The 72089-nt window shown below is 35.7% G+C and overlaps 1 protein-coding gene across 11 annotated transcripts; it reads right to left on the bottom strand.

The window, feature by feature from the left end:
- Positions 1-29173: 29173 nt before the first annotated feature.
- LOC101245707 (protein ROOT HAIR DEFECTIVE 3 homolog 2-like) lies at positions 29174-65294 on the bottom strand. Of its 11 annotated transcripts, none has more exons than XR_003245171.2 (23): positions 64934-65271; positions 64128-64194; positions 63890-63992; positions 54105-54175; positions 53477-53540; positions 53338-53403; positions 53177-53224; positions 52975-53037; positions 52835-52891; positions 52556-52714; positions 52411-52479; positions 52240-52331; positions 41559-41637; positions 36250-36415; positions 35620-35744; positions 35203-35465; positions 35030-35126; positions 34750-34917; positions 34565-34669; positions 32957-33156; positions 31979-32073; positions 31807-31903; positions 29174-29683 (listed from the first exon to the last, which is right to left on the bottom strand). XR_003245171.2 is itself a non-coding variant. In XM_004231529.5 (22 exons), exons 1-22 carry the CDS (start codon positions 65082-65084, stop codon positions 29441-29443), a joined length of 2448 nt encoding a protein of 815 aa, XP_004231577.2. In that variant the 5' UTR covers positions 65085-65294; the 3' UTR covers positions 29174-29440. The 11 variants fall into 11 exon arrangements, 7 of the variants coding, with proteins under 7 accessions (XP_004231577.2, XP_019067697.2, XP_010315650.2 ...); XR_011214556.1 differs by having other exon boundaries at positions 32957-33076; XR_003245172.2 differs by having other exon boundaries at positions 32957-33076; positions 34565-34659.
- Positions 65295-72089: the final 6795 nt, after the last annotated feature.

Here is a 72089-nt window from a genome sequence, read left to right as displayed (position 1 = left end):
TCCAAGTACAATTTTTAATTAATGCATTGAATTCATCAGACATAGCAGAGCGCCACTCAGGATGGGCCAAACCTTGTCCAACAATTGTTGGTTCTACTACTTCCGGTAAAAGATGTTCAGTGACATGGTGAATAGATTTAGGTCTCTAAATGTTATTTTTGGAATGAGAGACCATGGGATGGGTGTTTGGTAATGGAGAAGAAGGAATGTTATTTTGTGTTTGAGGAGAAGGATCAGTATTCACTATTGAAAAATCAAAGGTAATGTCAATTGTTCAATAGAATGGTTGCTAGAGAAGGATGATGTAGGAAATGAATTAGATTGCAATCGAATTATGGTGTGAGAAGATTCATTAGAAGGGGTACCATACCAATTTGAATTAGACTAAGAATTTAAAGGATGATTCTGATATGGAAACAAATTTTCAAGAAAGATAACATGACGTGAGGTAATGTACCTCTTAGACTTAAGATCGTAACACATATATGCACTCTGATGAAAAGAGTAACCAAAAAATATGCAGGAAACACATTTGAGATCAAATTTTGACTAGTGTAAGGCCGAACGCAAGGGTAACAGAGGCAACCAAAGACACACAAAAATTGATAATTTGGAGAACGACTAAAATGCTTATGATAAGGAGAAGAAAATTGAAGAAGTGGTGTGGAAAGATGATTAATAAGGTATGTGGCGGTTTTGAATGCAAACAACCAAAATGAAGAATGTAGGGAAGTTGTTTGCAGTAATGTAAGGCCAATTTCAACTAAGTGATGATGGTGACATTTTTCAGCCCCATTGTGTTGTGGGGTGTGAGGTAGTGTTTGTAGATGGTTTATCGCACAAGATTGAAAATAGTTTTGAGTGCAACATATTTTTCACCCCGTCGTTGTTAAATGATTTTTTCTTGACATTAAAGTTATTTTGGACAAGTTTTTGAAATAGTGGAAAGATAGTATACATATCATATTAAACCTTTAAAGGAAAAAATCAAATATATTTTGTGTTATGGTTCACAAAGATGATATAGTAACGAAATCCATCAATTGATTGTACTGAAGCAGGACTCCATAAATCAGAGTATAATAGCTCAAGAGGTCTGCTGCTTGTTAGAGAATAAACTTCAAAGGATTTGACGATGAATTTTATTGTATTGGCAAGGATTACAAAAGGATGTTTTAATAGGATATGTTGGCAAGTGAAAATTGAAGATCCTAGTGTTGGAATGTCCAAGACGATGATCTCAGGACTCTGATGAAAGTCGAATGCTGAAACAGACAGGTTTTCTTGAATTGGCAGAGGACATAAATGGTTATATCCCTCTGTAACCAATCGAGCCTTGTATTTTTAAAGTGAACCATTTGCATTTCTTTTGACCCTGAAAATCCACTTACAATCCACTAAATTTTGTTGAGAATCAGGAGGGACAAGAATCCAAGTACCATTTTTAATTAATGCATTGAATTCATCAGACATAGCAGAGCGCCACTCAGGATGGGCCAAAGCTTGTCCAAAGCAGAGCGCCACTCAGGATGGGCCAAAGCTTGTCCAACTGTTGTTGGTTCTAGTACTTCCGATAAAGGAGGTTTAGTGACATGGTGAATAGATTTAGGTCTATAAATGTTACTTTTGGAAGAAGAGACCATGGGATGGGTGTTTGGTAATGGAGAAGAAGGAATGTTATTTTGTGTTGGAGGAGAAGGATCAATATTCACTGTTGAACAATCACAAGGTAATGTCAATTTTTCAATAGAATGGTTGCCAGAAAAGGATGATGAGGAAATGATTTAGATTGGAATCGAATTATGGTGTGAGAAGATTCAATAGAAGGGGTACCATACCAATTTGAATTAGACTAAGAATTTGAAGGATGATTCTGATATGGTAAAACATTTTCAAGAAAAATAACACGACATGAGGTAATGTGCCTCTTAGACTTAAGATCGTAACAAATATATGCATTCTGATGAAAAGAGTAACCAAAAAATATGCAGGAAACATATTTGAGATCAAATTTTTACTAGTGTAAGGACGAACGCAAGGGTAACAGAGGCAACCAAAGACACACAAAAATTGATAATTTGGAGAACGATTAATATGCTTATGATAGGGAGAAGAAAATAGAAGAACTGGTGTGGGAAGATGATTAATAAGGTATGTGGCGGTTGTGAATGCAAACAACCAAAATGAAGAATGTAGGGAAGTTGGTTGCAGTAATGTAAGGCCAATTTCAACTAAGTGATGATGGTGACGTTTTTCAGCCCCATTGTGTTGTGGGGTGTGAGGTAGTGTTTGTAGATGGTTACCGCACAAGATTGAAAATATTTTTGAGTGCAACATATTTTTCACCCTGTCGGTGTAAAATGATTTTATCATGACATTAATGTTATTTTCGACATGTTTTTTAAATGGTGGAAAGATAGTTTACACATCTGATTAAACCTTCAAAGGAAAAAATCAAGTATATTTTGTGTAATGGTTCACAAAGATGATATAGTAACGAAATCCATCAATTGAGTACAGAAGCAGGAGTCCATAAATCAGAGTATAATAGCTCAAGAGGTCTGTTGCTTGTTAGAGAAGAAACTGCAAAGGATTGACGATGACTTTTATTATATTGGCAAGGATTACAAAAGGATGTTTTAATAGGATATGTTGGCAAGTGAACTTCGATAAAATGAAATTGAAGATCCTAGCGTTGGAATGGCCAAGACGTTGATGCCAAGACTTTGATGAAAGTCGAATGCTGAAACAGACATGTTTATTTAAATTTGCAGAGGACAAAAATGGTTGCCAAAATTAACTGATCCTGGCAACCCTAAAATTCAAAATCCAAAATATATACTTGTTGACCGTCTTTTTCAATGGTGGTTGGAGGTGACGTGTTCGCACTAATGACATAACCCATTAGATTATGAGCACGAAGTAAAAGAGTAATTTGGGCTGTCTAAGTGGGATAGTTTTGAGAATAAAGTTTCAAAGGAAATTGAGAGTCATTGATGGAAATCAAGGTTTTTCCGGAAAAAAAATGGGTAATACTATTTGTGTTGGAGGATGTCATGAGAGGAAAAAACAATTAATTGAAGCAATTTAGATCACTGCTCATATACCATAAGAATTTTAAAAGAGAATGATTCTGAGCTTATCTATTGCTCAACCATTACATGATATAAATACATGAAGAATATTAACTAATTATGGTGATTAAATAATCAAATCCCTACAATTCAACTAGACTACCATATATATAATATTGCACAATTATAAATATTTTTGTAACAATAGTGCTAAGCTATCCTTTTGATTTTGAATTAGGTTGGATAGTATTATCCTTAACAAATTGCACTTGCCAATAAATTTATTAATTTATTTTGTATATTATGTCAAAGATAATAATTATGAATTGCATCATATTTGATTCGTCAAATATGTTCTTGCATAATTCGATCAAATTCTGCAATCATTTCAATAAGACTCAAGAAGTTTCCGTTATTTTCTTGATAGATAAGTATTTCTTCTAATTTTTTTTATGACAGAAATAATTCTTGACAATACATTTTTCCAATTTTCTCTTTTTTTATTAATTTTGTCTTGAATGTTTTTATAGATTGTTTTATTATTACGCAATCTAAATTCTAAATCAATCCATGAACTCATCATATTAATAATATGTTGGTTAGTTGTTTCATGAGTCTAAGCTTAGTAGAAAGATTTTTCCAATCTCTACTACCTTCGTTAGCTAACTTATAATTCGTTGCATTAAAGGCCGTATTAGATAACTTACAACAAAACTTAAAATATCTTATTCAAATCTTTGGAATAAACTATCCATCTTATTTCATGTCTTTCTCCATTTGCCAACTTTTAAAAATAATATGTAGTAGAAAAGTGCCTAAAAAAATTATCCTTTGAAAAACATGTGTCGATAATTCTAATTGGTCACTGTTCTACTAATAAGTCTCTTAACTCCGTTTCAGTAATATTCCATTGACTAGTTTGGTAGATATTTTAGGAGTATGATTATTTAATTCATTTATAACTTCTTGATTTTCTTGGAAATCTACATCCTCCTTTCCACTAATTTCCTCTCCTTCTTCTTTTTGGTTTATATCATTATCTAACTCAACTTCAACTAAATTAATAACTTGTTCTTCTAAAGAGCATTCCCTAACTTTTTTGAGTTATAATTAACATTGTTTTCCAAAAAATTATCAAGAGCACCTTTTTGAGATTTTACTAAGTTATTAAATTTTTTATTTATTTTTATGTTTTGAATGACCAGATTCATTTTTTCTAGTTGGCATATTAAAATCTAACAAATATTTTAAACACTATTTACAATATAAAATAAAAAATATAATAAACACAAGGCACAAAAAAAATATTAAAAATTAGAATGATATTACCGAATTCAAAAGTTATGAAGACTTGATTTCTGAAAATGAATCGGGCTGCTACAATATATTTTTCTCCAAATTTAAAATATAAATTATCAATAGAACAAGTAAATTCTTAAGTTTTGAATAAGAAAATATATATATATATATATATATATATATATATAAGAAATAAGTTTTAAAAAAAGATAACTTATACATTAAAGAAAAGTACGCAAATTTTTATTGGAAACTTAAAAAGTCATATTCATATCTATTAGAGTACACTTCAGTCTCATTAAGCCGTTTGCATTATTGTCTTAATTATAATTTCCTTTTTATTTTTAATGTAATCTAATAAACTAAAAAATGAGGGCCTAAGGCCAATGATTTTTTTTAAGCCTAACCAGCCCCCCTGATCTACCAATCATGTCCCTCCATCCAGGAGCTAGCTCAAATGTCTCATCAATGGGTGTAGGAATAGGTGATGTGGAGGTAAAGGTGATACCCCATGATGCACATAAACCCGAATCAGTGGAGGAGGAGGAGTCATAACATCTGACTAACTACTAGTCACTACTAGAGTCTCTACTCGTCATGGTAGATAGCTGAGGAGATGCATCTGTGAGAGATGAAAATAGAATACCGCTTAATATCCTATCTTCCGATAAAGGTTATGCTTGATGAATATACTCAAAGGGTAGGACATTGCAGCAATATGGAGGCAAGAACTATGAAGTAGAGGAAACACAATGTGGTCGATGACTGAGTATGATATGCTCGGTGTTCCGCAGTCCCAAATGAAACAACAAACATATCAATGTCGGTAATATAAGACTCCGGCGAGAAGAAAGAAACTTCGAGATATCCTCAACATCTATAACCCTACTAAACCTTTTTTTTAGCCTTACTCAGCTGCCTTAAGTCAAGATGATCACAAGATCTATCACTATATCCACCCGATGACATCTACATGCAATTTATACACCTTAGTTCATAAATACTTATTTATAAATACTTATATATTATATATATATTTGATAAGTTGTAAATTAGCTAACATATGAATTTCCTTTTTTCTTGAGTTTTAAGTGTCTTTTAGTAAAGTTTAATAATCTAAACTAACTCAAATTGGTGAATTTCAGGATTTAGAGTTAAATAAGTCAATCAATCAAATATTTGATCACGAATGACGAAAAAAGATGAAAGTTGGAGAAAAAGAGTGAGAAAAGTAAGGATTGAGAAGTCACAAGAATCGTACCCAAATTTAGTTTTCCTGGAGCCGTTTCTAAGGGTAGAAGAGCTTGAATTTGGTTAAGTCCGAAAAAGGAGCAAGTTTATCTCACTCCACAAAAATTGTGGCTTCACAAAACGAAAATGGAGAGACAAAAATTGGAATATCTCCACGATTTTGCTTCACTAAATTGACAGCAGAAGGGCATCTTTGTCTAGATTTTTAGAGTTATTAAATAAATAAGAATTAGTACATTTTTCTTGGGTAGCTTTTGATTTTGGAAGTCTGGCAAGAGTATTTCTAGTTAACTTGGCAAGGATTAAGAGATTTTCACCATAGAGTTTGCATCTTCTTCTTTGTTTCATCTTTAATTATGTTTACTAGTCCTGGACACGTGCTTTGCACATGAGTCCTACGAAAATATTCTATGTGGTAGGATTATATTAAAATCACATTAAACAAAAATAAAATTTTAACCAAAAAAATGTTAAAATCACATTTCGAAGAATTTCACAAATGATCTAACGAAAAATTATAAATGAACTAAATGAACAATCAACATATACAAATGACTTCTTTATCGTAAATGTAAATATCAAATAATTCGGATAACCTGTCAAATTTGAACAATAAAATTTAATGTGATAAATAATTTACCTTTCTATGTTATTAGGTCGAAACCTACAATATATTAGTTTGTTACTTTTTTAAGAAAAGGATAACACACATAACACACCTTCTCAATTTGTATCAAAATTTGAATTATCGTATGTAATTGTAACAAGTATATATGTTGTCTCTATATTACATTCAAATGTCATAGTGTGTTTATTCACCTTTGTAGCATGAATAAAAATTCCAATAGTTTGATCATGGTTATTTTTCATACTTCTTATCATATTTTAATTTTTTTTATCTTCTTTTTCTGTTACTTAATTATTGTTTTCTCCAAAGTTACTATTACGTATCATTTGCCTTAATTCTTGGCTTCGCCTTTCGTTTATGTTTTCTTCATCTTATTTTTTGTTGTTTTCTTTCTTACTTACACATTTTCAACCACAAAAAGAAAATAAATAAAAGGATTATCTATATACACAGAATAATTAAAAGTGAATTTCCTTTTACTTTTGATTGTAATTTATAAATATGTAAAAATTATTTTTAAAGGATTTAAAAATATTTTATTTGAATTCATGAAATGATATAAAATTATTAGAAAATTTAACCTTCGTATTCCGAATCGTGATTCATAAGTGAACATACATACATATTTCAAGATGTTGAATACATGTAAAAATGGTTTCCTGTCAAAAATTTAAAAAATATATATAAAATATTTATTTAAGGAAATAGAAGTAACATATTTTTTTTTATTATTAAACATACTAATGAAAAAAATATGAAAAATTAATTCTTTGAGTGGCTTGACTCCCTCCTTGCTTAATTATCAAAGAATACGTGAACATCCCCGTATTACATTGAAGTTGACAATAATAATGCGAAATAAGTGTCAACATAACACTTCAATTTTGAAATGTTTGGATTTTCGCTAAATGAATTTTTATATTCCAATATCTTTATTACATATATATAATATACATTTGAATACCGTAAAACTGTTCTCATTTATATCTAGTTTTATATTTAGATATTGAAATACTTTTTTTATTTTGTACATAAAAATAATATTTAAAAGAAGAATAAAATGGTAATTCAACTTTGAGATTAAGAATTTTCCACTTATATTAATATATTACTACATTTAATCATATATTTTCTTTTTCTAGTATGAATAGCTAAACCTATTAGTTGAGATTATAGACTCTTATAAATTTAATGTGATTGAATACTAGTTTATTTTGGATTATGATTATCTACTTGTTTTACATTTTTATTGGTGAATTTGATGGTTGCAAACACTAGATTTTGCCCTACATACTCATTTTTTGCTCGAAAGGGTGAAAATTGGATTGAATTTTTAACAAGTAGCAAGGATTGAAGAGTATAAAATAATTAATTGTCCTTGATTAACAAACTCAACTAGCAATAGGGAGATTTCTACTTGGGTCTATCAATTGGTCTTAATATTTCCCTTTGAGTTTGGAAGAACTTTTGAGATTAGCTTGCTAAAGTTGGAAAATTCTTGCGAGTAATTATCAATTGGATCACTTTCATTAATCCTATGCATTTGAGCAAGATACTTGTGTTCATGAATTTTTCATGTCATATTGAGGCGACAACTCTGGTCCCTCTCCTAATTGAAAAATAAAATATTGTTTTTGTGCGTGGTGATTAATCCCAGCTTAGAAACAATCTAATTTTATATTTAATTACTCCATCACTCTTTTATCGGAAGATAAGCTTAGGAAAGTTATAAGTTTTCACACTCAACATCTTGACACATGCGTACTCCTACTGAGATTGACCCCAACCATTGTTGGATTTATTATTGTTATGACCGTACTACATTTCATTTGTGGTGTAGGATTGAACGTGATCAAATATTTAGCTAATTTATATGCAGTAAAACTCTCTAAATTAAGAGTATAAAACTCTCAGAGACCATTTATTAGAAACTAAAAAGGAAACGACCAGATCATGTTATGATCTGGTCCAAAAAACAAAACACTCTGTACAAAAACAAAATACAGAAATGAAAAGCCAAAGAAAGGAAAAAAGATTGGTGGTCTTCAAGCTTGAGCTTCCATGGAGAATGAAAACAAGGTGTTGCCTTCGAGTGAAATCGAGTCATCACCTGCTGCAACCAGCTTTACAACAAAAATAACTTTTAGTGGCAATAAATAGGTGTAATTAAATTCAATGTCGCTAAATATTTTAGAGACATATACAAAGAGTGCTAATTGCCGTTAAAAATACATATTTATAGGCGATTGAGCTGTTGTCATTAATTAATTAGCGGCAAAGATCATTTTTGATGTATCAACTGGAGAATGGTACTACTTTTGTACCACTGAGTAAATCAAACTTAAAGGTTAACAATGGCGGAACTGATATGCCGGATCTCTGAATCACAGTCCAGTTCATCTCGTCTCCTCTGTGAAAGTCCTTGAGAATACTCGAATTGGATTGAAGTTAGATTCGTATTTTTGTACTGAGAAACACATTTGTCGAATTAATATCTGTTTCGTTGTAATGGAACTATTCATTCATACAAGTAAACTCAAAACAGAGTCTTGCTATTGATTCTGTTAAAATTTTATGATGTTCTTGGGAGATTAAAATTGTTTATTCCCTTCTTTTCAATTTATTTGACTTATTTTGATGGTGAGAAAACAAACAATTTCAAATTTTGTAATCTAAAATTAAATATATGTAAAATATATCAAGCTGTCTTTTAATCTTCGTCTTAAATATGTGAGCAAAAATTTGAAATTAAAAAGTTACTATTAAAAAGGAAAAGAATATTATTTTTTAATCGAATTAAAAGAGAAAGTAGACAAAACAAATTAAAATGGAGGTCTTTAGTTTTAACAGAGTGGGATGTTTGATCAAGAATTTGAGACAAATATAAGTGATTTTAGGAAATAGTAGAAGAAGTTTGCTAAAACAAATTATTATTTGTCAAAGTTAAATAAAAAAAATTAAATGTGAAAGTGATATTATTGAATCTGTTGATGATCATCTAATGTATGATTTGTGAGAGGAGTTAGGATCATCAATAGATTATTACTGTCATTCTTTTCTACTGGCTATTCCCTTATATATATATATATATATATATATATATATATATATATATATATATATATATATATATATATATATATATATATGCTTCTTCAATTTTGTCCAAGAAAAACTTTTGTCAAGAAATAATGAATACTCAAATTGATTAAAGTTAGAGAAATGGGTATGTCTGTATAAGTTCAAAATTTATACAAATCAAAAAAATAATAATTCTAAGTTTAACTTCAATCATCCTAAAATTCAAGTTCATGACATTGAATATTTAATTTCCAATTAGTTCTAAGTTCTAATTAGTTCTGAACTTCAAAAAATATTACATTCAATATTCAAGAATCTAAGTTCAAAATTTTAACTAGTTCTAACTTCTAACTTCAGATCACTTTTTAGTTTCTAACTATTGAAATATGTGTGTCCACTATCAGTCAACGGACCAGGTCGCTTGACACATCAATAACAGTGCAAAAGATTAAACAATATGAAGAACACAACACAAGCAGTTTGTGTGGAAACCTCCTTGCTCAAGGGAGTAAAACTACGACCTGTTGCACATGATTTACAACTGTCTTGACTAATCTTCTCAAGCAAAAGTGAAACCCGGTTACAACAAATGTGAGAAAAATTATTAATCTCACGATCAAGTAATCTATCTATTACTTGAAGAGCCTAAGCGGATACAACACCTCCCACTAAGCTATCGCCCCTAGATAACTTAGAATATGCTAAGCGGATACCACACCGCCCACTAAACCCCCACCCTTTGGACCATTTAGATTTTGACTAAGCAACAACAATGTTGCCCACTAAATCACCTAACTCATAGATGACTTAAGACTTCTAGAAACTGAAACAAGATTTGTATCCTTTATAGATTAGGATCATATTTACAATGTAAGCACATAAGACACCGAGCTCTAAATACAACAAGACTCTTTAGTCTTCCATCTGGTCCCTTGTTGATATGAGCAGTGTTTTTCCTTGAAGATGGCCTTCACTTTTCAAGCTTATGATTTTTTAGAGAAAATCCAAGTTGAGTTTGCCAAGTCTTGAATTTGTGTTTCTTGGAAAGAGATAACATAAATCACCACAAATTCGTTGAGAACATCCCATTGACTGAAAGCTGCTGTTGGAAAAGTTGTGAACTTATCGCATTAGATGTGGCAGCTTTTCTGACAGCTGGCTTTTCACCTTTTCACGTCGCAGTTTTGCGAGGACCAGGTCCCTTGCAAACTTCTTTATGAGTTCTTAAAAAGGCTTGTTGGGTGACTTCCTTCTCTAGATGAATGAATATAATATGGTTTTTGTCATGCTAAAATAAGAGTTATTATCCGTTGGACAAACACCCTCCTCCATTCTGATTTGTGTAGTACATTGACGCTTCACCAACCTCTGACGTGACAGCTTTACAGTTGTAACCAATTATGTACCTGATGGAGGAAACTCTGCCTGGGACCAGGTCCCTGCATTTGTGAGATACAGAACCATACAATCTTGTCTGCTCTTCTTATTGGTGTAGGACACTATACTTTTCACCAACCACCTAACATGAAAACTTTTACGGTTGTACCCTATTTGTATCTAGATGAGAGCACCCAGGGATCAGGTCCCTGCATTTGTGAGGATCATCAAAACACCTAGAATATAAAATTTTTCCCTTTTTGATGATAACACACAAATATACTTCATATTGAGTTTATCATTCATCTCACTGTCAGCAATTTCAATAACAAGGATCTGGTTCCTTGTTAGTTGGATAAGTTTGTTAAATCATCAAAACTTCATATTAAGTTCGAACCAATATCTCAATCAGATTCGAACTAACATTTTATTCCTTTATGATAACATACTTATTCACTAGTTCCCCCTATCAACAAGAATTATTAGGGTAACTGAAGTTTAATCATCCTCGAAGTTTGTCAAATCATCAAAACATCAACATAGCATTTCCCCCCTTTCTGATGATAACAAACATCTACTTCCCCCCATCGATAAGACCAGGTTCTCGTCAAGTAGCAAGCATTATTCCCCCTATCGACAAAACCATTTCCTCTTCAAGCAGCTAGCATTGATTCCCCCCTATCGGCATGATTCATGTCTTCTTCCAGCACTGATAACACCATTGATCTCATACTTCTTCAAGCAGTTATAACACCATTTATCTCATACCTTACCTTAATAACTTTCCCCCTTTTGACATCATAAAAAAGGGCTAAAGCAGTAAACCAAGTTGACAGAAATGCTGTTTAAGCAAATTCATGGCCGCTTGGGCAACACTAAGCATGAGTAAAATGACATAAAGTAATGAGATAAGTCAGTAGAAACAAGACATTTTTCGTCCATAAACAAAAGATCAACCATAAAAGCATTGCAAATATAATTACAAATGGAAACCATAACAATGCCCAAAAAGAGTAATAAGGACTGTCATAGAGAGATAGAAAGACAAGGAATGACTTAGAGGCAAGGGATTGAAAGATAGAATTAATAGAGCATATCCCTTAGCATAAGATTTCAAGAATCTTCTCTTAACGTACAACATGATGTGCAGCCCAACCTATATGTTTAACCTTCCAGGCTGCCAATTTTTCCTTCTTTTTTTAAAAAAATTATTTTTTTTGTTGGCATCCGGTCCCTCTGATAATGTTGTTTAAGAAGATGGATTATTAGACAACCCATTTCAATATTCCAGTTAACACGAGCAACTGTCATAGCTTCCAACACCAGACTGAGTTTCTCATAACAGAAAGATTGGCAACACCAACAACTCAAGGCCTCCGAGATGAATAGATTAACAATTGAGGAACTAAGAAGAATTTCTTTTTTTCACACCTTCCTCTTCAGAAAACTTTGAGTTCTCAGAATATCAACTTCTCCCTTTTTAAGCATCATCTTTTCCACTTCTTCATTTTTCATGGAGGATCAGATCCCTCTTCACACTCAAAACATTTTCGTCAAAGAATTCTCCAGCAAGAATAAAGGGGTTAACAATTTGAAGTGTGTTTGAAAAGAAGAGAAAAGAAACTTTCGAAGCACCTTGATATTTGGAAGGTAACTTGATTTTTCTAGGGAAATAGAAAGAAATATGGAATATAAAGAAAGAGAAAATAAGGTATCATTTTGGCACTCAAAAGATGAGACAACAGTCAAATTCCTGAAGGATAGAGATGTGGCAATTGCAATGGTTCTCATGCATAATTAAAACTGCAATGTTAAGATTGCTAACCTTCGAGAAAGGACCAGGTCCCACTCTGTAGTTTGAATGTCATTGCCTAGATCTATCCTGACCTCCCTTTATCTTCATCCCCTTTTCCATGTGTGTATACCTACAAAAGTTATGAAACTGAACTTGCTAAAACATACATAACCGAAAAGCAAGGATACCTCCTCCCTTTTCATAGTCATGAAATAGTTGATTGCTTCAGGTAGGATCCATTCAAGAAGGTTTTAGCATTTACATCATCATCTTGATTAATTCAGCCAAATTTTTATGAGCTTCAAGAGGTTTCCTGATCCACAAGAGTTGAACCCATCAAGCTGCAATTGCTACATTTATTGTCTCAGTTGATGAAAGAGCAATTGAATCTTGCCTTTTAATTCCACATGAGTGAAAGATCAGCGCATAACATAATCCACTCTTGAGGTACTCAATCTATCAGCTTGATACTTAGCATAATCAACAACACCATGTACTACAAATCAAAAAGTCTCTCGATGGACAGAATAAGACCAGGTCCTCTATCTTCTTCAGATGACTTAAGATTTTCTCAGCAGCCTTCAAAATATTTTCCTTTGTACATGAGTAGAGTCTTTGAACCCGATTGATCATCATCCAGCTTCTAGTTAGTGCTCAGGAAAGTATGAATTGTCTATACACCCAAAACATGAAACCCTTTCAGCAGCTTATTTGAACTAGTACCAGGTTCTTTCTTTGATCAGACATCAATGACCCCTGAATGTTGTGTTATCTTCTTCTCTGTAGCTAAGCTCCTATGAGAGTATTTGACTACTTGCTGCTTAGAGCTTCAGTGAAGATGTCATCCACTTGATCTTCCTTCTTACAAAGCTTCATGATGACACTATCCCTCTTTATCATTGTCTTAACTTCAAATATGTTACGCCATTTGAATATCTCATTAATGTGCTTTTCTGGACAACTGGGGGTACCTTTCAAGGTGTGCTAAATCTGTAGCTCTAAGAAGAAATTTAATTCTTTCATTATGCTTATTTCAACACTCACGTTCAATAAGTGAAATAGAAATAAGCTCTTCACACAACACCTCAAAGATTGCCTCAAAGATGACATCATCAATATATACCTGAACAATCAGCAGTTCCTTTCATATTGAATTCAAATAGAAGAATTTTTGACAATTTTACCTCTATTGAAGCCATTGTTGAGGAGCAACTTGGACAACCGATCAGCTTGTTGGGGAACCGATTATCAGAGTTTGCTTCTTACAAACTGATCTTGATTAGCTTCTTCATTCTCATTTTCAAAATTCACATAATCAGTTTGAACTGCATCATCTTTGTTCAGCACTGTCTGGAGGACCAGGTCCCTCATCAGGTTCATCATATGCATCATCTTCTTTGAGATTGTTGGATTCATGAAGAGGATGTTCTTCAGCAAGCTCACTATTTAAACCATCTCTCTGATTTTGAAGCAACTCTTCTATCTCAGAAACTTCTTTCATTGCAACTTCTAAAATCTTCTAGACTCATCAATAATCACATGAACATTTTTAGTATACCCCTGATAAGCCTTGCTGGAGGAAAAGTGTACCATAATTATTCTTTTATAATTGTTGAGATCAAACTTCTCATTATCATCATTTTTGTCACAAAGATATACCATTTATCACTTCAGTCAAAAGTTTCTTGAAAGATTCAAAGTCTGCATATTTCACTTGAAGGATGGTCTGATCTGCTTCTCTTTAACATCATCGTCACAACCTTTATCATTTGCAAATATCATTTTATGCAGACTGGGACCAGGTCTCCTGACACAGCTTGTGCAACAAAAAAACACTCATGAGCAAGTCTCCTTAATCATACCTCAACATTCATACCTTGAGCATTAAGTTCAGTGAGACTATCACAATGAGCAGTAAATAGATCAGCAATATACATGTTCTTGCATCTCTTTTCTATCAAAATCATCGCCCGAGAGAGCAAGTTTGTGACAAAATAGTTATCTGATAAGAGCTTAGCTTCATTTCGTTCATCACAAATCTACACCTAGAATGTAACATTTTTTGCCATTCGCCCAAAGAGACACCTCCACCTTGAAGTGTCTTGAGAGAGAGGAAGTTTTGTAACGTTCTTAGTCATGTGTTTTGAGCATCTGTTATTTATAAACCAACACTGACTGCTTTCTCTCTTATGCACCAGAATTACTTGTTAGACTTAGGAACCCACTTCAAACAGAGTTCCCGATAACTGTCAAAAAGCTTAACAAGAAATCTTCCTGTCCAAGGGGGCAAAGTTTTCTTGCTAAAATGATAGCAAGGACCAGGTCCCTTGCGCTCCGTTTCCACTTTACTGTGTGATCTGACAAATTTAGCATGAAGATCAGGTCCCCTTTCTTTCTTTTCTTGATTATTTTCAGATTGGACAAACTTCACATGCCTTTCTTTATCTCTTTTCCGCTATTTGGAATAATTTGACGACCTTTCTTCAAATTTCAAAAATTGGACAATCTTTTTTAAGATTTCCATCTCGATCACAATTCTCAGACAACCGATTGTCAGCATCACGAACATTTTTGCTTCGAGGATTGTAGGAGGATTTTATCTTGTCACATCCTAACCCTCTTCTACTGTTGTTGTTTTGACCGATCAGATTTGTAAAAATCTTAGAGGAATTGGTTCATTTGAGAAATTTTTCCTGTTCCTCTTTTACACGGACCAGGTCCCTCTCTAACTCAAGATTTCTTTCAAATGCAATTTTGGTCTTCATTTCAGCAGTGTGCAGCTTATTCTCAAGCTCCAACTGCAAGTTGCTTGCCTTATTCTTTCGCTTAAAAGTTTTATTAGTTACGTCTTTCATCTTTTTCTTCAGTTCTAGATTTTCAGCTTCTAGAACAAGCTTTTGACTTTTAATATCAGATATTTGGGCAACTAATGCAATTTTTTCATCTTGAGAGATATCTAGACTATTGTTTATGGGATCCTTCTCACTTGTCAACTCACTTATCAAATCAAGTAATACAACTGCTAGCTTTTTCAACTTGCTAGTAGAAAAGGTATTCAAGTTTTGCTTGAAATAAGATAGAGTTACCTTTTCATCAGTATCTTCCTCGTCTGACTTTGCCATGAAATCATTATCTGTGTGTTCAGAATCATATGAATCACTTGAGGATTTTTTCCATGCAGCCATATCCCTTTTTAATGCCCTGAAGAAGACCTCTCTTCTGCTTATCTTGGGACAGACCTGGTCCCCCTGTTTGTCTTTACCTTCTGCAATCTTGACAAATTTCATGTGTTCAACTTCGTTCACAGAAAAGTATTCAATGGAGTGACCAGACAGATAACTCATGCCACACACTTCACTTGAGCTGGTAGTCTTGTCATGCTTTTCTTTCTTAGGATCGGTCTCATCAACCAGATCAGTCTTCTTGTCTTTTGCCTTGAGAAAGAGCCCCTCATTTTTTCTGTGAATCTCATGAACTTGAACATGCTCAAATAGTGTATGCATCGTCATTACATCAGGTTCTCTTGTCTCATTTCCAGTTCCAAAATCATTTGTCCAAGATCTAGGAAGAATTTCCAGTATCTTAGATACTTGCTTTACAATAGGAATAGGTTCTTCAAGAAACATGAGCTCATCTGTGATGTTGGAGAATCTGGTGCGCACTTCATGAATGAGTTCACCTTCATTCATGGTAAAACCTTCAAAGTGAGTAGTAAAGAGATCTAGCTTAGATTTCTTTATTTACTCAGTGCCCTCATAAGTTATTTTCAACAATCCCAGATTTCCTTGGCTAATTCACAAGATGAAATCAGATCATATTCATTTATACTAAGGCCACACATCAGAAGCTTCCTTGCTTTGTGATTTTTCAGGACTAATAGTCTGTCAGAGTCATTGTATTGTTTTCTAGTTTTTGGAATGACTCTTATTACCTCTCCATCTTTAACCTCCATAGTTGGCACATAAGGACCTTTACATATGACGTCCCATACTTCATAGTCCTCAGCCATGAGAATCTTCCAATATTTGTAGAGCTTAACATCAAAAAGAGGTGTTCTTGTGGGAGACTGATTTCTTTGCTTATTCAGTAGTGACGTTATTTCTCGCAGGAACCTCTCTCGTGGTGTTAACCAGATAGAAAGCACCTGTTGTGATACCACTTGTTAAAATATGTGCATCTACTACAGTCAACACCAAGTCCCTTAACACAATAAGAACAGTGAAAAAGATTAAACAATATGAAGAACACAACACAAGCAGTTTACGTGGAAACCTCCTTGCTCAAGGGAGTAAACCACGACCTGTTGCACATGATATACAACTGTCTTCACTATTCTTCTCAAGTAAAAGTGAAATCTGGTTACAACAAATGTGAGAAAAAGTTATTAATCTCACGATCAAGTAAACTACCTATTACTTGAAGAACTTAAGCGGATACAACACCGCTGCCCACTAAGCTATCACCCCTAGATAACTTAGAATTTGCTAAGCGAATACCACATCGAAACCCCCACCATTTGGACCATTTTGATTTTGACTAAGCAACAACAATGGTGCCCACTAAATTACCTAACTCATAGATGACTTAGACTTCGAGAAACCAAAACAAGATCTGTATCCTTTATAGATTAGGATTAGATTTACAATATAAGCACATAAGACACCGAGCTCTAATTACAACAAGACTCTTTAGCCTTACATTTGGTCCCTTGTTGATATGAGCAGTGTTTTTACTTGAAGATGGCTTTCACTTTTCAAGCTTATGAATTTTTAGAGAAAATCCAAGTTGAGTTTGCCAAGTCTTGAATTTGTGTTTGTTGGAAAGAGATAATATAAATCACCACAAATTCGTTGAGACCATCCCATTGGCTGAAATTCTGCTGTTGGAAAAGTTTTGAACCTATCGCATCAGATGTGGCAGCTTTTCTGACAACTGGCTTTGCACCTTTTCACGTCGCAGTTTGGCGGGGACAAGGTCCCTTGCAAACTTCTTTATGAGTTCTTAAAAAGGCTTGCAGGGTGACTTCCTTATCTAGATGAATGAATATAATATGGTGTTTGTTATGCTAAAATAAGAGTTATTATCCGTTGGACAAACACCTTCCTCCATTCTGATTGGTGTAGTACATTGACGCTTCACCAACCTCTGACGTGACAAATTTACAGTTGTAACCAATTATGTATCTGATGAAGGAAACTTTGCCTGGGACCAGGTCCCTGCATTTGTGAGATACAGAACCATACAATCTTGTCCGCTCTTCTTATTGGTGTAGGACACTATACTTTTCACTAACCATCTAACATAGCTTTTACGGTCGTACCCTATTTGTATCTGGATGAGAGCACTCTGCCAGGGACCAGGTCCCTGCATTTGTGAGAATCATAAAAACACCTAGAATATAACATTTTTCCCTTTTTGATGATAACCCACAAATATACCTCATATTGAGTTTATCATTCATCTCATTGTCAGCAATTTCAATAACAAGGATCTGGTTCCTTGTTAGATGGATAACTTTGTTAAATCATCAAAACTTCATATTAAGTTTGAACCAAATTGCCTCCCCATTTACTGAATTTTTTCTCTCTCTAATTTCTCTCACCAAAAGCACGCTCTCTAGGAAAGTCAACTGAGCTGACTCCAACGGCTAGTTCAGCCTGTTGGCCGCCAGATAAACGCCAACAGAGGTGCACGAAGGAGACAAACACAGAACAACAAGAACCCCCCACTAATTCATCTTCAAACTATGGGAATTTGCCATAGAATGAAGCGATGAACAGTGCGAACTCCAAGAGGGAATCGTCAAATTATTTCCCATGTATACACCAGACTAATTCAAGCAGATAAGGATATGGGGAATGACTATCCTCAACAATGGCAACAACATACTGAAAGATCAGGCAATTTGATCGTGCCATTTGAGAGAAATGAAAAGGCGACTTCTGGGGAAGTCGGGGGAATCGACGTGAAATACTTATTGGGGTTTGTTCCCCTGGAAAAGGTGCACCACTCACCACTATCTCAACCCCAAAGGATACTCAGGTCACCGGCAACAAGAACTTCGCATCTTGAGAACTAGCGATAAACCTTGAAAATCGATCTCAGAATCAAAAAACTTCCCAGATGATTCGAGGTGAGATATCTACTGGGGTTTATTCCTCTTGGAAAGGCGCCTCTAAGGATTCACTTTCCACTTCAAAAAATGATCAGACTGCCGTTGATAGGAATTTCGGTGACTCAAATAGCAGTCGAAAGGGAAGTGTTTGAAGATGAAGAAAATGAAGTAGAGTCAGATAATCAAGTCGTGCATAACACTAACGCTTTTAATCAAATCTCCCAAGACGGTGATCCTAGTGGAAACTATATGCATCAAAATCCAAAAATTTAACATGGGGGGAGGACTGGAAGAGTCTCAGCTGGGGAGGCAAGTAACAGTCAGCAAGGCAAACAAACATTGTAGCCAAGAGAAGTAATTGAAGTGGAAAACTCATTGCAATTCTCATTTAGAGTAAAGGCAATTGATAACACAAAAACAAAGGAAAATCAATCGCAGGCAGGTAGGCAGGATGAATTCAGTGATCAGGGCAGGGATGTGAGCATATTGAAGCAGCAACAAACTGATATGCAAGAGTAGAGGAAGCAACAATCAGGTACGCAAACCAATCAAGCTAAGGTACAAGAACAAGAGCAGAACAACAATGGCCAAAGGGAGAAGGAACAACAATCAGGTAAGTATCCTAAACCCAACCTTAAACAAACTCAGAATGCTAATTATTCTAGTATTGGCCATGTGCATGAAAATGCCATGGGAAATGTGGCTGATGATTCTGGTAAATTAGTACAGAAAAACATAGCTAATAAATCTAGGATTCAAAATGAGCATAACCAAGGGGAAAAAGAGGATGATCAGGGGCAAACAAATTAGAGTAATAGGGGAAGATAAATGTCAAACCAAATACCATAGGGATTTTCCAAAAATCTCAAGCAATTTTGACAAACAAAATACTCCTCAGAAAAGCAATGCTCAAACCTCCCATCAAAAACTGTTAGAAAACAATCCTCCCAAAAGCCATCAAACTAGCCAGCAGGAAAAAATCCCTGAACCTGCTCCCTATACAGTGGTTCAGACCTTAGCTGCAAAGCTAAGACACATTCATGTTGCCCAAGAGCCCACTATAGTACTCAAAACCCCTCCCAAACAAACTACCAAGCAAGGACAACCTGCGTCATCTTTGACATGTATGACTTTGTTCACACTTAAGCTGTGGATTGTAATTATACTTTGGTGGGGAAGTTCAGTGTAACAATGCCTAAAATGGAACTCATAAGGAAGAGCTTTATTCAACAAACCCAATTAAGTGGGGGGGGGGGGGGGGGTTAGTATTGCTCATTATAACAATAGGCATGTGTTTATTGATCTTGAAAAGGAGTTAGACCACAACACTGTTTGGACTCAACAAAGGATGACAATTGAGGGTAAGCTGATGAGATTGCAAGTTTGGACACCTTTCTTTACACCTGAGGAAGAAACTCCAATAGTTCCAGTTTGGATTTTATTACCAGGGCTACCTTGGCATTGCTTTAAGAAGCCTTTCCTTATTCCTCTTCTAAAAAATATAGGCAAAGTGTTATACATAGACACTGCCTCTATTACTAGAACTAGAGCAGGTATGGAAAAAGTTAAAATGCAGATTGACTTAACTAAACCCAGGCCAGGGCATGTGTGGATTGGTTTAGACGATGAGGATGATACTGTAGGGATTTGGCAGCCTGTGGAATATGAAAATATCCCACCTTATTGTGACTATTGCAGACATCAAGGTCATAAAATAGAGGAATGCAAAGCAAAGACGAGAGATGAGGAGTATAAACAAAGTATGGAAAAGGAAAAAGAGAAAAAAAGACAGAAACACGGAACAACAAAACCAAAAGGGGAAGGAAAATGTTCAAGCACAAGCGAAAGAGAATGAGGAAAAAAGAAAGCAATACAATAATGATAAAGGAAAGCAGAAACAAACAGAACAACAAAAAGAAGAAGAATGGGATACACAGAAGAGGAAAAATTCAAGAACTCAGGAGGAGAAAAACAACAAGATTGCTTGGAAACCAGTTCATCAATCCAATCAACCAGCAAATGAACAAATGCAGAATCCAACTCAACAAACAGGTAACCTTAATAATTTTCAATGTATGCCTGCCAGTAATGTGTCTATGTAGGAACCTCATACAGGAACTCAAGAGGAGCAGCTGGACAAGAAGAATACATACTCATAAGTAAATACAAACAGAAGTAGCAGGAACACAGAAATAGTGGATCAGAATCCAACTCTCCAAAAATCAGGTATCATAGCTATGCAACCCAACTCCTTTGATGTTTTAAATGTGAATGATGAAGTTCTTGGAGGTATGAAAGGGGGAGTCAGGAGGAACCTACTAACCTGCAGGAAAGGGGCACCAAAGGGGGGAATTTGCCTCATGTTATGCATGAGGGGGGTGAACACTGACCATAGGACAGACTTTAGAGCCTCAAACAATACTAGGGATAAACATACTCGAGAGGATTAGAAGTTACAACAGGTGCAGAGTGCAAAAACCAGAAAACAAAAAATAACAAGGAAAAACAACAAGACAGAAATGAAGATGGGGAAGGCAGTGACAAGGGTACAAAGACAAATGGCAAAGGGAAACAGATAGACAATGGTACTCCTGAAAGCACTGCCTAGAGGAAAAACAAACCAAGCAAACAAAAAAGGGATGTTGCTAAGAGGAGACAAAGTATACAGCAGAACAGTGAAGAGGAACAATCTCAAGGAAAAGGGAAGGATCTATGTAAAAAAAATGTGATGATCAATGACAGCTAGGGTCTAGATATTATACCCTTGCAGACTAGATTCATAACCCCTCCCCCAACAGAATCACCTGATAAGAGGCCTCAATTAAGTCAAGTTAATACTACTCCCTTGATTGATGAGTATGTCGTTAATATTTCTGAAGATGAATTGGACAGAGACAATTAGTCTCAAGAAGATCAGGATGATGAGGATGAGACTAGTGAGGCCTTGATTAAAGTCTTCAGTCCCTCAAATGATCAAGTATTAGAAGATGAGCTTAAAAAGGTATCACAAAAGCAAGGCTTATCTCCAAGGGGTTTCAAACATGAAAAGTTCTATTTCAAGAACCAAGACATCAATACTGTCACAGCAGGCAGACCAAATACTAGGTTGTTCTCTTCTAGATCCTCCTAATGATTAGTACAATCATTTGGAATGTGAGAGGTATCAACACCCAAGGGGTGTTGGACAGACTAAAAATGCTCAAAAAACTTCAGCAATTATCAATCATTGTTATCCTGGAACCTTTCTCAGATAGTGATCATGTACAGAATTTCAAAGTTCATTTGAATATGGATAATGCAACTACTAACTGTAATGGCAAGATTTGGGTTTTTTGGAGCAATGATGTGGACTGTAACATTCTTGATGAAGATGAACATTAAATCACTTGTGACATAAAACACAATGAGTTACAGAGACAGTTCATTACTACCTTTGTTTATGCAAAGTGTAAGGATTATTTGAGGAGACCTCTATAGGATAAGATGCTACGACAAGCTAATGAGGATACCAAACCCTGATGTGAAGTAGGTGACTTCAATGTTATAGCTGCAGTAGAGGAAAAACTGGGAGGGGCACTTTACAATATAAGGAAAAACATGGATTTTATAGCTGTTATTGAAGCATGTGGTCTTGTGGCGTTGGCTTCAGTGGCCACAAATTCACATTGTCCAATAAGAGAGGCATTAACTACAGAATTTGGAAGAGACTTGACAGGGCTATGGTTAATGACTCTTGGCTCGAAAGTATGCCTCAAACCACTATCACTCATGTGTCTTCTACTGGCTCAGATCACTGTCCTCTGTTTATGGAAATGATCTCCAAAGATTCAAATCACACTAAATACTTCAAGTTCCTTAATTGTTGGGTGGACATCCCTCATTTTATGGAAACTGTGCAGACTTGTTGGGATAAAGAGGTGAATGGTTTTGGTATGTGGAGATTTCACCAGAAATTGAAGAGGCTGGCCAACACACTCAGTAACTGGTCAAAAGAAGAGTTTGGATATCTTTTTTAGAATGTCAGAATGTATGAGGAACAGGTTCACAAGGCAGAGGAGGAATACGTTATTCAACTAAATGATGCCAACAGAAGTGCCTTGCATGAAATTAATGCTAAATACATCAAGTTCCTGAAGATGGAGGATACTATCATGAAACAGAAAACCCAGCTTCAATGGTTCAAAGATGGTGACACAAATTCTAAATACTTCCATTCCATTATAAGAGGAAGAAGAAGGAAATTATTTGTGCACAAGATTATCAATGAAGAAGGGGAATGGATACAAGATGAGGAGGAGACTTCCCAGACTGCTTGTGCTCACTTTGAGGAGTCCTTTACAGGTGAGGAGAAGCTTATCAATGAAAATATCTTGGAATGTATTCCCAGGATGGTCGTCAAGAACAAAATAACCAGCTAACCAACTTACCCAATATGGAAGAGCTTAAAAGTGTGATTTTTTCTATGAATCCTATCTCTGCAGCTGGTCCTGATGGTATGAATGGATACTTCTTTCAGAAATGTTGGCACATTATTAAGGATGATTTAATGGGAGTTGTTAAGGCCTTCTTTAGTGGACAGATGATTCCTAAATACTTCTCTCGTTCTTGTATTGTACTGCTCCCTAAAGTTAGTAATCCAAACAAGTTAACTGATTTTAGGCCTATAAGTCTGAGTAATTTCACTAGCAAGATTATTTCTAAAATAGTGAGTATCAAACTTAGCCCTATTCTCCCTTCCTTGATTTCTTCCAATCAATTCGGGTTTGTTAAAGGTATAAGTATTTCTGAGAACATTATGCTTGATCAGGAAATAATCCACCAAATTAAGAAACCCAATATTGGGAGTAATGTCATCATAAAACTTGACATGGCAAAGGCTTATGAAAGAGTATCTTGGTCCTACATTTGCTTGGTTCTAAGGAAAATGGGGTTTGAAGAAAGATTCATAGATATTGTATGGAGAATCATGTCCAACAATTGGTACTCTATCATTGTCAATGGTAAGAGGCATGATTTCTTTCACTCTACAATAGGTCTCAAACAAGGTGATCATTTATCCCCTGCCCTATTTATTTTAGGAGCAGAAGTGTTATCTAGGTCTCTTAACAGGCTACATACTCATCCGGATTATCATGGATTCTTCATGGAGAGGAGGGGGCATCAAGTAAATCACCTAAGCTTTAATGATGATATAATCCTCTTCACCTTTGGAAGGCACAAAACCTTGAAGCTTTTAATGAAAACCTTAAAGGAATATGAAGAGATCTCTGGACAACTCATCAATGAAGACAAGAGTCACTTTATGCTACACTCTAATGCTTTCAACAGCACAAGAGATAGAATTAAAAGACTCACTGGCTTCAAGCAAAGACAAGGCCCCCTTACTTACCTAGGCTGCCCTTTATTTGTTGGTAGGCCTAGGATTATTTACTTTTTTAATCTTGTTAACAAGGTTGTATGCAGGATTATATTATGGCAAACCAAACAACTTAGTTATGGAGGAAAAGCAGTGCTCACAAAACATGTGCTACAGGCAACACCCATTCATTTACTGTCAGCAGTAACTCCTCCATCCTCTGTGCTTAAACAGATCCAAAGATTAATTGCTGACTTCTTTTGGGGATGGAGGAATGGGAGGAAGAGATATCACTGGGCATCATGAAAGAATCTTAGCTTTCCATATGAGGAAGGGGGGTAGGCATGAAAATCTTGAAAGATATCTATATGGCCTTCCAATTCAAACAGTGGTGGATCTTCAGAACCAAACAAACTCTGTGGGGTGATTCTGCAAAAAGAGGGATACAAGAGGCTCTCTGGCATGGAAGAACATGCTGATGAATAGACAACAGGTGGAACAACATATACAATGGAATCTGCAGGCTGGAAATCGCTTTTTTTGGTGGATAATTGTCTTGAAAATGGTCCACTTGCACAATTTTCCAGCAATAGCAACAGTTACAACAACACCACAGTAGTTGAATTCTGGGAATAAAGGAAATGGAATTGGAACAAGTTGATAAAGCAGGCTCCAGCCAGCCAATTCTCCAGCATTATCAGCACAGAAATTCCAGCTCAACAGCACCTCTTGGATCAGGCATTTTGGAAACTCAATAACCATGGCAACTTCACTTGTGCTTCAACTTGGGAGGAAATCAGGGAAAAAAGGGAGAAGCAACACTCTAACTCCTTGTTATAGAACAAAAATATCCCCTTTAGAGCTTCTTTTCTACTTTGGAGGACCCTTAGGGGTAAACTCCCCACTAATGACAAACTTAGTAATTTTGGCATTGAGACATCAAAGTGCTTTTGTTGTAATGATAATGCAGGTATGGACAACATTCAACACATCTTCAATTCATGTCAGATTGCTGCCAAAGTGTGGAGAGATTTTGCAGCCACAGCAGGGATTGAACAAGGCAGCCACTCACTACAACAACTTCAACTCTGGTGGACAGCAAAGACAAAAAATGCAGCACACAAGATGCTGCTGCAGGCCACCCCTATCTTCATATGCTGGAATCTATGGAAGAATAGATGTGCAGTTAGATATAGGGGGGGGGGGGGGGGACAACAAATATCAGCAGGGTGAAGTATGCAATTTATAAAGACAGCTACAAGATGTTAAGCATAACTTTTCCTCATATCAGTTGGCCATCAAAGTGGACAGAACTGATAAAGAAATGTGAAACATGTATCCAAGACACCAAAACAAGTTTGGTAACTTGGAACAAACCCACAGATCATTGGATAAAGATCAACACTGATGGCAGTGCTCTTGGCAATCCGGGGAGGCTGGGGGCAGGAGGCATTTTGAGGGATAAAGCAGGCCAGATGCTGATGGCTTTTGCAACAACTCTTGGGGAAGGAACAAATAATAGAGCAGAGATTGAGGCAGCTATTTTTGGTTTGACTTGGCTTAGGAGTTGGGATACAGAAACATTATATTGGAGCTGGATTCACAGCTTGTTAAATGGATAAACCAACAGGCAACTCCTCAATGGAACTACATGATTCAGTTAGGCAGGTTGCAGAACTTGATCAACCAAACCCAAAACTTCAAATGCACACATGTCTATAGGGAGGCAAATTGGGTTGCTGATGTTTTGTCCAAACACAGCCATCAAACAACCAACCCTCAAGTATTTTTCAGCCATCAACATCTACCTAAGGAAGCAAAGGCATGCTACCAGATGGACTTAATGGAAATGTCAAGTTTCAGGAGAAAGAAAACTAAGAAAATGAAAGAGCCCCCATGACTTTTATCTTTTCAACTTAGCTATAATCCAATGAATTATAGCTTATTTGAATAGGTTAAAAAAATTATTAATTTTTTGCAAATGTAAGGGAGAGTCTCCCTTGTTTATGCTTCTCAGATACTATTTACAGAGAGGAGTCCTCTCTCTAGGTACTTAGTATTTTTGAATCATCTTTTGTGTAAGGTGAGGAGTTGATTTTCCTTTTGGAAAATAGACTCCAAACCATCATATTTTTGGAGGTTTGGTTTATGCCCCCCTCCGTGTATTTGTTTTTTGTTATTAATGTTAAGGCCTGGGGGTGTTGCTCAGCCCCTACCCATCCAAGGGTAATTAAAATAAATAAATAAATAAAAAGTTCGAACCAATATCTCAAATTTGATTTGAACTAACATTTTCTCCTTTTTATAAGATAACATACTTATTCACCAGTTCCCCCTATCAACAAGAATTTTAGGGTAACTGGAGTTTAATCATCCTCGAAGTTTGTCAAATCATCAAAACATCAACATAGCATTTTCCCCCTTTTTGATGATGACAAACATCTACTTCCCCCTATCGATAGGACCAGGTCCTCGTCAGGTAGCAAGCATTATTCCCCCTTTCGACAAAATCATTTCCTCTTCAAGCAGCTACATTGATTCCCCCCTATCGGCATGATCCATGTCTTCTTCCAGCAATGATAACACCATTGATCTCATACTTCTTCAAGCAGTTATAACACCATTTATCTCATACCTTACTTTAACACTAACTCTTAACTTTAAAATCACTTCAGTATCAACTCAAAATACCTAATTCACAATCAAATTAAAAAAAAAACTCAATTCAAACTAAAGTTGTAAAATAAAAACTAGAAATTCGTTCCTTAACAATCAAATATACAAACAAGATAGAATAAACTAACAAATTAAATATTGCTCAAATTGAAAAAAAAAAAACTAAATTAAAGGAAACACAAATAATCCTAAAATTATTAAGGAGAGAGAAAAATTGTGGCGATGGGATGGTGGGGATGGCGGGACAACGATGGCAGCGGGAAGCAGGGACGCTGGGGTGATAGGGTGGGGGTTTTAGAGAGAGGGAAGAGAGAAAGGAGGGAATGAGAAAATGAATAAATTTCGTTTTTGATCTCTGAAATATTTTTAAAAAGCGACGGACTACGTCGATTTTTAAAAATATTTTATCAAACATTCTGGCCAAGAAGCGACACACTAAGAAACATCGTCTGTCGTTATTTTTAAAAAATTGATAAATTAAATTAATTAAAAACGAGGGATGCGTCGCTATTTATTAAGTTATAAATAATTATTTTCAATTAAAAGCGACAGATAGCATCTCTACGTATATCAAATAAATGATTATTAATTATAAATATATTTGAAGCAAAATCTGTCAAAAAGAAAAAGCGACAGACATAAAGTCATTATCTGTCGCTTTTCGTAAAAAGGACGGATAGTATAGCAAATGTCGTCATATTTTAGTAGAAGTGCATAAAGGTCACCGTATTACTTTAAGCGTATAACTGACTTTTCGAAATAAATTCAGAAGTGCATTTATACCTTTTTCCTAGTATGAACTTGGAATTGCTTTAACAATTTATAAATTTCAAATTTTTCTTCAACAGAGTTACCTGCACAAGACTATTGGTATAAGTTGTAGAAAAGAAGATTATGTTAGTCTTAACATTTTGACTAGTTGATTGCACAAGGTTAGATAAGACTTGAGAGCAGTATATATAGACAGTTAATCTCCACAAACTATTGGCTCAATTAGCAAGGTCTGTATTAATATATAGGTTTAATTGTTAGTACTAGTAAAAACACAAGTGATTATGGGGCCAAGATGACCTAGACCAGGAGGGCCACCTGGGTGGAGCCCTCCTCAAGGTCCAAGAGGACCACCGATGCCTAGACCAGGAGGGCCATCTAAGTGGGGTCCTCCTTAAGATCTGGTAGGAGCACCGACGCTTGGACCAGGAGGATCACCTAGATTGGATCCTCCTCAAGGTCCGGGAGGACCACCTATGGCAGGACCATGTGGCTACTTTAGTAGTTTTTGCAACCCTATACGCTCATGGTAAAACATTCTTCAATATAGCTAAATTTATCTTAATTGTTGTTTCTTTAACCTGACTTGTTGTTTGATATTGTACAACCTAAGCTTTTTTTGCTGCTGCTAGTTGTTACAAGAATGTTTTGGTCACCCAATGGGTTCACATGGCCCTCCAAGACCTTATGGACGTCCTCCACCATGATTCGAAGAATAGTACTAAAAAACAATAAAAGAAGAAATGAATACAAAAAAAAAAAGCAAATGATATGATCTCAGTTCAGAATTGTGATCTAGTTGTTCCCTTCTTTTGCATAACCATCCTATATTTTTTCCTTTTTTTGGTGGGCTTTCAATGTTAATTTCTCTGAAAAATTTAGGTCATTTTGACTTATAATGTCAAAGACTCGAAGAGTTCTATGAAAGATCCATTTACGTGAAATTTTTTCAGAACTGCTGTGGGTATTGACTAGTGTAAGAATATTGTTATTACCTTAAAGAAAAGTTATGCAACAAAGCAACTATGTGTGTTGGGTAAAATGCTTGTCACTGAAGTTCGCAACTACAAACTGCTTAGGATAAAGGTGCAAAACAATACCCAAATTGGAATGATATTTCATATTTGTCTTGATCTTTGTGTAATCAAACTTGGAATTTTAGGTGTCATTTATTAAGACATTACCTAAAATTTACTCAATTAAGAAAAGAAAAGACTCAAATATTCCATCAAACTTTCAGAAAAGATTTATTTATGCCATCAGTTAAAAGTTTGACTCATTTATGTCATTAACGTTAAAGAAAATGCTCATTCATGCCATTATTTTTTTAACAATGATTTTTCAAAACCATTTTGACACGTGATCAATTATAATTCGACCACGTCATCAATTTTTTTTAATAAAAAAATTATGATTCTAAAAATAATTGAATTAATTTTTTTTATTAAATAAATTGATGCCGTGTCATCAATTTTTCAAATTTCTGAATAAAAATTGATTTTTTTAATTAAAAGAATTGATGACATAGTTGAATTATAATTGATTAATATCAAAAATATGATTTTGCAAAACCACCATTAAAGAATAATGACATGAATGAATCTTTTCTTTAACAATAATGGCATAAACGAGCCAAACGTTTGACTGATATCATAAATGAGCCTTTTTCTTAAAGTTCAATGACATATTTGAGCCTTTTCCCTATAAAAAATTATCCAAAAGGGGTGAAGGCAGCTGAAAAGAATGCATAAAAGAGAACATGTCAACCAGATTTGATAAAAACACGATTCAAACAATATAACAAATTTGAACTTTGTCAATTACACAAATTTGAACAAGACAGCAAGTTCACTCACAAACTTCAAAAGCTACACTATAAGCACTACATCATCTAGGACTATGGGTTAAGAAAGAAGCAACATCATTTACAAGAGCAGCTTCTGTTCTAGCGGAGATGGTATTAACACTATTCTGCTTCATTGAGAAGATTGTTCTTGTTCCACTTGATGTGTGTCAGCTATCGGCTCGTGTATTCAACGTCATTTTCGGTTAAGATGTTGGATGAGACAGATGAACTGGGAACTGAACTCGAAACAGGGTTAGGACTATTAACTTGACTCCTAAAGCTCTGAGAAGAAACGTGTTGGGAAGCCCTGGAAGTTCCAGGAGCAGGATTTCCCTGGCCTTCAGCAGCTAGCCGTCGAAGAAGATCCATAACAGTTGGAAGGAACCTTGATGAGATGGAAATAAGTCCAGACAGCTGCAGAAAAGGAAAGCTAACTTCAGTGAACTCACATAGAGTCTTGCCCTCTTAGATAGAGATGGGATATAAGCAAAAGTATCTCATCAAGAGAAGATCATAACACACAACATTCTCAATAGCAATTTCAGTAAAATATCAGGAACTAGGGGAGGTTCACAAGGCAGGCATCCTAAAAGAATATCAGACTGCAGTAATAGTTATAATTAGTTGATGCTTCTTCCCCTCGAATTACAATTCTAACTAATATTTACTTTCATCTCAATATTCTATGAGTTGGAGATCTATTCAAGGTAATCTTGGCAATGGTTATGCTGCAATTTATCAAAATTATTGACTAGTACAATAAGTGTTCTAGTCGAATCTTAAATTTCTGAACCACAGGAGGTTGTATTCTCAAGATCAAGAATCTATTTCAAAGGGAAAAGCACTAATCAGTGAGCTTAAGACAACGTTGGCACTCATACACCTTTTGAAAAAGAAAGCAAGTTTAACATAATAGCAGGTAGGAAATGGATGGACATCAAAAAAGAAAGCAAAAGCACCGAAAAAAAGGATGCTATGGTGATGAGATTCAAACTCTATTTGGCTAATTTGGTAATAAATAGGATTAGATTCAGTCTCCTGCTGACCACAAATGATTCTTTAAGTCTTTTTGAAACATTTTGTTGTTTAATGTGTTCCCACTGTCGCACTATTTTGTTGTTCTTGTTCCTTTCTTGTAGCTTTGCACTGTTTTCTTTGTCACTTGCTATATTTTCTACACTCTTCTCTTCTTCTTCGTAATTGGATTTGCTGCTCTTGAGCTGAGGTCTTTCAGGAACAGCCTCTCCAACACCACGAGGTAATGGTAAGGTCAACGTACACTTTACATACCCTCCCTAGACCCCACTTGTGGGATTTCACTGGGTATGTTGATGTTCCTGACGAGCACGTCAATTCAAAATGAGGCTGCGCATTTCGTGACGCGAGGCCGCGAGGGGATGCTTCCCCAAACCCTAAGGAACAAGTGGCGGTGGAAGAGTCTACTGCACTAGGGACAACTGCCAATGCCAAACAAACCACTAGTGGTGGTGGACAAACTGGAAATGTGAAGAGTGGCTGGAATGCACTGATGCACTCTTTGCCGGGAATTAGCTTGCTGAGAAAGGTATGAGTCTCAGCCGTAGGCCATACCCTCCCTGCGCTATGAACTAAGCTGTCCCTCTCCCGAAATGAACAAGCAATACCCCCCACCGCACCGCACCCCCAACATAGCATGGCATTAGGCACCTGCGCCAATTTCTTCCTCACCTAAAAGAGTCATATCTCGAATTAGGGTCGCAAGTAGCTGCAGTTGAGAGACAAAAAGGACATAACTTCTGATAGTATTTTTCGTTTTTCTTTATAGAGTACCTCCCTCGATAACCAAACAAGATTTCACAGTTTCATAAGTTTTTAGATATGGTAGCACAAACGAGCAATATAAACAGGTTAATATTTAGTACATAATTTCAAGTATATCAGTACTGTGGCTGGATGCACTCACTCTTCCTTTCCTTTTTCCCATTCCCCATTCTGACTTTTTTGGTTTTTCATAACTGAGAAATGTTCGAGAGTCGGTGGTCCACGGTTCAAAACAGGATGTATAATGGGTTCGTCTCTTATTCCTCCTCCACTTAAATATCAGGCATTGCCCATGACACGGTGTGAACCCATGATGTGCACTTAACCCACACATCATGCCCTATGCTCTTTCCACTAGGCCAAAGCCCTGGAGACTCAATTCAAATCCATTTTTCCATAGTTCAAAAAACAGTACTTGCATCTTGAATTCCACAAGGAAAAAGCTTTACTCCAACATTTTTATTTTTTAATTTTGCTTGAGACAAGCTGAATACAAGTCATAGAACACGTACCAATGGTCAATTCAACCTAAAAAAGTATGATATTGAAAATAAGATAGTGCCCCCAATTACCTCCATCTTGAACAACCTTTAGTGTGTCAAATCTTTAGCTATTCATGGAGGGAAACAGAGACAGCAGATGCTCAGATAAGTAAACAGTTGGTTCAAACAACCCATCTTATGCTCAAGAAAGCGGTGAGACCATATATGATAATAAGGAACAATTATTGTACTCACAATGCCATTCCGGAACTCCCCAGGAATGTCCATCTGTATCCACAGAGCTTTCCCAAATAAATATACAACAAAAAGCATGAAGAGGTAGAGAGGATTTCTGTGACAACAGCAACTAAATTAGGTTGCAGATAAAGTACGGAAAAAATAAAGAAAGTGCAGTAGAAATAAGAACCTTAAAAGAAGCATGAATTCGTTGAAACCAAGTATAATCATAGCCACTATAGCCCAGGCAGGAGGTAACCAATTATTGCTTTGCCTGTATGCTTCCTGAAGAGGAAAGAATTTCATGCATCAAAACGGTTCCAGCACTTGAAAGTGATTGCAGATCATAGTCCTCAGACCTCAATAGGTGAACACAGAGATAATTGAGAAGCAGTAAAACTGTGTTATGTATTACACTTCTTAAAAGAATAAGAACAATAAGAAAGACACATATTTAGTGTGACAAGTATCACATGAAAAGAATTAAAGGTGCACCGAAAACGTAATCATGCATGAATTATACAATATAGGATATGCAGAAGTCCTGTATTTGCAATTGAGCAATGGGATAACTAGCAGAAAGTGCATAGGGCAAACAGGAAAAAGGATCCCTATAATCTAGACAATGCATTACAAGAAAAAGCATACGGAAATGAGGAAAAAGAATCCGTAGGAACCACCAAAATTAATATCTTCAACTAAAACACAAGAAATACATCAATCAAGCAGCATGCAACATTTTATGCACATTGACAAAACCAGACAAGCCTTTTAATTAGTCAACCAATCACAGTGCTCAATCGCTCACCAAATGAGGCTTTTCCCTGCAAAAGAAAAAATGCTTTGATGGATCCTCTTATGGCAACCCATAAAGTGGGGATATTCATTGATTCTCTTTTTTATTTTTATTGCAAAAAAAGAAATGACATTAGCATTTCATTTCCAGTGGTATTCAGAGTGATTAATGTACGCATGGTATTAATCCACAGGGTAAAATTAAAAGATTCCAACGGAAGATCCAAAGGAGACTGCTGAGCTGGAAAACGAGGCTAAGGGTGTTGGGTTCCATTATTTGCATATCATCTAGAGTCTCACTCACATTGACACCTCTATTTTACTTGCTTTCTACTCCGCTTCCAACCTCCCGGAAAAGAATAAGAATCTGAACCTGTTTATATTTGATCCTCTTTGCTGCTGACGTTGTTTTGTCAGCCACACCGTATTGCAAAAGCTAACTTTCGTTAAATGGGAAGGGAAGTCCATCCGTTCGATGAAATCAATGCTCCATCTGAAAAACATCATCCGAGAACTTATGGGTGGTATTCTGTACCAGACTGTCAGCATTAGTAGGGGCAGTCCTACGCAGACCTACATAGTATCAAGAGGGTTCATATGAACCCGCTTCATAAAAAATTACCGGGATATATAGGCATATTTTGGTTTGTATTTGAGAAAAACACAAGTATAAATTAAATTTTGACCCCCCCCCCCCCCCCCCTGAGCCATCAATTGCCTTTGGTCCAGAAAATCTCATCATTGTACATGAAAAAACACTTTCAGAAGAGATCTCAAACAACACAAGATTATTGAGAAAAGTTTTTCTAGCACAAACCAAGAAGACAAAGAAATAAGAAGAAATTTTGCAAGTTTGAAAACAATCAGCAGAATTGAGTACCAACTGCCAAAGCAGAGTCAGGAAGAACATTTTTTAAATCGCAGCAACTAAAACAAAGGAGAAGTATTAGAATTTGTTTTCACTTACCCCAGTAACTTTTAGCATAATAAGTTGCCTAGGTCTAGGATGAATTTGAAATTAAAATTTCCACTAGGTTGTTTTAATTGTTGAGATTATTTAGCTTTTTGAATTTTTGTTATGCAAATTGTGTTTTCAAGTTGGCAATTTAAAGCGCTTCTATGCTTAATAAATTTTTCAATCCTTTTGGTTGCCTTATCTATTATAATAACCAACAAAACTACTTTTAGGTTTTTTCTTTAAACAAATCTAAAAAAGCTAAAAGTAATTCCCAGTTTTCAAACACTTCTGCCTCTGACAAGTTTAAATTCAAAGTTTCATTACTTCCATAACAGTGTCCCTTCTTGTGATTGGCCTTGTTATTTTTTTTATTAAATAACATAATTTTATTATTTATTTTAAAAAATTAATTAATGATTAAATATAATTATAAAGTATTTAATAATATTTAGCTTATCGACTTTTTTGTTCATCCCCTTTATATGTAGAACCCCCTCGATGACAATTCTAGGTCTGCCACTGAAGCATTAGGTACTTTTGTTTCAGCAAAGCAGATAACAGCAAGAGTGAGAGCAAGGTCAGAAATCTGCTCTAGCTGTTTGTCTTTGTATTTGGCAGGAAGCAACTATCAATGGGGAGCGTAAAGAGTATAATATATTTTAGCATTTTAGAAGAAAGGAAAAAGGGGAAGGGGGTCAAAACAGCTTAAGACAGTTGAAACCGCTGCTCCACTAGTCAAATCAAAAACAATTTGATTCAATCATCCTGTCATGTCATTGAAATATGCATGGACACTAGATCGCACTGAAAGTATGGGACAGAAGATCCAAAGCTTGAAGAATAACTCAGAGTATCTCTGAGATAAGAACAGGACTGATACTTTTTTCCAGTCAATCGAGTACTGAAAGAAGGAATCAGAGGGACACGAGAGCAAATATATCAGTCTAAGCAAGAAACCAGGAAAGAATATTACAGTAAAAAAATCAGGGTACAACTGCCAAAAGCAATGTCTATTTCTTTTACCTGTGCTGAAATAGCTTGACTAACAATATACTCGGTTTCTGCCATGAATTGTCTCCACAAAGATAAACACTGCACTGGTGTGAGCAATGTGTTCTCTGGTGAAACCTAATAAAAATTGTACCGGTAGTGAGCAATTTATTGGTGAACGTCAAACAAATACAACTGCCAATGTAAGTTCATTGGACCTCTTCCCATGAGCTTGAGGCAAGGGGGTCACAAGAATCTGCAATATCACTATTCCGAGAAGAAATTGAAATCTTCCCTTCCAAGAGTCTGGAGAAAAGTATGCTTTCTATTCTGTCTGATTTTTCATCCAACCGTATGGCAGCCACTATAGACAAAAACTTCAGAGACTGTTCCAGATAGAACAAAGAAATGATAAGAAACTTCTAGTTCTGGGCACAGCAAACAGAGAGTCAAAACAGTTCAAGATGAACCGTAAAAAAATTATATCCTTGCGAATACCTCAGAGCGGGCCTCCAATGTTATTGATTTAATGTCCTCCTTCCCTGTCCAAAGCCTTGGGATTGAATCGCTATCATGGCTGAACACAGTATTAAACCTAAAGCCCCAAGCTGTCAGTAATTTAAAGGTTAAGACAACAGAAGATCAAATATAAAACAAAAGAAATGGTCCACCTATCCTTCATTTGCATCAAAACTTTTCCAGCTTCTTCTCTTGCTATTTTCTCCACAACACTTCTAGCGTAGTCTTTCAGACTTTGCATCATTCTGTCAAATGCGTCCTGGTCCAATTCAAAGCCGGAAAGTGCTGGGCAGAAGCATGATATAGCCACATCTGTCTCGCGTTTTAGAAGCTTTCTTATTGAGGCCCATGTTTCACTCCCACCAACATCAAAAAGGGATTGTACAGGTTCAGCAAGTGCAATTGTGATTTGTTTCTGTCAAATGAAATCTGGCTAAGACATGCGCCCTCTAAAGTTATTGATTTGCTGATGAAGAAATAAAAGGAACCAAGATAAACAAAACAAAGATGCCATTGGACATAATTTTTACCAACTACAAATGGTGGATTCTCTACATTAGGAATCTTACCTCATAAATGGCCTTCAGTTCAGATAACTTATCATTACGAACAGAGGACACATGGGCCTCAATATCACGAATGAGTTTGTCACGAAATTTTGAAGCATCCCAATTAGCATGTCTTATGGCAGCATCTGCAATTGAAAAAAAGAATCTCAAATTAATGGCAGCGAAATGGTGGGTATGAACTTCCATTTCAATTACTACCAACGCTACTGCCTTACAGTCTAGTGGTATCAGTGGTAGTTCCCCACACAATAGGTGTGGTTTCAATTGTCACTATTTCATTCCTTGCACTTCCCTTCCTCCCATGTAATGAAAATATTTTGGAAGAAAACTTCTATTTCAATTTACACTTAAGAATAACACAAAAACAAAAATACTTAGGTTTTTGAAAGATGGTTCTGCAAAAAGGGTTAAAAGAATGGATTAAGAATACCTCTCGATATAAGAGGGCTTTAAATAGGCAACTTAGAACAAAAAATCTGTATAATTAATAAAAACCCTAAAATATCTCAACAAACTAAAATAACCTAATAAAATCATCATAAATCAAAGAATTTTAAATTTAAAATTGGCTAAATTGGAGACTTCAACAGTTTTTTAAGACCTAACAATTCAAACCTCATGTAGAAGTACCTGAACATCCCTTATCAAATTCAGTGATACAAGACTCAGAGCATGTACGAACAGATGCCGCAAATGCTTCTCCTCTACGTAATAATTGTTCCAGCTGACTCTTAAATGTTTGAAGTGATTTAACACGTAGATGCCCCAACTGCGAAACAAAAGCCGGATGGACCAACTGCAGAAAGCTTTGTATTATGAGCATGTAAAATAATGGTGAAAGTTTATTCCTCTTATATATCATCATGCAATAAAATTTTAACTCTTACCTCACTACGGTGCACACAGAAAAGAAGAAAACTTACATTAAAATGTAAGGAGTATCGTTTTTCTATATAATGACACATTTATGCATAGGAATAGAAGGATAAAGTGTGGGCAGATAAAATATACATTCTGATCAGAAGACAGATGTAAATGGGTCAGCAAAGGCTGGGAAAAGTAGACACTCAGGAGAATGAACTGTTCAGACGTCCTAACAAACCACCCCACTTGTCGAGGTAGTCGCCGATTAGCTTGTCAAACTGCCACAGATCCTTTCTCCCAAACTACATCTTCCTTAGCTTTTCCCTTCCATTGAACTGAGAATTCTATTTTCATATCTTCTTACTGTTCGCAACAACCTAGTGAACAAGTATTTCTTCAATTTTTGCTTCAAACTGTATTGACACTAAAGGAGGAGTCCTCTTTAACCTGTGTCTGTCCGGATCATCAACATCTTCAAAATACCGGTTTCAGATAACTTACATGGAACGTTGCATGAATTTTCAATCTTTCCAGCAACTTCAACTTAATATGCTACTTCACCTACCCTTTCAACTACTTCAAATGGTCTGTCATGCCTTGGAAGGTGCAAGATGTTATTGAGTGGCAGGCACAAACTAGTGTCAAGGTTTGAAGTCATTCTTGGAGCTCGCCAATTACTATCAGAAATTTATTGTTGGATATTCAAAGAAGGCAGTGGCCTTAACGGACTGGTTAAAGAAGGATGTTATGTAGGACTTGTCAGAGCGTTTCAGAATTTAAAGGAAGCCGTTGCTTTAGAGCCAATACTTAAGTACCATTTGAAGTGCACTCTGATGCATCCAACAAAGCTATTGGGGTGTGTACTAGTGTAAGAAGGTCAATTAGTGGCCTTTGAAAGTCGGAAATTGAATGATGCAGAGTGCAGAGTTTCTACTAACGAAAAAAATGGTGGAAATAGTGCACTGTTTGCAGACTTGGAGGGTATATTTGTCAGGTACTTGCTTTGTAGTGCAGATTGATAATGTGGCCAATACATTTTTCAAGACACAAAAGAAGTTCAGTCCAAAGAAGGCGCATTAGCAAGAATTTTTGGCAGAACGACTTCATGGGGGAGCATAAACTAGGAAAGCACAACCAAATTGTTCATGGATTGAGTAGGAAAGAGGTATTTGCTTATGTATATTCAATTTCTATGCTTGAGACTGATTCATTGGATAAAATCAGGTTGTGCTGTGAATGATTCACATGTAAAGTGGGTGAGTCAAGTTCAAGATGGGACTGTTAGAATGTACTAGATCGAAGACAATCTTCTTTATTATTAACGGGGGAATAGTGGTACCGTAAGGAGGTGAACTCGTAGAGATTTGATGCAGGAGCCACTGAGCCAGGGAAGCGCACGATACTCCGTGGGCGGATCATCTGGGTGAAGAACAAATGCTAGGTTACTGTTCCGTGTGTACTTCTGGTCGAAAATGGAAGATGAAGTTGAATCTAATGTGAAGACTTTCCATGTTTGTCAAATGAACAAGACTGAACATAAGGAGGAGGGCGGTTTGTTGCAGCCGCTTCCTATTCAGAAAAGGCCATGGCTATTTGCCTCAATGAAGTTCATTTCTGGATTTCCTAAAGATGACTGTAATGCATCTATTATGGTGATGGTAGAAAGGTTCTCGAAATATTCTATCTTCATTGCTTCTCCAGTCAATTGCTTGTCGGAAGTTGCTACTAGTTTCTTCTACACACATATGGTGAAATTCTTTGTTATGCAAAGTGACATTGTGAGTGATAGGGATGCGCGGTTAACCGGTCAATTCAAGATGATTTTGTTCAACATGATGAAAACAGACCTGAAATTTTCAACGGCTAACCATCCTCAAAACTGATGGCCAGACAAAAAGGATCAAGCACTTGCTCGAAGAATACTTGAGGCATTTAGTGAAACAAAGTCAGCACAACTGGGTAGACTTGTTAGATACATGCAGTTTTTCTAGAAGAGTCCATTCGAACTTGTTCTAGGCATGCAGCCTATTACGCCCCTTAATGTTGCAACACAAAAACCATGGTATATATCCAGCTGCTAACTGGTATGTAAAACACAAGCATGAGATGCTTGTTGAGGCACAAGACAGTTTGAGGGAGCCCAGTTTCATATGAAGAAGTATGTTGATCAGCATTGTCGTGCAAGTTGAGTTCAATGTCAGAGACAGTGTTGCTTAAGCTCACTCCCCAAATCTGGATGCAGATTGTGAACAAGAAGAGACTTAGAGGGCTGACTCCAAGGTATGACGAACCATTTGAACTAGTTGAAAGGGTAGGTGAAGTTTCTTATAAGTCTGAGCTGATGGAAAGATTGAAAATTCATTTGACTTATCTGAAACCCTATTTTTAAGATGTTGATGATCCGAACAGAAACAGGTAAAAGAGGGCTCCTCCTTCGCCCCAACATAGTTTGAAGTAAAGATTGAGGAAATACTTATCACCGGGTTGTTGGGAACAGTAAAAAGACTACGAAAACACAATTCTTAGTGCAATAGAAGGGCAAAGCTAAGTAAGCTGCAGTTTGGAATAAAAGCAAGGATCTGCGGTAGTTTGACACGCAAATCGATGGCTACCACAAAACAAGCTTGAAGAGGACGTCAAGTTCAACTAGTTGAGGTAGTTTGTTAGACCTTCAATCTCAAAGGTAATTATGGTTAAGGTTTGTGCATTGGTCTTGACATGTGCTGTGACATGCTGTACAAACGATGTACATGGTTGTGGTGACTAAGTGCGCAAATTTCAAGGTGCTAGAGGTGTTGGCAAGGAAGCCTTGGGCGCAGCAGGATTCAGGAAAAGACAGGCATTGACTGATGACACCTGATGGGAATGCCCACGATAGTGTCACCGGCAAGGCAGTGGTATTAGCTTGACGATGAAAAGGCAAGACTGCATGATGACGCATGCCATTGGAAGAAGCTGAAATAATTCAACAGCTTTGGAAGGATGCTGAAAATATTTGAAGTGTTGAAGAAATGGAAATTCAGCTAAGGCAAAGACTTTTCATGTGCATGACACATGGGGTTGTTAAGTTCGAATTTTGAATGTTGTCTAGAGGTAAGGACAATCAGTTTTGTAGTTTTATTTGGATTGATTTTGTAAAAATCAAATTCCTGGCATGCTGCCAGTTGTAACTAAATGTAATCGCTGTGGAACTGCCTGTGTGCAGATTTTATATATTGGCAGAATTATTCTTAGGCAGAGGGAGTGAATTCTTTGCCTTCAGAATAATTTGTAAGCATATCGTTTCGGCATTCAGAGAGATCAATAAAAAGATTGGGACTTGTTCCTGTAAACTGCTGTGTTCTTATTGTTCCTACGTTGCCTACGAAACAGTTACGTACTTAGACGTTTGTGAGTGTTTATGCCTAAAGTTTTGCAGCATGTGCATGACCGACAAGCAGTGGCGATGAAGAAAAAATCACCCCTGGTTAGGAAGAAAAAATCACCGCTGTTTTATCCTCTCTTCCATTGCACAGTCAAACATGTTTAAAAATATGTGGATTCTTTCCCCACTTCCTGTGTTAGGTAAGACATTGGAGACTCTAAGGGGTCGTTTGGTACAAAGATTAGTAATGCTGGGATTAGTAATGCAGGGATTAATAGTGCAGGGATTAGTAATGCAAGGATTATTTTTACCAAGTGTTTGGTTCATTGTTTCCCATCTCATCTTGTGTTAGGATTAAAACTTTATAAAAAACTTCTTTCCAATTATACCCTTGAATTATTATGCAATTGGGTTAAGGTAAATAATTGCCGGACAATAATTTTTTTATGGCCTTCTAACTAGCTATGAAAGGAACAATTTTATTGTCAAGTTTGCCTTTTTACTTAAATTATTTGATGATAAATAATTGTCATCTTAGTACATTGATCATTTGCAAATGTCAATTTCCAATTTAAAAAAAAAGAAGATAAACTATCAACTTTTATAATTGAAAAGACGGTAAACAATAGTACAATCAAATAAATCATCTACATTTTCGCATAAAATTGCAAGTTGTAATTTTAATATGTATTCAATTTTATAAGTTGTTCAAAATAAAAAAATATTAGAAAACCGCACAAACATTTTACTTATTTTGTTTATTTTTTTGATTTTATGTTTTATGGTTGTGCTAGTAAATTTATTTAAATAAATTAGCTTACAAATTATTTAGAGAGAGTTGTTTGTTACAAATTATTCTCTCTAAATAATTTGTTAAGCTAATTTATTTAAATAAATTTACTAGCACAATCATAAAATAAACATAATCAACAAAATAATTAAAATGTTTTGAGGGATATTTTTGTCTTTAGTAGACTTATCTCATGGTATTATATCCCATGTATTACTAATACCTCCAAATAGAAGGTATTAGTAATACATCATATAATACCATGTAGGAGGTATAACTAATTCATAGATTAGTTATGCATAGACCCAATTTCCAACCAAACATAGTACTAAATAATACCACCTATAATACATGGACTATTTGTTTTTATGCGGCATACCAAACAACCCCTTAATATCCTAAATTTTGCAATTCCTGGGCTAATAGTAGATCTTGGTCAAGAAAATTCTTTCTAGAGTCTTGTTCGGCTAAGCAAGTCGAGCAACATCTTCATTCTATCCATTGTCTAGAAAAAAAATTGCACGAAAAGCAAGGAAAGTGTAGGCAAAGATATAATCTACAAAGACCCCTCTGGAGTAGATAAAAATTATATATCTGATGAAAGTACACTGGGAAGAGGTCAAGAGGGTAAAGATGAAACCAAAAAAATACAAATAAATAAATAAACAAACAAACAAAAAACTAGTCTTCGAGGTAATGAACCAGATGAGTTACTAGCAAAATAAAAAATATGCAGCACAAAAACATGATCCCCTCCAGAACACTTACAGTAAGTCCATCTTGGGCGAGAGATTCGTACAGTATATACTGATCAAATTACCAAATGACTAGCAAAACTTAAAAGCGGGAAGCAGATCCCATGCAAATTCATGAGGTAATTCGTCCATGAAACAGGACAACACAAAGTTATATAGGCCTCACCTGCAAAGCTTTCGACATAAATTGTTGACGTTTTGAACTTCTCACGTTTTCTTCAAAAAAGAGGGATTCCGCATCATATCTGTTAAAAGAGAAAACAGATAATTCAGAGCATCAGTTACGGCTCACTCTTACGGACAAGACAAGAATTCGACCACCTGCTTTGCAAATTGTCTTCCCTATTTATAGAGTCGCAAAACATCAAGTTCGGATTTTCAAATGCATGACATGCATATTAAATACAGGAGCACATAACAAATTGTTCATTTAAGTCCTTATGTCAATGTAACCCATCTAAATGCTTATCCTATGTTAAGGGGAAGTTTGAAATATTTCTCTTTCCTTGTTTAGTTTCGACTTCAAGAAAAAGGAAAGAAGTATCATTCCTTAAAATTCAAAGAGGGACAAGATGCATTCCTGTTATTTGTAGTTTTGATGATTTGACAAACTTAGGGACCTCATAAAGGTACCGGGTTTTCTACTTGAGTATTGCAGGTGTATTGTTCGAAGTATTGCAGATGAAACAAAACTCAGGGACCTAATAGAGGTACCAGGCTCTCATGATGACGAGCCGGTCAACTGCCAGCTGGAGATGGTGCAGAAAGTAGGTGCACACTTCCCGATGGCGTCAGAAAGTGTGACCCTTCCAGCCAATGGCAAAGAAGTTTAGGAAAGTGACTTGCCCATATAAAAGGCACTTTCCTAAACACTTTTCTTTGGTTTTTGCAACTTGATAAACACTTTTCAAGAACTCTTGCAAAGGCCAACACAAAGCAAAGGCAGAATCATTCCTAGGACAACAGCAACATCTGGAGCTTTTCGTCTAGTTGTTTAGGAATTTATTCTCTTGTTCTTAAATTGTAAACCACTCCTAAATCTATAAAGGAATTGGTGTGTTGTGTTAAAAGTCTAGGTTGTCCAGGTGGGATAGCTTAGTGGGTAGATTGTTTTTCTACTTTGGCTTGTTGAGCAATAGAGGTCTATTGCTTAACGGTAAGATTGATAACTCTTTCTTACGTTTGGTGTAATCGTGTTTCGCTTTTGCTTTTGAAGATTAGTGAAAACGATTGAAATCCTGTGAGACAGGTCGTGGTTTTACTCCCTTAAGCAAGGAGGTTTCCACGTAAAATCATTGTGTTGATTTTACTGCATTTAACTTTCTGGTAATTTTCTGAAGTAAAGTAACGGACCTGGTCCATTACTCGTTAAGTGAAGGCATACATTCTATCAAGTGGTATCAGAGCAGGCACTACCTATTTGGTTTAACACCAAGGAAGTGATTTTGTTCTAAGAATGGCAGCTCCACTTAACCTCGAAGAAGGTCAGTCATCACACAGACCTCCTCGTTTCAATGGACACTTCTACAGTTGGTGGAAAGTTAGAATGCATGACTATCTCATGGCTGAAGATAGCGAGTTATGGGATATTATACTTGATGGACCCTTTGTTCCAATGATGGAAGTAAAGGATGGGGAAAGGACCATTACCGTTCCAAAGCCCAGGCAGAAATATGATGATGCTGACAGGAAAAAGATTGAAAAGGGTTTCAAAGCTAAAACTCTTCTGGTCTGTGGGATAGGACCTGATGAGTACAACAGAGTGTCAGCCTGTGAGTCTGCTAAAGAAATTTGGGATTGCTTGTTGACTGCACATGAAGGAACTGAACAAGTCAAAGAATCCAAGATTGATATGCTCACCTCACGATATGAGAACTTCAAAATGAAGGAAGGAGAAACTATACATGACATGTTCACCAAGTTTTCTTCTATTACAAATGAGCTGCGAAGTTTGGGTGAACCTATAAGCATGACCAAACAAGTCAGGAAAGTGCTTCGAATTCTTCCAAAGTCTTGGGAGAGCAAAGTTGATGCCATTACTGAAGCTAAAGACTTGAAGGTGCTGACCATGGATGCCTTGATTGGCAATCTTAAAACACATGAGATGAATCGAAACTATGATTTGTCAAAAAGGGAAATCAAGAAGGACAAATCATTGATGTTGAAGTATAAATCAGATGAAGATTCAAGTGATGATGATGATATGGCATATCTCATCAGTAGATTTCAAAAGATTGTGAGAAAGAACAAAATGTATAGAAGAGGAACAAATGGGACTCGAAATGCTGCTCAAGGAGATACTTGCTACAAGTGTGGAAAATCTGGACACTTCATCAGAGAGTGTCCTTTGCTCAAGACTGAAAACAAGGAACATCAAAAACACAGGGGTGACAAAGAAAACAAAAGGGACCTGGTACTTGGAAACAGAGATCGTAAAGCTGCTGCTGATATGGTTGTCAAAAGAGCTCTTGCTGCATGGGGGGATTCTTCAAGTGATTCAGAAGATCCTGATGAGCCAAAAGATGTGTCTATGGTTGCTGTGCATGAGGAGGAAATTGTCTTCAATGAAATGTTTGCTCTCATGGCACACACAGAAAATGAAGAAGAGGACAATCAGGTAACTCTTCTTGACATGAAAATTGACTTGGATAAATATTCTCTTAAGAAATTAAGAACCTTGGCAAAAGTCATGCTAGATTCTGTGATAGATTTAACATCTGAAAGAGATGCCATGAATGCTGAACTTGAAATTTTAACTGAAAACAAAACTCAATTTGAAGAGACAATGGCAAGAATGGTGTCTCTAGAGTTAAAAAATTCTGAACTTAAGCATCAGTTGTGTCAGTTTACTGAAGAAGCTGAAAAGCTGAATGGAAAGCCAAACAGTTTGCAAGCTGAAATTCAAGAAAAATTGAAAAACTCCGAGACAAATCTCAGATTGTCACTTGAAAGGAATAACAAATTAGAACAGGATATTGTGAAACTTAAGGAGGAACTTGAAAAATCTCTTAAGTGGACCAAATCCTCAAAACTGCTGTCAAATGTGACAAATCAGAGTAATTTCAATAAGAAGGGACTAGGAAGTCTGAACATAAGTCCTCCTTATAATCCTCACAGTAAGTATGTGTTTGTGTCTGACAATCTGTTGTGTCTACATTGTGGTAAGAATGGACATTTGAAGAATGAGTGTGTTAGCTGAAAAAACTCATGTGAAAGATACTCTAATTATGCTGAAAGACAGAATGTACCAAATGAGAAACCTGGTCCTAAAGAACCTGTCTCAACTCACAAATTTTCAAAGAGAAAATCTGTTCCTGCTCCTAGGTCCTTTGTTAGAAAGATTCAAAGTCTACCATATTGGGCCAAGTACAATCTGATCACTCCTTTGTCTGCCTACTGGGAACTCAAGCTGAAATGGGTTCCCAAGCTTAACAAGTGATTTTTGGTGCAGGTGAGTGAGAGGAGCAGCAGTCAATGTTGGTATATGGATAGTGGCTGCTCTAAACATATGACTGGTGATGTAAAGAACTTCCTCTCACTCAAGACCCTCCAAGGTAGAGGTGTCTCATTTGGTGATGGCAAGAAGGGGTACATTTTGGGAGTTGGCAAAGTAGGAAGATCTCTTGAAGATTCAATTGACAATGTTTACCATGTGGATGGGTTGAAGTACAGCTTGCTAAGTGTGTCACAAATCTGTGACAAAGGAAATGAGGTCAAATTTACTTCTGAAAAATGCACTGTGGTGAGTTTAACTACAAACAAGGTAATTCTTACTGCACACAGAAGTAAAAATATGTATGTGGCAAACTTGGAAATCTCTCATGGAGATGACTTAACATGTCTCAGTGCTCAAAATGAAAATGCTGATCTCTAGCATCGTAGGCTGGGACATGTGAGTTCATCTTTATTGAATAAGTTGATTTCAAAGGACCTGGTCCGAGGGTTGCCCAAAATGAAGTTTGCTGAAAATAAAATATGTGAAGCTTGTGTTAAAGGAAAGCAAATCAGATCATCATTCAAGCCCAAGAATCAGGTTACATCATCAAGAACCTTAGAGCTGCTTCACATGGACCTCTGTGGACCCTTGAAGGTTCAAAGCAGAAATGGAAAGAAGTACATCTTGGTGATTGTTGATGACTATTCAAGATACACCTGGACGAGATTTTTGAGATCAAAGGCAGAGACAACTGATGAACTGGTGGTATTCTTCAAAATGATTCAAACCAAATTGAATCAAGTTGTTTGCAGCATTAGATCTGATCATGGCACAGAGTTTGAAAACTCAACATTGGATAGATTCTGTATGGAAAATGGTACAAGCCACAACTTCTCTGCTCCAAGAACTCCTCAACAAAATGGAGTGGTGGAGAGAAAGAACAGAACCTTGGTGAACATTGCTAGAAATATGATTATTGAATCAAATCTTCCTCAAAGTTTCTGGGCTGAAGCTGTTAACACAGCATGTCATGTTACCAACAGGTGTCTAATAAGAGTTGTGTTGAACAAGACTCCATACGAACTGCTCAACAACAGGAAGCCAATGCTGAACTATCTTAGAGCTTTTGGATGCAGATGTTTTGTGCTGAATAATGGGAAGGATGATCTGGGAAAATTTGATCCCAGAAGTGATGAAGGAGTATTTGTTGGATATTCTTCATCCAGCAAAGCCTACAGAATATTCAACAAACGAACACAATGCATTGAAGAGAGCATTCATGTTGTGTTTGATGAAAATGGAAGCTTGAAGAATGATGGATCAAATGATGATGATGATGTACTCAAAATGCTAACATCCAAGAAGATTGAAGGTGCTGAAACTGATGCAGATCAACAACTGAACAATGATTGTGATGATCAGAATTACAGTCCACCTGAAGAGGATGCTGAGGTTGAACAGGATGATAGGGTACCTGTACTACTCAAAACTCCAGCCAGAGTACATTAGACTCCCCAGAAGATGATGTCACTCCTGATGAAGAAGATCATGATGATCTGCCAAATCAGTCTGCTGCAAGGTCAGGATGGAAGCACAGTTTATCACACCCTCTTGATAATCTCATTTCTCCCTCGAATTCTGGGATTCAAACTAGATCAAAAACAAGAAATCTAGTTGCATTCTCAGCATTCATATCATCCATTGAGCCTAAGAATGTCAAAGAAGCATTAAGTGATGCAGACTTGATTAATTCTATGCAAGAAGAACTTCATCAGTTTGAAAGAAGTAAGGTATGGTACCTGGTTCCTCGACCTGAAGGCAGAACAATAATAGGAACTAGGTGGGTATTCAGAAACAAACTTGATGAAAATGGAGTTATTACTATAAATAAATCCAGGCTGGTGGTGCAAGGATACAATCAAGAAGAAGGAATTGACTATGATGAGACTTTTGCACCTGTTGCCAGAATTGAAGCTATTAGAATCTTAATAGCTTTTGCTGCTTTTATGGGGATCAAGCTGTATCAAATGGATGTGAAGAGTGCATTTCTGAATGGAGATCTCAAAGAGGAGGTGTATGTCAAGCAACCTCCTGGTTTCGAAGATGCAGAGCTACCAAATCATGTGTTCAGATTGAATAAGGCATTATATGGTCTGGAACAAGCTCCAAGAGCTTGGTATGAAAGATTGTCAAAGTTTCTGCTGAAGAATGGTTTCAAAAGAGGCAAGATAGACAATACTTTGTTCTTACTAAAAAGAGAACAAGAATTGCTTATCATTCAAGTTTATGTGGATGACATAATTTTTGGAGCTACTTCAGAACATCTCTGTGAAGAATTCTCATCATTAATGGAAAGGGAGTTTGAAATGAGTATGATGGGTGAGTTGACATTCTTTCTGGGGCTGCAAATCAAGCAATCATCTAATGGAACTTCAATATGCCAGGAGAAGTACATCAAAGAGCTGTTGAAGAAATTCAATATGTTTGATTTCAAACCTATTGACACTCCTATGGGAACAAATTCCAAGATGATAGTAGAAGAATCTGATCCCCTCGTGAATCAGACAATGTACAGAGGAATCATTGGCTCCTTGCTATATCTGACTGCTAGCAGGCCTGATATTGTTTACAGTGTTGGAATGTGTGCCAGGTTTCAAGCATGTCCTCGTGATTCACATCTGAAGGCTGCAAAACGCATTCTCAGATACCTGAAAAAAACAGGGGACCTGGTTCTCTTTTATCCTGCAGGTGATACTTTTGATCTGGTTGGCTTTGCAGATGCTGATTTTGCAGGTTATCAAGTTGACAGGAAAAGCACCTCTGGAATGGCTCATTTCCTTGGATCATCACTTGTCTCTTGGGGCACTAGGAAGCAGAACTCTGTAGCTCTCTCAACTGCTGAAGCTGAATACGTAGCTGCTGCAGCTTGTTGTTCTCAATTGCTGTGGATCAGGCAACACTTAGAAGATTTTGGGATCCATATCAAAGCAATTCCTCTAATGTGTGACAACACTAGTGCTGTGAGTATGGGAAAAAACCCAGTTCATCATAAGAGAACAAAGCACATTGATGTTAGACATCATTTTTTGAGAGATCATGTTGAGAAGGGAAATATTGTGCTCACATACTGTCCAACAGAGGAATAGATTGCAGACATCTTCACCAAGGCTCTCAGCAAGGATCAATTTGAGAGAAATCGACTAAGGTTGGGGATGTTGATCTCCAACTGATGTTTTTAGCATTCCACAGTAGAACTCCCTTGATGGTTAGAATTGCAATGCAGGTATCCTTTATGTGAATTTTAAATATTTGTACAAGATCACTTTTTGTATCTTTCGTAGGTATACTCTCAATAGGGACCTGCTCAGCAAAAGAAGAGGCTAGAACAATTAAGGAATGAAGTTAAACTCTATCATGGTACCTGGTACCTGTCCAGGTTAGTATTTTTACATTAAATTTAAACTAAAAAAATTTGACCGTTGAAAATGTCACGTGTCAGTCATCGGTCACTCTGACCGATCAGTCCAATCGTTTCTCTCTCAAACGACGCATCTAATCAAGGACCTGGCACCTTTTCACGTCGTTTAAAAAGGGGTCTTTTCTTCTTGAAACTCTCATCCATCTCTTAACTTTATCTCTCTCATGTATCACAAAGGTCTCTCACATTCAAAGACAAATCTGTCTTCATCTTCTTTTTGTTCTTCAACGACCCCTTCCAGTATCACAAATATGTCTTCTTCTTCATCTTCTTCTAAGCAAATGCTGGACGTACTTAGTGAAATTGCACCCCTCGCATTCTATTCTCCAACCCCTGCTCAAGCCAGCATTCTTCCCCCACCCAGTCCTCCACAAAATACTCCAGATAACCCTTTCTTCTCCATCGATCTAAACATCTCTACAGTACCTGGTACATGTGAAGACATGTTGCCTGACAATATGTTTGAGGGTGATCTACCAAAACACAGGGCTTCAGAGTCAAATATTCTAGCAGCGAGTGAGGAACTCGTGATTGAGAGCCTGGCAATGATGAGAGAAGAGGCCAGAACAGAACACACTGATGCCCTGGAAAGAGAAGAGGTAAGGCCTTCTCAACCCATTTTTGATAAAACCCCAGATTTGGGGCGGTACTCTTCTTCCTCTTCATCTGAATCTGCAAGTGAGGAAGAACCATTAAAATGGAAGGTGGAGAGTAGAAAGGGGAAGGAAAAGGTTGTGGAGGAGGCTCCTAAGAGAAGACCTAATACAAGGTCTGCTGCACAAAAATTGATGGTGGATGCCTTGAAGGCAAGTGCACGATCTGCTGCTGCAGTCAGAAGTGCACGAACTTTCAAGGTATCCAATTTTAAGATACCTAAAGAAAAACTGGTTGAGTTGTCTGGAGAAGAGGTTGAAAAGAAAAATAACAAGAAGAAGTCAGATAAGAAAAGGGCTTTTTGCAAAGAAGGTTGAAAAGTCACAGTCAAAAGGGAAGAAATCTGAAAGGAACAGGAAGCGGACACAGGAACCTGGTCCTCAAGCCAGGAAAGTTGAGAATGTCAACTTGCAGGAGGTAGTTGACAGTCTGAGGAAACAAGCAGTTCTCGCTGGAAGAGTGTTTGATATGGGGATTATTACTCTTCCGGGCATGGACTCTCTGCATGACATGGTGGAGATCCAGTCTTGGCTGCACCTGTTCAACAAGAAATCCCCCATCCTCCATGAAGAAGAGGTTCGTGAATTCTATTACAATGTTCAATTTCTGGAAGATGGGAGTCTCCTCACACGTGTGAACAATGTTGCTAATTCTTTGAATGAGGAGGTGTTGGGCAAAATCCTCAGAGTGCCTACAGAGGGGACCCGGTCCGTGCAGGGAAAAACTTGCTCTTCAGAATTTGCATCTTTAATTTCTAAGACTCCCAACAACCAAGGTTGCTGAGATCTATAAGAAAATTATGAAGAGTGACTATCAGCTGGTCTTCGAGTTTGTCAACAAAGTGATTCTCCTTCGCACTGAAAAGAGAACACTTGCTACTGCTGCTGACTTGTACGTCATGGAGAGGCTGTGTAGTTTTGAAGCTTTGTGCCTTCCTAGTCTCATGATTGAACACATTCACAAAACAGTTATTGAGAGGAAAGGAGTACATGGAATGGGGTATGGATACTTTCTCACTAAAGTATTCAAGCACTTTCAGATTCCTCTTGGTATTGGAAAGGTGGGGACAGTTAAACAAACCATCTCTGAGCACACCTTGTTTGAATGTGAGTGTATTGAAGGCAGAGGCTTACCAAAAAGCAAGATGGCTCAACTTCTTGAGGACCTGGATCAGCTTAAACACGAGACTGAAGAACTCACTGTGCGGATGAGTAGTAAGGAGGCTGAAATTGTTGTACTCAAAGCAGAGCTGCTTACTGCACAGAGTGAGGGACCTGGTTCTTCAGTTGTACAAGCCCTGGAGAAAGAGAACAATGAGTTGAAGGCGAAGATAACTGCCTTGCAAGAAAAGGCCATCAAGGATAATGATGCTGCCAATGCACGACTCACTCTTGTTATCCAGTCCCTGTCCAAAACTCCCTCCTCTTCCTAAACTGTCAATCAATCCTTCCCTGTGTCTCTTTTGTTGTGTGGCTAATCATCGTGTTAATGGATTTTTAGTTTGTTTTTAATGTATTTATGTTATAATGGCATGTTGGTTACTTTATTCCTTTGTTGTTCTTCCTGTGTTCTTTTGTGAATGCTTTTCCTCTACTGTTTGGTTGCTGATTCGCTCTGATCTTGTTCAGTATTTATGTTGACTCAATGGTTTACTGCATATCTTTTTTATGATGCCAAAAGGGGGAAGTAAACTGTAAGTAGCTAAATAAGGGGGAATATACAGTAAGGGGGAATACAGGGGGAACATACTTTAAGGGGGAATATACAGTAAGGGGGAATACACAGTCAGGGGGAACGATTTTGGTATCATTGTTTGTCATCATCAAAAAAGGGGGAAAATGTTATTTGTAGTTTTGATGATTTGACAAACTTAGGGACCTCATAAAGGTACCGGGTTTTCTACTTGAGTATTGCAGGTGTATTGTTCGAAGTATTGAAGATGAAACAAAACTCAAGGACCTAATAGAGGTACCAGGCTCTCATGATGACGAGCCGGTCAACTGCCAGCTGGAGATGGTGCAGAAAGTAGGTGCACACTTCCCGATGGCGTCAGAAAGTGTGACCCTCCAGCCAATGGCAAAGAAGTTTAGGAAAGTGACTTGCCCATATAAAAGGCACTTTCCTAAACACTTTTCTTTGGTTTTTGTAACTTGATAAACACTTTTCAAGAACTCTTGCAAAGGCCAACACAAAGCAAAGGCAGAATCATTCCTAGGACAACAGCAACATCTGGAGTTTTTCGTCTAGTTGTTTAGGAATTTATTCTCTTGTTCTTAAATTGTAAACCACTCCTAAATCTATAAAGGAATTGGTGTGTTGTGTTAAAAGTCTAGGTTGTCCAGGTGGGATAGCTTAGTGGGTAGATTGTTTTTCTACTTTGGCTTGTTGAGCAATAGAGGTCTATTGCTTAACGGTAAGATTGATAACTCTTTCTTACGCTTGGTGTAATCGTGTTTCGCTTTTGCTTTTGAAGATTAGTGAAAACGATTGAAAATCCTGTGAGACAGGTCGTGGTTTTACTCCCTTAAGCAAGGAGGTTTCCACGTAAAATCATTGTGTTGATTTTACTGCATTTAACTTTCTGGTAATTTTCTGAAGTAAAGTAACGGACCTGGTCCATTACTCGTTAAGTGAAGGCATACATTCTATCAATTCCCATGCTGTGCTTCCCTCCGGCCTGTTCCTGGGTTAGGTTAGGGGATGTGGGGAACATCCAAGCAATTGCTTCACGGATCTAAACATGATCATAAGGTGCACTATAAGAATAAGACCAATAAAGACTTCATAGAGACCATCTGAGTTGCTGATCATAGTGCTCTTAGAGAAGCATATTTTGAATATATGGGACTGAAAGTTCCCAATAAATGACTACTTCATATCCTTCTATGAAGGGTACGAGCACGTCCTCGATCACCCCCACTGGAATCTGTCAAAAGTTTCTTCCTTTTAAGAATTCTATATAAATTTATCTATAAATGAAGATTGTTGCCTTCTCATAGAATTGCAACACGAGCGAAATACCTACGCTTTACAATTCTGAAGGTGGAGAAAAGGTTATATATAAATGGACTATTAATCCTACCTTCAGTTTGAAACTATTTTGAGCAGTAGAAAGGGTCAAAAATAAGACGGTCCAGATTGGACATACTCTTCAAACCCCTCTGAAAACTCGTCTTTGAACAAATGAATGGAGTTGCTACAAAATTACAATACTACCAATCCTCTCCTTTGGGATAGCATTAGTGGTCCAACTAATATAGTTATAACACAGCCACTTACTCTGACAGAAAGTTATCTAAGATGGAGCTTAGTCGTCTTCCAAAATTTCGAACTGCATCCTCTTTCACTTCATGCTCAAGTGCTAGCCAGTCCTATATTGGAGTAACGATTGAGCACAGTATATTTATGTTCTAAACAAGAAAGTGGAAAACAGTTGATATTTTGCTAGACCTCATTTATCATCAAACTACTGAACTTCTCATTTGCAATTTCTTCACAACGCACAGTGGCCACCATGACCTACAAAAGCCAAATAGTTTGATCATTATATGTTTTGACCAAATAAGCTGTCAACTCATTACCCGGCATGCTTAACCTTGTGAGCAGGCAAATCGAGATCCTTGTTTTCTTTGATGACTTCCCATATTTGCTGTACACTGTAAGAAAAACCAGAGGCTGGAACAACACCCCGCCTATCGCCAGCCAAGCCTCCTGGAGAGATGGAGTGGAAAAAAAGCTGCCTAAGTTGAGCAACCTGAATGAACAATGTATAAAGCCAAGGCATGTAAAAATCACTTAAGATAGGTAACCATCAGATTCACAAAATGACAACAATTTGGTACTAGTAGATATTATGCAGCCAAAAAAGGCTTACCTGATCTTTAAACTGCTCTTCCTTCTCCTCATAACTGGGTAGAGCAGTGACTTCTACCTTCACATCATAGAAAGATAAATAAGGAATCATAAATATAGACAGCAGTACTGATAACATAAGAATACAGGAAAAACCCTCACATTGAAAAATTCACTGAGTTGGGTGTCCTTGTGTGCATGTGGCTTTCGAACTGCATCCCATATCTGCAAAATTAGTTACTCATAATAAGACTGAACACAAAATATTTCATTCTTTTGCCAGATTATTTTTCATAGCATAGAGAGGAATAAACAAATTCAATTAGAACAACAACCACTTCAAAGCGACAGTAAATTCATTTACCTTCTGGATATCCTCCCTCAGAATAGGCTCCAGATATTCTAGCGGAGTCTGCAAGTGCAAGGAAATTCGAAAAAAATCGGTGGCCAATACTATTCAGGAATGTAAATAGTACGGCAACTAGTGAATCTTAAAAACATGTTGAATAGAAGGATATACCAGACCTTTGTTTTATCACGTATAACAAAAAGAAGGGTAGTTTTGCGGGGACTAAACAAACGCATCATGACCTAGCAAACAAGAAAATATTCAGACAATTGAAGAATCAATCACTTGTAAGTAGCCAAATAAACTAGAGTTTACCTGAAATACTGTTTTGAGAAGAGGCCTATTGGCAGCCTGCTCCCTACCAATATCATGGCACCACCTGAACATATAGGAGGAATATCCCAGTCAAACAACAATATAATTGAAGGTGATCTTAACAGATGGTACAAGCAAAATTAAAGAGGAAAGCACATCCAAAACCAGTAAAAATATTCTTTTTAGGGGAATTCTCATGAGTATGAAAAAGGACTTCAACAATAGCACGCTTAGGAGTAAAGTCAATTTCCTATGCTGCCACTTACAGAAGGCAGGTAACTAGAAGTTAATCAATAAAGGACCCTCTAACAATGCACTTAGGTCCAAGAAGCCAATCATGTCTTCAATGGTGCCACCTATTCTGAATATAAACAAGTTTTTCAAGATAAGTGTATTATCAGTTTCTCGGGAGGCAGAAAGACACCAGATGCAGTTCTATCAAGGTATCAACCATATGTTAATCTAAGAAAAATCTAGAAGTTATATCAAAGAGATCAAAGAAGACTGTCGAGAATGTTATACTCAAACTAGAGAAACTAAAAAATTCAGTTATCTATAATAAGGGCTAGATGAGCAAGTTAACTTCATTTTTCTGAGTCACCAAACATCATGCTACAAACAAACTCACATGTTTATCAGCACAACATCTGCAACAGCCAAAGCAAACAAGGCACTTTGTTTCTCAAATGTTGTATCATCCTGCAACCAAGAATTTCCACCACAGTGAGTAATGTAGAGTACGGCAAGCTAATTGACTTCATTCTGATGGGAAAACAACAATCCGTGAGAACATAAGTTTCAAAAGGTGATGGATTTGCGGTTGTAAGCTAAGCTTAATTAAGCATTTCCATTTGTGAATGTAATATTACACCCTCTATAGAAAGGGAGCTCCATTGCTAATCCGTGTACATGGATTAATATGGGCAACATAGAAATATACAAACATCATCCGAGAGAACAGAAAATATAAATGACAAACACCATACAAATATTAATTTCATTTATGGACTGCAAAATATTTCCAGAGAGATCTTTGTCTTTTACCTATTTAATAGCATGGGCAGCGAAAGCTAGCTACTTTGGGGGGGATAAGATATAAATAGCAGAGGAAACATAATGTATAGTACACTATAGAGCCTAGAACCATAAAATTTCATCAGTGATATTGATCACTAGAAACTTGTGACACACTCCTCAACGAATTTCCAACATCATGATTATCTTCTTCTGCTTGGGGCTTATTTGCTCCTAATGTCTTAAAGTTTCAGATCTCTGAATGTTCTAGCATGTCTGAAAGGCAACATTCTACTATACCATAGTCAGCCTAGCTGTCCAACTTAACTAGTCCACCATGAGGACATTGTTAGAAGAATAATTGTATCTTGGTGTTGCTTCATTAAACATGTTGACCAAAACTAAAAGTGATCTGCCAAGGTTTCGAAGTTAAATGGGTTTATAAGACACCTAAAGTATGGCATCTTATATGTAGCTACCAGCTTATTATTTCTAGTTTGAATACAAAACTTGTGTCATTATAATATAGCATTTTTTGATAACGTTAAAGAATGTCATTATAATATAGCATTATGGTCCTTAAACCTGATGTAGAATTTCTTTTATGATCTCCCATCGTCAAAAAAATATGAAAACTTACGTCTATGTTTGGAAGACCAACAACTGCAAGACGCAAGGATTTTAGCCATTCTCATGGATTCAAGTATGCTTCCGCATCTAGTTTTATGTTCTTGATGATTTGACATGGTAGATCTTGGGAAAGATGATGGTTTTCATCTTAAAGTGTTTTGGTTCCAAATAATTGGTATCAGAGCCTATACTATGTCTACTTATTTAGACTTTTGTGCATTAAAAAAAAGTTTCAAGCATATGGAAGCGCTTCTCTGCCGTCAATCTAGTAATCTGGAATCGGAGCTCTAACCTCCTTTTGAGATATGTGGGCAGAAACAAAAGTCATAAAAAGTTAATATCATTGTGTTTGATATTAAATTAATTCCATAGTAAATTTGTTTGAAATTCCACGAGTTGGGGCTGGGGATGGTATAGTGTAGGCAGACCTCACCACTACCGAGTGGAGGTAGAGAGGCGGTTTCCTGTAGACCCTCGTCTCAAGTGTGCAATTTCAGGTATAAAAAAGAAGAAAATTGTGATTATAACAACTAATAAGAGAAGCATTATAAAGCCTAAAAGAAAGAATATGAACAACAACAAAATAGTGTAGTAGTGGAAACCTAGTAAACATGATAATAGATATCGAAAAGTAGAACTACAAGAATACGGCTAGCACAACGAGAGCAAGCAAGGCAACACTCCACTACCTACTAACATTTGACCCTGATACACGACATCTAACCCCTCTTATCTAAGGTTATGCCTTCAATAATTTGAAGTCGCATCATGTCCTATCTAATCACCTCGTCCAATGCTTTTCGACCTACCTCTACGGCTCTACCTCTTCCCGTGCCAACTACATCCGACCTCTTGCACCTCTCCAGCTTCTATCTGGTCCACCATGGAGGCCACTCCTACCTTATCCTGGATAACCACATTTCTAATTTTATCGCTCCTTGTATGTCCACACATCCGTCTCAGCATCCTCATTTTTGGAACGTGGTCTTTTGAAATGGGAGTTCTTCACTAGCCAGCATTGTACCCTGTATAACAATGTCCGCAGTTTGTCTTTTACAACTAAAAGATATAGGTAAAAGGAGGGCTTTGTTTCGTTATAGTTGCGGCATTGAGACGTGGGGTGAGTGTTTCCTCCTCTATGTAAACGGCTGACAGAAAGGGGCACAATTTTTTTATAATTATTATTCTAATTGTCATTACGTTTTGTATATACACAAACTGTTAGTGAACTATTTCAATTCGAGATGGTTATTTCGGTATCTTCATTAATTGAATACTGGCTGACCTTTAAAGTTTACAAACCCCGTCTTCATGCCCACCGCTATTTATTTTTAGTTTGAGAATTGATATTTTCTTTTTGGAGAATTTAAATTTGGATATTGGTAAAATAATAAATATATATATATATATATACGGTGTTATGGTCCTCAAACCAGTGTTGTGGACGGCGAGAGGCGGCAAAAGGCGACAAGGGCCTGCCTCGCCACGTGGCGAGCCGAGCGGCGAGGCGTTTGCCTTTTTGAACAAAGGCGCCAATTAATATCAAAAATTAAAAATATTTAATTGCATATTTTATCCAAAATCTTAATAGCACTAACACATATTAGCAAATATTCAATTCAAAAACCAATAGTAGATACTAAAATGTATAAAACTTTAAAGACCAAACAATTCAAAATACAATAAACCAAAACTTTAAAAGTCTATTATTCTTCAAAATTATCCAACTCTTGAAGATCAAAATCCTCTACATCATTATATTGCTCTTCATCTCTTCCTCCTCGTATTTTTCATCAATTAGTGTCCGAGTCCTACTTGAAGATGAACTTGTAGATGTACTTTTTACTCCTTTGCCCTTGTCAAGTACTTTTGATCTTGAAGAAAGTCCCCTAAGATGATAGATATTCTCGTCCGCTCCAATTGCCATAGCAACACTACCCCAAGTAAGATCATCATCCTCATATATTAGTTCATCATCTTGATCTTCGGGACATCCAACTAACCATTCATTTGAATCATCTATGTTATCCAAGCGAATAGGATCAATAAGATCACGAGCATCATAACAACGTTTCAATGTTCTATTGTACTTAATGTACACTAGATCATTGAGACGCGATAGTGTAAGCCTATTCCTTTTTTTGGAATGAATCTGTGCATAAGTTATTGATATTAATTAGTTGATATTGATAATTATATAATATGAAAAATAGGATATAAATTTTTACTTGCGTGTTCAAACACACTCCAATTTCGCTCACATCCGGATGAGCTACAAGTTAAGCTTAATACTTTCATGGCAAACTTTTGCAAGTTTGGTGTTTCACTACCAAATAGTGACCACCATTCAACTATAATAAAATAAATTTAAAGGTTAGTGACTATAAATAAGTCAAAAAATTTAAGTAAGATCTAAATCAACCCACTTATCCGGTGACCTTGTGTCTCTAGCTCTTTTAGCCGGACCACAACCAAATAGTCCATCCGCCATTTTGTACTTAGGAAGCTCAGCGACTAGTGCATCTTGTATTGTTGTATCATGGACCAACTTCTCAACACATGCATAATACTCGGTCCAAAAAGTCTGTGATATAGTTCTCTCTTCTTGAGCTTTATAATATAATCCTGGGTTCAAAACATGGCCTGCAGCATGCAAAGGCCGATGGAGTTGTTTGACCACCTTGCATCAATAATTTGAAACACTCTCTCATATTGCTTCTTAACTCCACGAAAACCATGTGCAATAGCTTCTTTGGCTCTATCCATTGCTTCATAAATATAACCCTTGGTGGTTTTTTCTCCCCATCCACCAAACGAAGCACTTTTGTCAAAGGGCTACAAACTGTAAGTGCCCGAACAACATCATTCCAAAAGTGGACAGAAATAATAAGATTGACAACTTCTCTCCCCAAAGTATCCTTTGCAAATTTGCTTGAATTCCATTCGGTTGAGAGGACTAAAGTTCTCAAGTTTTTTCTTTGTATGTACATAGCTCTCAAAGTTAAGAATGTTGTTGCAAATCTTGTCTTGGCCGGTTTGACCAAATTTCTTTCTTTGGTGAATTTTCTCATCAAGTTTAACAACAATGGCATTTGACTAATGTAAGAATGGATTCTGATGGCCTTCTTAAAAACTGTTACAGAAAGATTAAATCATATTAATTAGTAGCTAATGAATTATTGACTATAAAGAAAGTTAAAGGATAGGTTGATTACCGGAAGCATATGGCTTAACCTTAAATATTTCACCAAATATCAAGTTGATGCAATGAGCGGCACATGGAGTCCAATAAATGTGTGGATACGCACCTATCATCATACTTTCCGCTTTGACATTCTCACTAGCATTATCGGTGACAATTTGTACAACATTTTCCGATCCAATTCTTTCGATAGTGCTTTCAAATAACTTGTACATTTTGGTGGAATCAGTAGATTCATTGCTAGCATCAACAGTTATACAAAATGAACAGGTTATTTGAAAGCACTATCGAAAGAATTGGACCGGAAAATGTTGTACAAATTGTCACCGATAATGCTAGTGAGAATGTCAAAGCGGGAAGTATGATGATGGGTGCGTATCCACACATTTATTGGACTCCATGTGCCGCTCATTGCATCAACTTGATATTTGGTGACATATTCAAGGTTAAGCCATATGCTTCGGGTAATCAACATATCCTTCAACTTTCTTTATAGTCAATAATTCATTAGCTACTAATTAATATAATTTTATCTTTCACTATTAATTAATATAATTTTATCTTTCTGTAATAGTTTTTAAGAAGGCCATCAGAATCCATTCTTACATTAGTCAAAGGTCATTGTTGTTAAATTTGATGAGAAAATTCACCAAAGAAAGAAATTTGGTCAAACCGATCAAGACAAGATTTGCAACGGCATTCTTAACTTTGAGAGCTATGTACACACAAAGAAAAAACTTGAGAACTTTAGTCCTCTCAACCGAATGGAAAACAAGTAAATTTGCAAAGGGAACTTTGAGGAAAGAAGTTGTCAATCTTATTATTTCTGTCCACTTCTGGAATGATGTTGTTCGGGCACTTACAGTTTGTAGCCCTTTGACAAAAGTGTTTCGTTTGGTGGATGGGGAGAAAAAACCACCAATTGGTTATATTTATGAAGCAATGGATAGAGCCAAAGAAGCTATTGCACATGGTTTTCGTGGAGTTAAGAAGCAATATGAGAGAGTGTTTCAAATTATTGATGCAAGGTGGTCAGAACAACTCCATCAGCCGTTGCATGCTGCAAGCCATGTTTTGAACCCAGGATTATATTATCAAGCTCAAGAAGAGGGAACTATATCACAGACTTTGTGGACCGAGTATTATACATGTGTTGAGAAGTTGGTCCATGATACAACAATACAAGATGCACTAGTCGCTGAGCTTCCTAAGTACAAAATGGCGGATGGACTATTTGATTGTGGTCCGGCTAAAAGAGCTAGAGACACAAGGTCACCGGGTAAGTGGGTTGATTTAGATCTTACTTAAATTATTTGACTAATTTATTGTCACTAACCTTTAAATTTATTTTATTATAGTTGAATGGTGGTCACTATTTGGTAGTGAAACATCAAACTTGCAAAAGTTTGCCATGAAAGTATTAAGCATAACTTGTAGCTCATCCGGATGTGAGCGAAATTGGAGTGTGTTTGAACACGCAAGTAAAAATTTATATCCTATTTTTCATATTATATTATTATCAATATCAACTAGTTAATATCAATAACTTATGCACAGATTCATTCCGAAAAGAGGAATAGGCTTACACTATCGTGTCTCAATGATCTAGTGTACATTAAGTACAATAGAACATTGAAACGTCGTTATGATGCTCGTGATCTTATTAATCCAATTCGCTTGGATAACATAGATAATTCAAATGAATGGTTAGTTGGATGTCCCGAAGATCAAGATGATGAACTAATATATGAGGATGATGATCTTACTTGGGGTAGTGTTGCTACGGCAATTGGAGCGGACGAGAATATCTATCATCTTAGGGGACTTTCTTCAAGATAAAAAGTACTTGACAAGGGCAAAGGAGTAGAAAGTACATCTACAAGTTCATCTTCAAGTAGGACTCGGACACTAATTTATGAAGAATACGAGGAGGAAGAAGATGAAGAGCAATACAATGATGTAGAGGATTTTGATCTTCAAGAGTTGGATAATTTTGAAGAAGGATAGACTTTTAAAGTTTTGGTTTATTGTATTTTGAATTGTTTGGTCTTTAAAGTTTTAGACATTTTATGGTTTATTGTATTTTGAATTGTTTGGTCTTTAAAGTTTTAGACATTTTAGTATCTGCTATTGGTTTTTGAATTGAATATTTGCTAATATGTGTTATTGCTATTATGATTTTGGATAAAATATGCAATTAAATATTTTTAAGTTTTGGTATTAATTGGCGCATTTATTCAAAAAGGCAAGTGTCTCGCCGCTCGCCTCGCCGCGTGGCGAGGCAGGACCTTGTCGCCTCTCGCCGTCCACAACACTGCGTCTAAGTTTGGAAGACCAACAACTGCAACACACGGATTTCAGTTGTTCTCATGGATTTAGATATGCTTAACATTCTTCATGATTTGACATGGTAGATCTTGAGAAAGATGGATGGTTTTCATCTTGAAGTGTTTTGCTTCCAAATAATTGATATTAGAGCCTATATCATGACAAATCATATTGGACTTTTGTGTGTCCAAAGAAAAAGTTTCAAGCATATAGTAAGTGCTTCCCCAGCGTCAATCTAATAATTTGGAACTGGAGCTCTGGCCTACTTTTGAGAAATGTGAGCACAGAGAAAGGTCATAAAAGTTGCTATTGAACAGTATTCTATATAAAAAGTAATTTTATAGTATATTAGTTTGTCTTTTGAAAAGTACAAAAATATAAGTAAAAAGAGTGGTCTCACACAAATTTGTATGTATATATTAAAATTAATTATAGTAAATTAGTTTGTGTTTTTCCAACTAAAAGATATAGGTAAAAGAGTGGTCTCATACAAATTCATACAAATTTGTATGTACATACAATAGTAAAAACCAGCTTGAGGTGGAAACCAAAACTATTTTAACTTAGTGACTGCCTAGTGCAATAAATCAATAGCTTCAGCACATAATCAAGTTGTGTTTCTCTCTGTTCCCTCTTGTCTTATTTTCTCATAGTAGCTAGACAATTACTTGTACAGTTTGAAAAGGGCAGCAAAACTTCATGAGAAGGCTAACAGAACTCCATATCCATAAACGATATAAAGTTCTACCCCAGAAAACAAGTATAACTTGGCTGGCATTTGAGCATTTTTTGTAGATATGGAACTACATAGCTCATGATGTCTTGTTAACATATTTGAAGAGTCCAAGAATGTCTTAATGGCAAAATAGTTTCTTTGAAACTAATTAAAGTATACCCGGCGCGAACCAAACATAAGGAAGAAAATACCTCCCAATGATGTACACAATTTCACATCAAGTAGAAAAAGGTAAGGATACTCTTACCAAATAAGAAGAGATCACAATCTACCCAAGTGAAGTTAAGTGAGAGAACAAAATGAATTGCAACAAGTGAAAGACCATCGTCCTCTGAGTTGGGGAGAAACGAGGCAAGACAGGTTGCATGATGACCTTGTCACCACTGCTAGGCGGTGGTCAACACACTCACACCCAACTTCAGCCTCACACACACAGTCATGAATTCGTCTAACTCCTTAGGTGGCATTGTAAGAGTAACAACAAAGAAACCTACAGGAACAAGTCCCAACCTTTATCATAATCAAAGATAAACGAAGGATTAGGCTTCACGAATTTACTAAGGCATAGAACACACTCTACAGCCTTGGTCAAATATTTGCCTAAAATTTGAAACTTTTGCACATAGGTAGAGTTACAACTGCCCATGTGCTTGTCACATGGCTTAACAGAAATCCTTTCTGAAATTAACTAAGTAAAATAGTAATATTCCAACAGCTACACAACAATCAATTTTCAAATAAAGAAATCCACTTCATTTTCCTTAGCCGAATTTGTCTTGCCTACACTTAGAATATTTCAACCTTTCTCATACTTAGTTTTATTTCTTGCTTATGTTAGCTTTGTGCTTACATTAAATAGCCTTGCATTGCCATCATCAAGTCATATCACAGCCTTGCCTTGCCGATGTCACTTTCTGCACGCATGCCCATCAGGTGTCATGCGCCTGTCACTGCCATCGTGCCCAAGTCTGCTTAACCAACACTTCAACATCCTGGTTCATTTCTGCCTACTAACACTTAGTCACACCAACTACATTGTTGCATCAAGCACATACCAAGGCCAACGTAAAAGTACTTGTCAACGTTGCTTACTTAGACTGGGGGTCTAACAAACCACCCCCACCAGTTGAAGTTGATGCCCTCATCAAGACTGTTTGAGGTAGTCCTCGTCTCCCCGATTTGGTCATCAAACTGCTATAACAGTGTTTCCCTTTGCATGTACGTGATGAAACAATCTAGCTGTGGCGATTGAGTGCTAGTGGGAAGCAATGAACAATCATTCTAGAGTGTTGGCTAAACAAACTTGGGCACAATGAGAAGGACATGTGCATGGCACCTGATGGCATGCCTGCAACCAATGGACATCGGCAAGGTAGTGTGTTGGCTTTACAAGCAAAGTTGTGATATGACACGACGATGGCAAGATACGGTTGTTCAATGTGAGCATGAAGCTGGCAGAAACAAGAAATAAAAGTAAGTATGAAAGAAGGTTGAAATAAACTAAGTGTTGTCAAGGCAAATGAAGGCCATGTGAAAGGCCCGTAGGTTGCTTTATTTGAAATTTGAATGTTGCATAGTTGTTTAGGAATCTCGCTACCTTGGGACAGTTAGAGTTATTGCCGACGTTTACCGGGGCTTCTATTCAAAGCTTATAACACTTCTCCTTCCGACCTTCCAGCACCGGGCAGGTGTCAGACTCTATACATCATGTTACCACTTAGCAGAGTCCCGTGTTTTTAATAAACAGTCGCTACTCTCTGGTATGTGCAGCTTTCCTAATCAAAAGATGGGAGAGCACCCCTTCTCCCGAAGTTACGGGGTCATTTTGTCGAGTTCCTTCAACATGGTTCTCTCAAGCGCCCTATGAATATCATAGTATACTTAGTTAATTTCATAATAGGATTTCTATTAATCCATGTGCTTACATGAGCAGTTGTAACCGCTTGTAGCTGCCTATGTGCAGAAGTTTTAAATTCTGGGCAGAAATTTGACGAAGGCAATAGAGTGTGTTCTATGCCTTAGTAAATTCGTGAAGCCTAGTCCTTTGTTTATCTTTGATATTAATAAAGGTTGGACTTGTTCCTGTACGCTACTGTGTTGTTACTATTACTATGATACCTAAGAAAACAGTCTAAGGACTTATACAAATTTGTGAGTGCGTGTGTGAGGCTCAAGTTGAGTGTGGGTGTGTTGACTGCCTAGCAGTGGTGACCAAGAAATAAATCAGCCCTGTATCAATTGGTTTAATACAAGTACATATGTATTGTCTGAGAATATTCCTTCAATTTAATTTTTTCAACAACATAGTGCAACTTGTCTTAGTTTTGACACGTTTAGGACATGCCGTTACTTTTGTTTACAAGGATATGCACAGCAGCACAAGATTGTGCCCAGTGACCTAAAGCTATAGTGTTGATACAGTATGGTTTGTGGCATATTATGATTCAAAACATTGCATCAGGTATCGTAACATGCTTTAAAAAGATAACAAAATGCTTATTACCTCACCCCTCTCTCTTCCATCAGTACCCTCCAAATCCATGACAATGGTCAATGGCTCAATGCCGACAGCATTTGCAATCCAAATTCCCTTGGTTGTTTGATTCCTGAAATGAATTTTGAAATACATTAATTTTAGCATGTGAAAGTTGAATTTTACTATATTCCCTTATTCGGAAGAGGTATTTTGTTGTTCAAGTTCGTGTATGCACAAAGCGCCAAACAGAGAGGGAGAGCCTCACCTTCCTCTAAAAGCATCCATCTCCCTAAAATTAGTATAGAATAAATGGTTTAATAAGGTACTTTTCCCTGTGGACAAAAATGCATTTAGGATTAGAACTTAAACTAATCATAAACAAAATCTTATATACAAACAAAATAGAAAAGAAAAATATCACAACGAAATGAAAAAATAGAAAAAAACAAAAAACAAATTCAGAAGAAAAGAGACAAAGCTAGTAAATAGTTGAAGAAAAGCCGAATGACAGTAACATAACAAAAATTTCAAGTATATAGAGGTACCCACAAGGCTTATCCATTAAATTCTCATTAAACAGTAGTACAAGCGAAATAGTATCACAATGAATTGTGACTGAATAGAACAGAACAGTTAAGAGAAGATTTATGGGCAGACACCAACTTCATCCGTGTAGACCATATTTCAAAGGTGGTGGAGGTTTCATCTCCATAGCAAGAAAAAACCATCAAAACAAAATAAATGCTAAAATTGATATAAACATCTCCGTCTAAAATTTGCAAGCAGAAAAGATCCTCCAATTCTCCATTGAGACCAACTATGTTGGGGATCAAAAAAGGGAAATTCACAGGGAAAACAACACCAAATTTAAAATTTTAAAATCCCCTTTTTCCAATTTATCAAAAAAAAAAAAGTAGAAGCAGTGCATAACAATGGAAGATAAAAGAGCATACAATGGGGGGGGGGGGGGGGGGGGGGTTTATAAGAGAAGCAAAAATTGATACTAATAACATCCTCAAGTTCATCAAAATGTATAAGGAAATGAAAGAATTTCGAAGAAATAAAGCATACCACTACTCTGGGGTCCCATAATAGCAACAACAGCATAAGAGAGACCACAGCGAGGAAGTTTGACAGAGCTAACGAAATTCTGTAGACCTTTGAAGTTGAATTCTCCATTAGCATCTATTAGTTGCGTTGAGCAACAGTCTTCCTTACCCATGGAAGATTTTACAGTTCCTGGAAGCTAAAATCAACTATGAATTAGCAATATGGTCTGAAGATTGCTTCTAAGTATAGACTCCAGCTTTTCTTCTTCTTCTTCTTTTTTTGTTTTCCTTCCTTTTCTGGTTTGTTCTAGAGAGAATAAATATTACGTAACCTTGTTTTTAGGCAATCTTTTTATTCTCACTCCATTTATTTCTTTCCTATTATTCTTAAAACTAGCAAATTTACTCAAAAAAATAGTTTATTGTGCTAATTTTTATTTATATAATAAAGTTAATCTTAACTTATTAAAATATTTTCAACTACAGTATAATATAGTTAAGATAACTCTAACTTTGTCTAAAAAAAAATTTTGCTCTTCCATTATGAATTTATATGTAGAGATAAAAGGTTAAAATGTATGAATGAAATTGCAAAAGTTAAAATACTCGATCATTAAAGTTTTTTGGGACTTTTTAAAAAAAGTGACAATAACATTTTAAAATAAATGGGTGATGACATAAGTCTTAAGTATTAGGTGTAAATGATAATTATGTGATTAATAATTAAGGATTATGGAGTTGCCCTCAAGTTTATAAATTGACAATTTGGTCTATTAAATTAAATGAAGGGTAAAATGGTAAATTGACTAAAATCTAATTTAACCAATTTTAGTGGAAATTAAATTTGGGAAGCCACCAGCAAGCTGTATCAAAAGGAGAAATACAATATTTTCCCCACCTCTCGTCATATTTTTTTTTCTCCTCTTCTTCTTCTTCGTCGTTCTTGTTTGCTTGCTTATCTTTTTCTTCTTCTTTTCATACATTATTGGTCTTGGTTGCTAGTCCTTGAGATTTCTTCTTTTCTTCTTCTTGAATCAGATTTAACTAATTTAATCAATGGATTAGATTTTGATTGCTCTCAATTGAAATTACTTCATAAATGATTAGGGTCACACATCATTGTTTTGATATGTAAAATTAATAGTTCTTTCAAATCATTCATCATCATTTGGGCACCTGCAATTTTTTCAATAATTTGCATTCGCGTTTCCAACAGATTGTTATATGTTGCAACAATTGACTATTGAAACAAATTATAGCCATATGTAGTAATAGAAAGGTTATTTCAATAGCAACAAAATTGACAGATGTTGCAATGTATAACTTACGCAAGCTGCAGCATATAAGCTAGACATGTAGCAATATGACTTGCATGTCTCAATCGATATGATAGTTATATAATAACATTGTAAATCATTTTTTTAAGTGTTATATCAAATTTGTATTGCTTAATTATGGTTTAAAGTACTTAAATATTGTCAAATTTGACATTTTTATATTCCTAAATTGCTCAGTTTATCGATTAAGTCATCCTTGAAGTGACATATGTGGCAACATATGCACGTTCTGTTGGAAAAATTGCAACAGAAATGTCATATATGACAACATATGCACGTTCTGTTGGGAAAATTGCAACAGAAATGTCATATGTGGCAACATATGTATATCATAAATGATCTTTTGGGGGTTAATTGTCATCTAATTCAACATGTAATACTAATATATAGTCACATAACATGTCTAATACAAAATTATGGTCTAATACGACAATCTTCATCAATTCTATCAATTATTTTTACAAAGATTATCATTTACCACTAGTTCATCATACAATGACCAAGTAACTACATATGCTAGTTATATAATACCTTTGTAAATCATTGTTTCAAGTGTTACATCATATTTTTATTGCTTAATTATGGTTTAAAGTACTATAATTTTATCCAAGTTGAAATTTTTTCATTCCTAAATCGCTCAATTTATCGATCAAGTCATCCTTGAAGTGACATATATGGCAACATTTGCACGTTCTGTTGGGAAAATTGCAACATAAATGTCATATGTGGCAACATATGTATATCATAAAATGTTCTTTTGGAGTTAAGTCAATTAAATTGTCACCTAATTCAACATGTAACACTAATATATAGTCCTATAACATGTCTAAGTACAAAATTATGGTCTAATACAACAACCTTAATCAATTCTATCAATTATTTTTACAAAGACTATAATTTACCACTAGTTTATCATACAATGATCAAGTAACTACATATGATAGTTATATAACACCCTTATAAATCGTTATTTCAAGTGTTATAACATATTTTTATTGATTGGTTATGTTCCAAAGTACTAAAATTTGGTCCAATTTGATATTTTTTCATTCATAAATCATTCAATTTATCGATTAAACCATTCTTAAAGTGACATGTGGCAACATATGTATATTCTGTTGAAAAAATTGCAACAGAAATGTCATATGTGGTAACATATGTATATCATAAAATGGTCTTTGAGGGGTTAATTTAATTAAATTGTCACCTAATTCAACATGTAACACTAATATATAGTCCTACAACATGTTTAAGTACAAAATTATACAATAATATAACAACCTTTCTCAATTCTATCAATTATTTTTACAAAAGTTATCATATCACTAGTTCATCATACAATGATCTAGTAACTTCATATGATAGTTATATAACATCGTTGTAAATCATTGTTCCAAGTGTTATAGCATATTTTTATTGCTTAATTATGGTTCAAAGTACTAAAATTTGATTGGATTTTACATTTTTATTTCCTAAATCACCCAATTATCGATTAAGTCAACCTTGAAGTGACATATGTGACAATATATGCACGTTTTGTTGGAAAATTGCAACAGACATGTCAAATGTGGCAACATTTTTTTCGAGATACTATTTCAAAAGGAATAACAACCTAACCATCCTACAAATAAATAAGTGATAAAAACCACTAAAAGTCTTGATTTAATACCAATAACTATTATATTTTATATTAGAAGATATCAATGACAAACTAGAAATGATGAGGGCAACAACACTTTGTAAAAGAAAATCGCAACATATTATCATTGATGTTGTGGAAAACATAACAAGAATTTGAATTATAAAGAAATAATGGAACGAGAGAAAGGAAAGAGAGAAAAGAAAACGAAAATTAGTAAAAATAAATTAAATTTGAAATATGAAACAAAATGATATTTTTATACCTTTATATTTTATTTTTTAATTCTTTTTGCTAATTCATAGTGTGACATCTGTTGCCACATCTATCATTTCTGTTGGAGTAAATGCAGATAATTTTATAATTTTTTTATAACAAATGTTATATATGTTGTCACAGACACCACTTTGGTAACAATAAAATGCTAACACATATCTCCTTTCTGTGACATATGTTGCCATATAGCTTTTTTTTTATGACATATGTTGCCACATATCTTTTTTCTGTGACAAATGTTGCCACATATCTTTTTTCTGTGACATGTATTGTCACATATCTTCTTTCTGTAACATATGTTGCACATATCTTTTTTATGTGACATATTTTGTCACATAATTCTTTCTGTGACATATGTTGCCACATATTTTCTTTCTGTGATATATGTTGCCAGATATATCCTTTCTGTTGGGCACATGTAGACTGAGTTGTTGTCATGGATGAAGCTTCTTGTATCAAAATGAACAAGGTAAATAAAAAAATATTGAGATTTTACAATTCATTATAAAATAATAATAGCAGTATGTTGCAACAGATGGATAGTTTGTTGCCATAAATTAAAATTATGTTGCCACATATGTACCTGTTGTTGCAACACATAAAATTTCTGTCGCAACATATAGATCTTATGTAGCTACATATGAATCATATGTTTACACAAATGTACATATTATTGCAACATTTGAATCTCATGTGGCAACAGATGACCATTTTGTTGTCATAAAATGAGATGTTACAATATATGATAACTGTTTGAATATGCACCAACGTATCACTAAAATGTTACAACATACGCTAAATATTTCAACAAATGAAATATATTTTGGACGCCTGAACAACACTACATTTCTAAAATCATATCAACAGAATGACCACAAAAAGAACAACAACAACAACAAAAAATGACTTTTCACTAAATGATAACAATACATATACATTTCCTCAAAATAAAGATTTTTTGAGTTGACTGATTTTCTTTCAAAAATAATAATTAATGCACATCATTAAGTCGATTATTCAATTTTTACATCTACAAAATGTTTTATTGTTTATTAATCCAAGAAAAAAACTTCAAAAATTGTAAAATATTTCAAAAACATAACTTACCAATTTCTAGTCGAACACGATTACAGTTTAAAAAGATGAGAGAGTAATCGAGGACTGGAGAGGAAGAGTAACAAATGGAGAGAAAAAGTAATGAAGGATTTTTGAATTTCTAAGGAAGAAGAAGAACAATCCCCTAAGGGAGGAAGAAAAGAAGAAAGAGAAGAGAGAAGGGAAGATGAAAGGATTTTTCTTTTTAAATGATTTGGTTTGAATTATAAAAGTGTGCTTTTTTATATTTTATAAAAGATTAAAAAGTTTTAAAAATATTAATTTGATCTCATATTTACTTAATTACATTTTAAAGAGGATTTGACTAGCTCATAGTCAATCTGTCGCCAAAAACAAAAACGAGACATATTCGACACCTTTCCCTTAATTTTCTCGAGTCTCTTTAAATTGTTTCATCAATCTCATTATTAAGTATCATATCTAGTTTGAAGATAAAAAATTGTGACAATTAAACACTTAAAGTTTTCATCCGATAAAATAAAAAAGAATTGCAAAATATAAATGCGATAGAATGTGTGCACCTTTATCAAGTATGAACATGATTCTCCCTAAAACTATTTGAATGTGTAAAGCTATGACCGGAATTCAAAGTATGTTATTTGATAATGTATTTTTAAAAATAAATATTAGAAGATCAACAAAAATATATAATACATAATTGTATTTAAAGATGGCATTGGATTATTTATTGAACAGAATACATAGTTTTTTACAACATATTGGTCCAAGGCTAGGACCCAATTGGGCAAAGAAGCAAAAGAAAAAGGGTTTCATAAATATACAATAAACTAGTTTGTTTATACAAAAATATAGTTCAGTTTTCGTTTACATAAAATACAGTGCAAATTAGAGATACCATAAAGTCCAAAAAAAAACAAGTCAAATTAACTTGTTCAAAAATGAAAAAGAAAAAACTGATTTTTCTATGTATCGTCGTTTAAACAATGATCTTCTCTCAAACTTTACCAAGAAATTCAATTTCACTGAAAAACATTGATTTCGTTGGTGATTCATTGTCAATTCTTTAATTTTGACGGTGATTTATTCTATTTTTGTTTTGTTTCATCAATTTAATTATTAATTCATATTTTAATGGATTATTTCACCATTCTAAATCAAAATGATGGCATGTGGAAATACAATAACTACATCAATTACGTTGTTAATGCTATTATTGTCAATTTTGATTATGATTCTGAAGATCTAATTATCATTGTTTCCACAGAAATTAACGTGGATTCCACAATATATTTCATGGAGATCAAATGTGTCCTTACTGATCAGATTTCAGTTATATTAATATACAATATGTTATGATTTATATGAAATTGAAACAATTTTTTTCTATATATCTTTGTATGCATTATGTCACGCTAAAAGAAGACTTCAAAAACTTTGGCTATAATTACTAGTCTCTCTATAAAAATAGAGGTACTATATAAAAAGTATACAATGTACATAATAATTGAAATGCTTGAGGCTTAAATCATAGATTGTAGTGAAGCAGTGAGAGAGAAGGTATATCATATTATTGATAATTACTTTCACTCGAAAGCTGAAAACGACTAATTTAGAAGGATAAGACTATGATTGTTAAAGTTTTGAAGAACTATATTATTTGGAATCAATTTCGATTTAGGGTCAAGATATCTAGTTCAACAAGGTGATGTAACTTGTTTTTGTATATTATATAATGATTCTTTGTGTTTTTATTAGCTATAACCTTCGATGTATTAATAAAAGTTGCAACTGATCGTTTATATATTCAAGGTTAAACAAGTGAAATTTATTCAAAATTTGAAGTTTCAAAAAAATTCACTCATACTATATACTCGAATTACAAATGACACAAAATCAAGCTAACTCAACCATTATTGCAAGTTTGATGATGGAGAAATATGATAATGCTAAAATTATCTATACGTCTAATGATATTATAAACGATATTCAAAAAAATAAAAAATATTTTGTTGAGCTGACTTATATGCAAAAACGGAGTGAAAAATAAAAGAAAATAGAATTGATAAGACGAAACCTTGCTGGATCATAATGTAAGCTACCGATATACTTGTATATGATTGCGCATATAAATTCATGATTAGTAACAAGGCTGCATAAATGGATGCTTCTTGTGTTGCTGCTATATAGCACTTTATGCATCAATCAATCAATGAAGGTATTGCAGACCTATAATGATCGTAATTAAAAGTTTTCTGAAGGTAGCAAATAGAGAAATCATACTTGTATAGTCATGTATATGTATAGGGTGAATTTTCCTATTCAAGTTTGAATATGTAACTATTTACTTGATGTATACGAGTGTATAGGAATTGTATTGTTTTTGCATAGTCAATAACATGTGTGTACATGCTATATTTTCAGATTCTACTTGGCGTATAAGAGTAGGTAGTAACTCTATAGTTTTTAATAGTCAAGTATATGTGTGTATATGATGAATTTCTAGATTCTACTTGATATATAAGAGTGTATAGGAAAAATTATAGTCAAATATATGTGTTATTGGCTGAATTTTCATATTCTACTTGGTGTATAAGAGTGTTTAATTTTCTTTTTTTGTTTTTGCATATTCAAGTATATGTATATATAGGTTGAAATGTATTATTGCTTGCAAGCTATATTCTGCTCTTGCCTGTGTTGCATCATAGGAGTGATTCTTTCAACAAATCAAAGATATATATGAGGTTTGAAGAGATGTGTGATGGGCATTACTTATACGATAATTTCAATTGTTTAACATTTTCACTTAATCTATCATTTGTGGAACAATGTCAAAAAGAATTTCAAGATTA

Source organism: Solanum lycopersicum, chromosome 2 (assembly GCF_036512215.1).
Source record: "Solanum lycopersicum chromosome 2, SLM_r2.1".
NCBI lineage: Eukaryota > Viridiplantae > Streptophyta > Magnoliopsida > Solanales > Solanaceae > Solanum > Solanum lycopersicum.
This window is presented reverse-complemented; position numbering and strand designations above follow the sequence as displayed.

Coding starts and splice junctions, on each gene's coding strand:
- LOC101245707 (XM_004231529.5), bottom strand. CDS start 65,084: ATGGGTAAGGAAGACTGTTGCTCAACGCAACTAATAGATGCTAATGGA. Junction 63,993..64,127: donor ATGGATGCTTTTAGAGGAAG/GTGAGGCTCTCC, acceptor AATTCATTTCAG/GAATCAAACAACCAAGGGAA. Junction 52,332..52,410: donor GTAGTTTGATGATAAATGAG/GTCTAGCAAAAT, acceptor ACTCCAATATAG/GACTGGCTAGCACTTGAGCA.